Source organism: Nothobranchius furzeri, chromosome 19 (assembly GCF_043380555.1).
Source record: "Nothobranchius furzeri strain GRZ-AD chromosome 19, NfurGRZ-RIMD1, whole genome shotgun sequence".
Lineage (NCBI taxonomy): Eukaryota > Metazoa > Chordata > Actinopteri > Cyprinodontiformes > Nothobranchiidae > Nothobranchius > Nothobranchius furzeri.
In genome coordinates, this window is record NC_091759.1 from 15,945,736 (window position 1) to 16,017,824 (window position 72,089).

Below are 72,089 nucleotides of genomic sequence, written 5' to 3' on the forward strand. Positions count from 1 at the left end.
CATCTCCTCTCAATCAGAGCCACCCACGTCCCGGGTGTTCGGAATCAGGGGGCGGATCTGTTGGCCAGAGGGACACCCCTGTACGGGGATTGGAGCCTGCATCCAGCAGTGGTGGAACAGATTTGGATCCGGTTCGGCACAGCCGTAGTGGATCTTTTTGCCTCCAAGGAGAATGCTCAGTGTCCACTGTTTTTCTCCCTGCGCGACCGAGACGCTCCACTAGGCGTGGACGCGCTGGCACACGACTGGCCACGGGGACTGCTTTACGCTTTTCCCCCAGTGGCCCTGATACCACCCACCTTGCTGAGGATACGAACCCAGCGCCACACTCTCATTCTGGTGGCCCCATACTGGCCAGCCATGCATTGGGTGGCGGACATTTTCCAGCTCCTGGAGGGCCAACCATGGAAACTGCCGCTTCACAGGGACGTGGTGTCCCAAGCGGGAGGCTCAATCTTCCACCCTCATCCAGAACGGCTGGCCCTGTGGGCGTGGCCCCCTGAGGAGTGCGGGCTAGGGTCAGCAGAGCTGCCCCAGGCCATCATTCGAACCATTCAGAATGCTAGGGCCCCCTCCACTAGGTCCCTATATGACTGTAAATGCAGGGTGTTTGAAGCCTGGTGTCAGGGCAGGGAGAACTCACCCTTCCAATGCCCTGTGAACGTCATTCTGTCTTTCCTGCAAGGACTGTTGGATGGGAAGAAGGCTTTCTCCACCATTAAAGTGTACCTAGCAGCCATTTCCGCCCGACACTTGGGTTTTGGGAAGAAATTGGCAGGTCAACACCCCCTGGTGTGTAGCTTCATGAGGGGCACGTACAGGCTTCTACCTGTGTCTCGACCCCTGGTGCCCTCATGGGATTTGTCCTTGGTGCTGTCGGCCCTCTCCGGGCCTCCATTTGAGCCTATGGATGGCCTGGACCTTAAGATCCTGTCTCTTAAGGTGGTGCTACTCCTGGGTTTGGTATCTGCAAAGCGAGTTAGTGACTTACAGGCTCTCTCTGTGCACCCATCCTGCACCCAGTTTGCACCAGGTGACATGAAGATGTCCTTGAAGCCCAACCCTGCCTTTGTGCCTAAGGTGGTGGGCTCCTTTTCTCCTATTATCCTCACAGCTTTCTACCCACCGCCCTTCTCCTCTCCTGAGGAGGAGCGGTTGCACCAGCTGTGTCCAATTCGCATGCTCAAGGAGTATGTGAATCGGACGGAGAACCTTCGCAGGGGGGACCAGCTTTTTGTGTCATGGGGTGGGCCTTGTAAGGGGAAACCCGTCACAAAGCAGTGGATTTCCCACTGGATTGTGGAGGCTATTTCTATGGCTTACTCCTGTCAGGGCATTCAGGCACCTGTAGGGCTGAGGGCCCATTCTACTAGGGGCCTGTCTGCTTCTTGGGCCCTTTTTCGGGGGCTGTCAATCCAGGAGATTTGTGCTGCAGCAGGTTGGGCTTCTCCACTTGCATTTGCACGCTTCTATAAGCGTGATGTTTTGGTCCCTGCAATGACTCACACGATTCTGAGTGTGACGTATCCCTGTAGGTTGGTGATCGCTGGATAAGCTGTCTGGCAATACGGGAGTCTCCATATCCCATAGTGAGACATCAAAACGAATGTTAAGAAAGAGAACTTTAGGTTACTGTCGTAACCCCGGTTCTCTGAGTAACATGAGTGAGATGTCTCACCAGACAACCCTTCTTGCTGGGCGAGGCGAGAAGAGGTGTTTATCTTGAATAGTGCGTGCGTTGGGACGCTTGCTACTTATAGTAGCAGGGGACGCGTACGTCACGGTCACTGGCCAATCAGGATTGGCATATTGAGATAAGTGCTTCTGAGGAATCCGCGGAGGGGCGTATCCCATAGTGAGACATCTCACTCATGTTACTCAGAGAACCGGGGTTACGATAGTAACCTAAAGATACACGAGCTACAAAACCAGTACCATTTACCGATTAGTCATCTTGCAGTAGGAACATAGGCTGCCCCTGAAATGTCAACAAGCACTGCAGAATCTTCTGGCTTGTTGGAAGATAGAATGTAAAATCCACTTTAGAGAATGGAATTATGTCTGCAGATGACTGGTGGCATGTAGGTCAATATGTAGGTGAAAAATTGACCCTTTCTGGACATTACATCAGTTTAGTTTAAGTTTTAATATTTAAATGGGGGATTTTAATGCAGCAGAGCAACGGATAAAATGTCTGATTCAATTAGATTTGTCATTCTCTTAATAAAAAAAGAGCAGCCTCTTTCAGTGTCTCAACCATCGACATAAATATACTGGACATCTCCTTTTCACAGGCTCCAAAAACACATTTTTGTACTAAAATGGGAGGTGGCCACCACCGCCATTTTGACCGTGTCACAGGTTCCATCAAGCCCAGACATTTCCAAAAAAGGGAAGAGAGGTGGAGCTGAGGGTGGGGCTGTAAGGCTGGGATCAACAGACGACACCCTGTCGAACTAGCTACAATCTAACCTGAAGCTAACCCTGGCTAGCCCAGAGCTAACACGGAGGTGAGAGCCAAGCTAACTGATGTAGCCACCTAGCTACAAACTGAGCTAACTCTGTGGAACACCCATCGACCGCATGGAGTTCAGGTGGAGGTTTGCGGCGCTTTTTCATGAAAATTACCTTTCTGTGAATAAAAAAATATTAAATCGGTAAGTTTATAAGTTATTTCCGTAATGAAAATATATTTTGCTTTGAGCAAGTTTTCACTAATTTTCACGTACCATATTTTCAGGACTATTAAGTCGCTCCTGAGTCACACCAGCCATTAAATGTATAATGAAGAAGAAAAAAACATATATAAGTCGTATTTTGGGGGGAAATTTTATTATTTTTCTTACAAAATCTGAGACCAAGCATTTCACATTGCAAGACAAGTACCGGTAACAATAACCGAATAATGCGCCGCAGCAGCGCGCCATGGTCTCCAGCAGAGGAAGGCGGTGTTTGAAACCCTCCCAGCGGACAGGGGAACTCATTCTTGAGTCGGAGTCGGCCCGCAGCAGCGCGGTGTAGCCTACATATTTTGTTATATAAGTTGCTTGGTAGTAGCAGGACCGGCCAGACTATGAAAAGTGCGATTTATAGTCCGGAAAATACGGTAGTTATTAGTATTTGAGATAAATTAGCAGGCTAAATACATTTCATAGGCTGTGTCTCAATTCAGGGTCTGCATCCTTCGAAGGACCCAGCCCACCCGGCCGACGTGGGCTGCGTCCTCCGTCGGCCGGGTAGACCGGATGTTAACGGCTGTGAATTTGGACAGGCCTAGCCTTCATGAACTCCCTCGGCGAACGTTCCGTCGCCTAGCAACCGTGGAACCGCTGGGCAGAAGGAACCTTAAACGATGGAGCTCGACGTTTTATTTAGCTTTTTAACCCCCAGAAACCCAAATTTAGAAAACAACTGCAAAATATTTTTAACCTTTCACATGTTGTTCTAGGAGGCCAGATAAACGGGCCTATTTACACATTTTAACAGCCAATAGTGTTGCAGAACTGAATAGGACCTATTAGCAATGTAAATGTGGTTTTAAAAAGAAAAAAAATGGGGAAGGTTTATTTTTGTAGACTTAAATCTGATGTTGTGATACTACAACCGTGGGTCTCTGGGGGTTAATCATTTCCTTGACTGTTGGAGAGCTAATTCAGAGAAAATACTTTAGACTAGCTGAGCCTGAGCAAAGATGTGATAATAGTTTTTAATACTTTCTAAGGGTCTTAATTTGACCAAAACCAATTTATCACCTTTTAAGACTTTTCAAGACCCAGCGGATACCCTCTAGTAAACAATTCTCATTTGTAAACAAAAATAAAATTCAAGAGTTTAATGCAGAACTGATTTTATTTAGATATTTCTTTTATATGTACATGTTTAATCTTCATTAACCATTTTTTCTAGCAAAGTAAAAAGCTGTCAAAGTTCTTCCTTCTCTCCTGTGCCCTCTGCTGCTCTGCAGCCTCATGTCCTCCCAGATCAGCTCCAGAAGCTCATCGCTGGCACCTTCCCCTGGATGCCCATTTTCTCCAGAATAGTCTTAACAAACATGTAAGAAAAGAAACAGGAAGAGGAAAGAGGACAACGGGTTATTCCTTTCATGTTTTCGCAGAAAAAAATATACTCAAACGAGTTTTTAAAATATGAGATGTTGTTGTACCTCCATGCCACAGCCGCCGAATACTTTGCTCCGGTGATCATGTGGTCCATCTCCGCCCTAAGCTTAATAAATTACCTGGTTTTCTCTTTTGGTCCTAAAATACAAACTTCTATTAAAATCAGGGGGAAACGTAGTGGGAGAAGTACGACACCGAGCGCGGCCGAACATACGAGCCGAGACCGCAATACAAGCACTTTTACTGTAACATTTCTAACTAAAATAACGTTCATGTATCACAAAAAGTCCTTAAACTGACAGTTTTCAAGTTTATACTTACATTTATATGCGCAATCCTCTCCGACAGCTCCCGCTTCACTGTCCGCCATTGTTTTTAAGTTTTTCTGCCGGCCGGCCCGCAAGGCATCTTGGGAAATGCTACCTATTGAAGGATACACCCGACCCATCCTTCATTCAGGCGAAAAGAAGGCCGCATTCGTCGACCGCATTTGAAGGAGTCTTCGAATTGGGACAGGCCGAGTCGCGGCGCTGTGACGTAACCGGCCGACGAATCCGGCCGAGGTAGGATGCAGACCCTGAATTGAGACACAGCCATAAACTCGTACACAAAACGCTAAGAAACTGTTGGACTTAAAACAGGCCTGTTGTAGAAACAACTTTGCGTAAATGATTCTTCCTTTTTTGTCTTAACCAAAGAAATTCCAGTAATTGAGCAAAAACGTTTATTTTTTTACATCACATTTTATAAAATAACAGGACACAAAGTGTCGGGACATTTAAAACATACTTAAAATAATAAAAGGGGCCCAGAGAGCTGCAGCGTGAGTGGAACATTGGGTTGTGAAGGAAGTACAGCTTGCTCTAGCTGCCACTGCCAGCTCACTGTTGGAATTAACAGCTTTGCCTGATGTCGATAGAATGTCTGCTTGGACAGTCCCTGCACATTGAAGGCACCCAGGAACTAAAATATGAAAAGTTACGTCATGAAACGAGAGACGCACAGACATTATCAAAACTAACCTAAACATTTTTGGCTTATACCTTAGAAATCTGGCTAAATGATGAGCCTGACTTTCTGGAAGATGAATTTCCGTCATGGTCCCTGTGTCACAAGACACACAGCAGCTGGGAGCTCTAAACTGGGTGGCTATATAAAAAACAAAGAAACAGCACATTTATAAATGTTTAAAAGAGCATAAAATCACGTGTAACAATAATCTGTAAAACAAATTAAAACTAGAAGGTAATAATACCGAAAAAAATGAAGTGGAGACTCATTGGACGCTCTATTAGTGCAATTAATGCCACAGCAAGTCATTTTGTCCAACATTTGCACAAATAATATCCAAACAAGAACACACAAATACAGAGACTCAAAATCCCGAAACAGTTTCCAGGCCAGACCGAGGCTCTACTGAGGCCTTTCCCCGGAGCTAGCTCTGTGGTCACGTGGGTCTGATGCTCATAAATTATACAGAATTTTAGGCTTTTAATACACTTAAACAGAAGAGTGAGAAAAAAATTCACCCCCCTCAGAGTTGTCATGAGTGTAAACTAGATCATTTAAACAAAAAACATGTTTTGGTACCAGGCTGTAAACATGTTTATTTCTGCTGTGAAATTGGTATTTTTAACATGGGAGTCAATGAGGATTTGCTCGCTTCTGGTACCAGCCCCCAGTGGATGAGGGTGGAACTGCAATTTTGGGTACTTCCGGGTTGGGCCCAATTTCACAGCCACATTGTGGGGGCTTGGTCTCAACAGTAATCAGAAAACTGTATTTTAATATTAAGATTAATTTAAAAAAAGGCTAACCCTCCTTAACTGCTTACAAATGATAAAACTGAAAACCTTTAAATTCAAATGCTGCTGTAAAATAAAAATAAAAACCTTTTATTTCTTTTTAGATTTTTTAGGGGTGTTCAAACTCAATAGTGAAATGTTGAAGTCTGTTTTCTAGATAAGGTCAAAGGTCATGACCAACTCCTGAAGCAAACGTGCACCACCCTTCACACTGTCACCCTTCTGTTAGGAGAGCATAACGTGCACCGAAGTTTAACAAGAAAATTCAACTCAAAATTGATTTATTCAATTATTTTTCATAGTTGAACAAAAGCTGTTCACTGGTTCTAAAGGTGGAGTCTGAGATGCTTTTCTGGAGCATTTGCTTGCCACATTGCCTGAAACGGTTTGTCAAAACAATTAATAATTTTAATAACTTCTGAAATAATCCTGCAAAAACATCATCCAATCATTGTGCTGGTCCCCCTTCTTAATCATTGGCTCATAACCCATCCACTGAACTGCTCCTCTGAACATCTCTCACCTCAAGTGTGTGTGTGTGTGTGTGTCGTGAACCAGTGTCGTGAACCACTTTCTGAAACCATCAGTTTCTGTGACTCAATGAGGGAGCTTGAAGAGGTCAGACCTTTGAATTGTTTTTTGTTTTGTTTTTTTGCTTGCTTGAATGACAAAAAAACATCATATTGTACCTTTAAACAGGAATAAACATAAAACAAGTATAACAAGAAATTAAAACTTTAATTTAAATATTTTCTAATTTTGTTAATGAGAAAGTTTTGAGATTTCAGCAAATGTATAAAGAAATGGGTCAGCTAAGGGAAGCTGGAAAATTAGAATAAATTAAAATATATTTTGTAAAACAGGCATTATTCATCAAATGACATCAGTGTTTGTCCTTAAAGACTATAAGTAGACCGCCTCCACAGCATACCGGATAAGGCACAAGTCGAACAAAGTATTTTGGAAGACAAGTGCCAAACTTGAAACACACCAACATTACATAGATGCACTGGCTGTCCATGATGCCACAGTTACACCTCTTCTCAGACCATTGATACAAACGTTATCAAGGTATCCGCGGGTCCTTAAAAAGTCTTAAAAAGTCTTAAATTTACTTTTCCAAATTTAAGGCCTTGAAAATCCTTAAAAATTACAAATAATCCTTAAATACAGTTTCCAAAGGTCTTAAATTACCAAAGACCCATTAAACTAGATTATTTTATTCATTTTTGTGAATTTCTAGTTAGTCTTCAGCATTTTTTGTGTACGATGTTGGCGTAAGCGGAACCGTACACATTCAGTTGGTTGTGAAAGGGGACTATTTTTAGATGAGCACATTAGCTGGTTAAGCTAGTGGGAGCTTGTGCCGTGGAGAAGTGCAAGTTTAATGGTAACTGGATGGCTAATCCCACGTTCGCGACGTGGTTAGCACCGGTCCCAGGCAATAGCTGGAAATTATAGCAGAAATTAAATTTTAAAAAATAGCTTAAATTTGGTCAAAGTGGCCTTTAAAAAGGTCTTAAAAAGTCTTAAATTTGGCTCCCATAAACCTGCAGATACCCTGGTTATGAAAACATGTTTATTCCGGATCTGGATTTTAAAATTTTCTGACTGAATGCTCTGTGAAGCAGCTCAAACAGAATAGTAAACGTGTGTCGGGTTATTGTTTTTTTCAGCAGGACGACTTGGTTTCTCTTTGGAATAAATTGGTGACCAACAAAGTAAGAAAAGTACTCGGCCAACCGGACCTGCATGTGGAAATTTTAGAAATGCCTTCAAGCTGGTCATAGAAAGTAGTGAAGAAAAACTGTTATTTCTATTTTCCATAGACAGCTAAACAATAGCAAATGTGTGTTGGTTAAAATAAATAGGTTTTCCTGTTAGTTGTAGTAAAAAAAAAGAGGAAAATATGAAAAAGACAAGGACCTATATTTACATCTATGTCATCTCAAATCTTAAACCCTGTCAGCAGTAGATGAATAGCCCCAAAATAATTTTATTATGAAATGTTAGTATTACTTTCTAATAAATGCTAATGTTGTCTCCAGGACTTTTGCGGAGTAAGCAGTGCAGAAACACTAGAAAACTCACATTTGACTTGGTGACAGTTCAATTATGTTTCTTCATTCATGACACGCCATACAGACTAGACAGACTTAACTTTGATCTCTCAGCATTTTTAAAAAGTAATCGTTGTAACTCGGTTCTGCTCTCTCACAGGAAAGATGCTGACGCTCATTGCAAGGAGTTTGCAAATCAGAGAAAAACACTGGAAATGGGCTTTCTGCAAGTGACATCAGCCGCTTGATCACCCCGGGTTTCCACGGGAGCCGTCAGCAGCACGTTCCTGCAGCAGCACGTCTTGCTGCTGCTTGGCCCTACCCGAGACGCGACGCAGCAGGGGAGCAGCTGTCACCGACCGAGCACGAAGTCACATGAGTGACTTCGTCAGTAAACACAACAACAAGCAGGAGAAAACTACAACATGGTTTGTGTTTTATGTTCTGTCCGTTTTATAATCGCCAATACGGACCTGAAAAACAAAGGAGACCGCTAGCTAGGTGATAACTTCTCACGGGGACGCACAGTTAGTAACTTCTTTTAAAAGTAAAGTAACCGGAAGGCAGTACGTTATTTATTCTGAAAATCTCGGTAGCTTCTCTCCATTTCCGCGTTCGATTTCCTGTCTTTCCTTCCCCAAAAATGTCGAACTTGACCCGTTTCAGAGGCGTCGCGCGTAGAAAATAGAACCGGCGCGTAAAGGCCGCGACATGCTGCTCCTGAGACGCGGCTGACTCGTGCTGCTGACGGCTCCGGTGGAAAAGGTTCTGTTGACCACAGCGGTTCCTATCAGCAGCTATGACGTGCTGCTGCAGTAACGTGCTGCTGACGACTCCCGTGGTCAGAGGGTCAAGTGTGAAAAATGCATTTCCAGTTTTTTCACTTAAAACTCAATTTACTGAATTTCATTTTTATAAAGTCTATCGATTCTACTTTTATACAGAAGATTTGCCACGTGGTGCCCTACACCAAGCCTGTTTTGGCAGAATTGTTTTAGGTAATGGAGCCCTTCACTTATATGTACGTCAGAGAACCCAATGGTTTGTCACACAGTCGTTTAAAAAAATTAGAACATTACAAAAACATATAGCATCTATGGAAAAATGAATGCAGCTGCATTGGGATAGCTCACAGCTTTTCAGGAATTTCAATATGTAGAAAAAGACCAGTTTCTAAATGTTAAGTTCTTAACGTTTCGGTATCAGTTCTCTCACTCGCGTAGTTTTTGGTGTTTAAAAGGTCAATGCAAACTACAATAAAGCATCATTTCTCAGCAACACATCCCATGAAATATGTTCTGTGTGTGTTTTACATGTGTAAAAGTGATTATCTGTTTCGGTTTTCAGTAAAACTTTCATGACTGGAAATTAAAACTGTAATAATCTGCTTATTTGTGTTCTGTAATAGCTGTAGCCGTCTGATCTCATTGAGATATAAACACATCCAAGATTTTTTGTTTATTGTTGAAGTAGCAGAAAATTAAAGATATCAGCAATATGGCTTTAAATCTTTTGACCCTGTAAAATGTATCTCTTCTTCTCCTTGCTCATGAATCAATTTCATCAATACATCCTTAGGTGGCTGTGAAGGAAGGGGAAGCCAACATCAATACTCCTGCATCCCCCTGGGTTCAGTTTGTCATGGTGACTAAAACTGTCCTGAAGGATAGTTCTGGAAGCACATCTGCACTGATAAACATCTCTATTTAAGATAACAGTTCAGAACATTGATTTTTATGACATAAAAAAGCTAACCATTAACATCCGTGACTCCACCACATGGCAGAACTCCTCCAGGCTTCTGTTATTTGTGGAGATAAAACATTGGTGTTACAGAGCAAACTGAGTCAGTGGTAGAGTTGTGTTGCTGTTAGCCAATCAGAGATGAGATGCCCAAATATCAGGAAATAAGACTCCAAATCCTGGATGGCTGGGAGCTTTCTTCAGCTGAATGAAGATAAGACTGAGATCCTCATCTGTGCCCCAGACAAGCTGGTTCCCAAAGTCAGAGACTCTCTTGGTCAGCTTGCTTCCCACACCAAACCTTCCGTCAGGAATCTTGGTGTGACCTTTGACCCAGCTCTCACCCTGGATTCTCATGTCAGTTCTCTTGTTCGCTCTTCCTTCTTCCATCTCAGGAACATTGCTAAGCTGAGTCCCATTCTGACCCGCTCTGAACTTGAGACAGTTCTCCACACCTTCATCTCCTCACGCTTAGACTACTGTAACTCTCTTTTCACGTGTCTGAGCAGAACCTCCCTGAACCGTCTACAGGTGGTTCAGAATGCCTGTGCTCGGCTTCTGGCCAAGTCCTCCAAACACACCCACATCACCCCGCTTCTCCTCCAGCTTCACTGGCTGCCAGTCAACTTCAGGGTTCATTTCAAGATCCTGGTTCTGGTCAATAGGGCCTCACATGGACAAGCACCATCTTACATTGGTGATCTTCTTAGTCCCTACACCCCCAGCAGGTCCCTGAGGTCCAGTGATCAAAGCCTACTGGTTGTGCAGCACCAGTCTAAAGACCAAAGGTAACAGATCATTTGCTGCTGTGGCCCCCAGACTCTGGACCTCTCTCCCCCTGAGCCTGAGATCAGTGGACTCAGTGGTCTCCTTTAAAAAGCAGCTGAAGACTCACTTGTTCAAGCTGGCTTTTGTATGACCTTCTTCACCTCTCTCTCTTTATTCTGCTCTCCCCACCTATTCCACCTTCCTCAGGATCCACTGATTTCCCTCTTTCCTATTCACTCTCTCTCTTTCTTAACATTTTTTCTTTTAAATCACAATTGCTTATTCTTGCTCATTTTACATAAATATATTTTTAAACATTTTCAAAATGCTTTTTTCTATTTTTACAATTTTTATATTTTTTGTTTTTGTTTTTGTGAAGCGTCTCGTGATTTTTATCTTGAGAGGCGCTATGGAAATGATATTTTCTTCTTCTTCTTCTTGCCGTCATCTGCCATTTTCTCCTCCAGCTGACTTCTACTTCCTCTAACAGGCACACCTGAGCTTCTTTTCCCAGAGAATCCCTTACCTGGCATTCATTCCTACAATAGACCACTGCAAATGTATTAATGTCAAGATAACCTTTGAACATGAACATATTTTTTATTATTATTATTATTTTTAACTGTGTCCTGTATGAATGTGAAGCAAACAGAATTGATGTCTGAATGCTGGTAACAAGCCTTACAGATTTACTCTCAGGTGGAGCATCAAAGCGTCTGCTTTTAATGTCACGCCTGATACTTAAAACTTTATTGTTATTGTTTTTGAATGCTTTGTAATTTCGACCAGACACGGAGACAGAGGTGAAAGAGAAAGGAAAAGACAAAAGGTGTGAAGAGAGGGGGGTCCACAAAATTAAACAATAATGAACAAGAGTCTGCTTCTAGACCTGCAGAAAGAGAGAGCAGAAAAAATGGGACACACAACAATACATCAGGAGCAAGCTATCACTGCGTCAACCTGATGATGAAATATAAAATCAACATTGTTTAACTGAACAATCACACGATGATAAATCATGGTGCATTAAGTGGCAACGACAGCCTTAAGACATGTGTTAAACGTGCTCAAGCCCATACTTTTGAGAGCACCATGTGAGCACCTGTGTGTGTACACGCGCTTGTTTATGGAAGGCTTATCTATAGGAGCGTCCAATAGAGAGTGTGAGGGACCACAGATCTGCCCCCCAAAGATGTGTAGGAGACGGGGGGAGCTCCAAGTCCCAGAGATCCAGGTGCTGCCCCAGAACACAGGAACCCCAAGGAGACTGCAACCAGAAAGGCCCCCACCCCCCTCGAGAGGCACAGAGAATAGCCCCGGGGGTCCACAACCAGCAGCCAGCAGAGTCCCGGGAGACATCAGCGGCAAGCCCACAGGCCCGCCCGCAGCCTCCCACCCCCTAGCCGACCGAGCCCGGGACCCAGCGACCCGGGACCCAGGGGCGACCACCCCCTAGTGTGTGTTTGCGTGGAATGTCGTCGGTGGAAGTGTATAAGGTGCATATAAAATTGGGGGGCACGTTGCCACAGGAATGCGGAAATGGTGTCCATACCTGCACTCCCTGACTTGTCCACCCCCCAAGGTCCTATGTGCATGTTTGTGTGATGATGTGAGGGAGCAGGAGGAGAGAAATATGCAGGGACTGGGAGGAATGGCTGGTTGGGCTTAGCCCTCCAGGGAGCCAGCTCCCCCACTGGCCCCAATAGGCATCTCTGTTGTCAAATTGCCACCCAGGGCATGGAGACCCCAGCCCATCCTGCCAGGGCCCAAAGCAGCAGCATTACAGAGCCTCACGGAGTCCGAGGGCACCAACCCAGCCCCACCCCAGCAGAATATCTATGCCCATCCCTGCATTTGCACAACTTCCAGAATATATAAGACATAGGACATCCAGGAAAGATTGGGTCCTCCCCCTCCTGGACCTCCCCCTTCCCTGTGATGGAACAGCAGAGGAGCCAAGGTCTACCCGAGGCCCCTGAACCCAGGCCAGGCACTGCTGCATGTTCCTGCCTTCTTCCCAGCAGCATACATGTCAGGACCTGACCCCCAAGGCCGCGCCCAGATCCCCACACGGGGCCGGCCACCCCCACACCCTGAGCCCCCAGGCACCCACCCAGACCCACCCAGGGGCAATGCAGCTGCCAGGCAGTGACCCATGGCCACCGCCAAGACCTCCAAGGGGCCCCACTCACAACCGCCAGTAGTTCACCCCCCGAGGCAAGCCAAGCACCTCCAGAGGGGGGCAACGGCCCCCCAGTCCCAGACACCCCCTGTGAACCCACCTCCAGGGAACATCCGGATACTCCAAACTCAGACCCTCCACCCCCCCACCCACATCATCCCGCAGGACAACATTAACGGTCCCCCATCATCGCTATGTGATGGAACCGATCAAAGGAGCCCAGAGAGATTCATCTGAAGTGGAAGCAGAGGCTAAATCAAGTGTAATATGATCTAACAAAAGATTTCTATACTGGTTAATGCAGAGAGTTTCTTTATTTTTCCAATTCAAGAGGATAGTTTTCTTAGCGATGCATATTGCAGTCAGAACCACGTGAACCACAGATGTTTCAATCGGGACATCGTCCAGGTTTCCCAGTAAACAAAGAGAGGGGGTGGTTGGGATATGACATTTCAGACATTTTGACAGGTCTTCACACACTCTACCCCAAAATTCCTGGACAGGTGGGCAGGACCACAGTGCATGAATGTAATTGTCAGGAATGTTGTTTGTGCAGTGTGTACAGGTGTCAGATGACACAAACCCCATCTTGAACATCCGATGACCTGTATAGTGTACTCTGTGTAGAATTTTGTACTGAATTAATTGTAAATTGGAGTGTCTGATCATTTTAAAAGTTTTTAAACAAGTTTGGGACCAGAAGTTCTGGTCAAAGCTAACTGATAGATCCACCTCCCATTTTTCAATAGGGATTACTATTCTATCGTCTATTTTGGACAGTGTCTTATATACTTTAGACAGTAGTTTGGGGGGTTTGAGATTATAGAAGTCAAATACTCTTGGTGGTGTTTGTAATTCTATTTTATTGAGCTTAAATTTTTGTTTGACTACAGATTTAATTTGGTGATATTCTAAAAAGCTATTCTTATCCATTCCAAATTGGGAGACTATTTGATTAAATGGGATGAAGTCCAATCCTTCATATATGTGTTCCAGGTATAGGATTCCTTTATTTTTCCAGTCCGGAAGGTTCATCATTTTGTTGTTTTGCAAAATGTCAGGATTGTTCCAGATAGGTGTGCGTTTGCATGGTACTAGTGAAGACTCTGTCATTTTAAGATACTCCCACCATGCTGTCAGAGAGGTGCTGATACTAATACTTTTGAAGCTTTCATGTTTTCTTATGCTTGAGCTAATAAATGGTAAGTCTGAAAGCTCTATCGTATTGCAAAGTGTCTGTTCTATATCTAACCAGGACTCGTCTAATGGGTTATCTTGCAACCATCTTGGTATATATTGCAGCCTGTTGGCTAAGAAATAATAATAAAAGTTGGGTAAATCCAGTCCTCCTCTGTCTTTGGTCTTCTGAAGCGTTTTTAAGCTAATTCGTGGAGGTTTATCCTGCCAAAGGAATTTGGTAATTGATGAGTCCAGAGATCTAAACCAGTCAGCTGGTGGTTTGTTTGGGATCATCGAGATAAGTAATTTATTCTGGGTAAGACCATCATTTTAATTGTAGCAACTCTCCCCATGAGTGATATCAGTAAGGATTTCCATCTTGCAGGATCATCTTCCACTTTCTTTAAAAGTGGGATGTAGTTTAGTTTGGTTAGATCTGCTAACTTGGGAGAGACATTAATTCCCAGGTATGTGATATTCCCTGACTCCAACTGTGTATTAAGTAAATTGACAAAAAAGAAATTAATTGGTAGAACTGTGGATTTTAACCAGTTTATAGAGTAATCTGAAACTTTTGAAAAAGAGTTTATCAGTTCTATTGAATAAGAGAGAGGATTGAGAATTCCAGAGAAAGAGTAAAACATCATCTGCATAAAGACTGATCTTATGTTCTATTTTATTACACTTTATCCCTTTAATATCTGTTGTTTGCCTAATTGCTGCTGCTAGTGGTTCGATAAAAATAGCAAACAGTGAGGGGGAGAGTGGGCATCCCTGCCTGGTCCCCCTCTGAAGACAGAAGCTAGCTGATATTTGGTCGTTCGTCCTGACACGTGCAGTTGGCGAACTGTATAATGTTTCTAGCCAGTTTATGAAGAAGTTCCCAAAACCAAATTTATGTAAAGTTGCAAATAAGAACTTCCAGTTAACTCTATCAAAAGCTTTTTCTGCATCTAGAGATAATATACTAGTTTCTATGTTTCTACTGTAAGAGAAATCTATCAAATTAAGTAATCTACGTGAGCTTGTGGATGACTGTCTACACTTGATGAAACCAGTTTGGGCAGGGTGTATTATGAAGGGGGTTACCTTCTCTAATCTTTTTGCCAGGGCTTTACAAATTATTTTGAGATCAACATTAAAAAGGGAAATTGGGCGATAGCTGGTAGGAAATGCAGGGTCTTTGCCTGGTTTTAACAAGAGACTAATATTGGCTGAATTCATGTTTGGCTGTAATCTGCCGCTCTCTTCGATTTCCCTCACCATTCTGAAAAATGTTGGAGCCAGAATGATCCAGAATTCTTTGTAGAACTCTGCTGGAAACCCGTCTGGACCTGGAGCTTTCCTATTAGTCATGGATTTAAGGGCTTCCTGGAGCTCAGCTGATGTCATGAACATGAACATTTTAAAAGGAAATGAAGCTGGCAAAGTCATTTGGTTAAGGTTTAATGAAACCAATGGAAACATGGAAGATGCTACTTTCATTCTTATCTCAAGGAAGCATGTTGAGGTAAGGAACAAGGTAAATGGCAGCTTTTCCACCAAATAAATCATCGAGAAAATACATGTCAGCTCAATGAAATCTCAAAATTGATGGAGGAAATACAGTCTATTATAGGCTGTTCCTTTTCCAAGTTTGATCCTGATGAAAAAAGTTTGCTGTTTTATGTCAGTGACCCATAGGTGTAGTAGTGCCTTTTTATAGATGTGTTTGCTACAGCTCACTTTTCTTTTGAATGAATTGCATTCAAACTGAAAAAAGCTTGTTTTTATCGTTTAAGCAAATTTAACATCTCATTTTAGCCTTATGCTCCCAAGCATGGTTAACTTTAAACATAAATGGCAATGTACCCATGAACTCCAACAACTTTGTTTAGATTTTATGACTTTTTTTCTTTTCCATTGAAGTCAATTTTCCATTACCACAGTTTGGTTTGCTTTTGCTCACCTCAACTTTTTAACCTTGTCTCAGACCAGCAACAAAACATTTGCATCTGTCAGATGTTTTTACAGTTTTGCCTTTTATACTTTTTTCTACAAAGTGTAATCCTGTAAAAGCTATTTTATTTCAAAGGTTTTCCCATTATTAGTGTTCACTTTTTATCCTTTTCAGATGGTATTTACTGGTCCAGTACTGGTGCTGTTTGCCATCATTATTCTTTGGAGAGCATCGGTACTGCCACCTTTTCCTTTCACACGTCTGGGATTTCTATGTGCAAAATGAGATTGGTACACATAGTTCGGATGAAATCCTTATGCAAAAAAAGTAATCAAGCTCTCTTTTAAATGCAAATGTCCCCCCTGCTTTATGCTTCCATTCAGTCAAATGACGATCTTCCAGATGCTGATAAAACACCTGAGATCTGCCTGGATTCAGCATTGCTCTAAGCTAAAATCATTCAATCTCTTATGAGCCTTTGGATAGTATTGACTTTCGTGCTTAGTATTCCAAAGCTTCCTCCTGATACGTATTTTCTGGCATCACTTAATTGCTTGCTGTGTGTCTCTGCAGCTGTTTGGAGTAATCCATTGTTTTCCAGATTTTATGCAGTTATTTATCGTGCACTGGTTTCATACAAGCATCTCATACTGGCAGTTTTTGACAACTTTATGGTGACGTTATACCTTCTGGTAGATGTTTTGCATCATAACTGAATATCTGGTTGAGTCGTAAATTTTAGTCACATCCCTTTTGTTTGTGCCTCTTCATGGTTACATGCCAGGAACTAAGGGTTTTAGACATTTAATGGTAATTTTGTCCTAATTTTGATGTTTGATGTCACTTTGCAGAAGCCTTGCATCTAATTGTGTCCTTATCACAACACTCACTGTCTCTTAGCTGTCATCTTGCATTACGTTATGAACCCTAAGTGCAAGGAGCAACAATAATTATCGACTCTTTAAGAGAGCAATGTGTTATTGATGGACAGATTTTCTTTAGGGGAAAGCTAACAATAATGCTGATTGCCCTATTTTTAACTCCATTTAATCTAATGAAATGTTTCATCTTGTTCTCCTTTTTTTGGCTTCAAGGTGGAGATTTGTGCTGGTTGTTCCTCCTCTTAGGCTCTGTCTGCTGATGGAGATTATTTCACTCCACTCTCAGTATTTTTCTCCTTTTTCCAATCTTTTTATCAACCATCAAACTTTTTTTAGTTTGGCTTAAAGTTTTTCTCTTTTTGCATTTATGCTTTGTCTTGAAAGTCGTGTTGTGAACAGTTCAGTTTTACTGTTTAAAAGTGACTTTCTTCCTCCTGGAAGCTTCTTAGTCATCCCTTGCCAATTAAAAACCCTTGTATAAACTTCCCTACCTTCCAACTTTCTGTCATTTTGGTTTCTCTGTACCTTCTAGAATTTCACACTTTTAGAGCTACAGAAAGAAACAAACGAACCCACCTATCATACAGGTGAGGATGTGAGTCTGAGCCAAAACTCGCCTTTTTTTAAGTTCCCTCGGGAGCTGTAGGTGTTGATGAGCCGTGCTGATGTGCCAGGTGAGGGTGTTAGCGAGGTTAATCCCAAAATGACCCATATTAGGTGACTTTGTGGCATGGAAAGGAATGAAATCTCTCTAAAAATAAATATCTTAGAGACGTTACACCCAACGAAAATAACTTAATTACATTTCCACCCAGCTTGGTCCGGACTAAAATATGATTTTGAGAAATGTTGATGTTATTTCAAACATTATTCCACAACAAGGACCAATAGGTATCTGAACAGCTTATTTCCATTACCTGTTATTGCTGTCATTGCATCTCAAAGAAATGTCGTTTTGAGTACAGAACTGTGTGTGTGTGTGTGTGTGTGTGTGTGTGTGTGTGTGTGTGTGTGTGCAAAATAGAGGTTCACTGAGAGACATTTAACACTTGTTCTTTTTGAAATACAATCTGTCTACTTCAGTTGCACATGCATTCTGAACGTGATAATAGTCTTCAACCTCTATTTCAAGCATTAGTCACTGAATGAAAATGAATGGGGAGAAGCTCGGGTCAGAAATGGCCTTTCCTTACGTCACAGGGAAACACTTGATACATGAACTCAACCATCTTGGCTTGAAATCGCAAGAGGCTGTTGTTGATTTAGCATCTAGGAGAGAGTAGATCATGTCTCGGCTAATAGAAGCTAACCGTTAGCATCAGCAACTCCACAACATGACAGAACACATTCAGACTTCTTCGGTTTGCCGAGATAAAAATATCAAAGATGGATTTTTTACTCGAGGAAGAAATACAAAAAACTTGCATGTTCTTTGCAAATACCTGGAACAAAAAGCCGTAGGTACTGACCCCCAAACTTCTAAATAAAACTAATGAAACACTACGTAGATGACATATTAGAAATCATTCCCAAAGGACAAACAGAGACTCTAACAAAACAACTGAACAGCATCAATGTCACCAACAACATACAATTTACATATGAAGAAGAAAAATACAACAGCATAACGTTCATGGATATTAAACTTTACTTACTTACTTACTAAAAGAAAAAGACCAACAAACGGAACCCTAAAAATACAGGAAACCAACACACATGGACCAATATTTATTATGGACATCAGAACATCCCACTATACTTAAAATGTCAGTTATCAGAACATTATACCACAGAGTAAACATAATAACAGAAGAACAAGACTGCAAACTAGATGACCAACACAAACAAAGTGCATTAGAAACCTGCGGATACACAACAAGGGCAATAACAAATGGAAAACTACAAACAATAGAAAAGAAAAATGAACCAATAAGAAGAACCAGAAACACAGAAAGACTAAAACCAAAACCAGTAACAACCCTTGCAAATATCAAAGGCATAACAGAAAAATATGAAAAAAAAAAAACATTATATGAACACACCAACAAAACCATACATGGCAGTCAGAAAAAGATTAGTTCACACCAAAGGACGAGATATCAGCAGGTAACAAAAATTGTGGAGTCATATATGAAATACAATGCAAACTCTGCAATAAAGCATACAAGAAAACCCGTACGCCACCTCAACACACGACCAATAGAACATCAAAAGTGCGAGAAGGAAACAAGTCAAGAACACAGAAGAGCAGACAAACAAGAACCTCAAGTACAATAAAGAAATCTGCTGTAACCACCACACAAGGGAAAACCATATAATAGACTGGAACAGTACATGGTTCATAAACACAGAACAAAAAAAAAATATATATATATATATATATATACAAAAGATGGATCAAAGAAGCAATAGAATTATGGAGACATGGACACAAAACCATGAACAGAGACGATCGAGTAGTCATGTAGGATTACACATGGGACAGTATCATCAGCAAGGAGGACGCGGGCAGTAGAGGACCATGTCGTCCTCTGCCTTCCGCGGATAAACGGAAGTGATGCCACCAACACTGGCGAACTCTGATAATGGCTTGAGTCATTAGCACAAACACGTCAGGTAAAAAACTATATTAGTGTGAAAAAAGAAGAGTCATAGATTATGGCTGTCCATTTCTACATTTTCACTGCTTCAAAAAGATTTGTTCTTTCTCCAAAATGAAAACCGGATTTCTTGGACAAACTGAATTTAAAATAATTAATAGGGTAACATTAAGGCTTCACGGTATCGAGAATAAGGTCACATTATGAGGTGCTGACCACAGCGGCAGTAGGTTAGTTGGTTGAAGTTGAAATAACTAAAAAGAGATTTTTTTTTACTGATAAATTATTCTTTGTAAAATGGAAAAATGAAATCATAGTGAGAGGATTGACTTTTTTATATTACTTGATTGTGATAACCATACCGATCATTCTCTGTAACTGCAAGTATAATTTCAAAATAAAAAAAATATAAAAAATTGCCAAACTGAAGGCAGCAAACAAATTAAAGTTCTCAGCTTGCAGTTTTTTTTTTTTTTTTGTATTTCCCTAAGATGTGGACCATTAGATGGAAAGCAGCGGATATTGATTTCTGTGTCTGAAGCTGGATACAAAGGGCTTTTTAAAAGCTCACCGATTTCATTTGGAGAATCCTTTAATGCTAACACATTCTTGTTTGTGCCGCATCTTATTTTTCCCAGTTAGTGCTAGATGTTGTGACTTACTTGTCATTCAAGTATTTAGTTACTAAAGAAATACAGTCCTGTTGCTAGCACTGAAAATGTATTTGTGCAAGTATTTTATATTGAAGGGAAGCTTCAGGAAATGCACTTTTCTTTGATGACTGTGTTGTACTTGACAAGAAAAAAAGAGACGTTGAAAGGTTTGGATGTTGCTCACGTTCTGAAATGAGCATTAAATGTTCAAGATAAAGACGCTGTCGTCCGTCATCATTTTAGAAGCCTTTATTCCACTTCACTAGATGAACACAAAACAAATACTATTCTTTCAGCTTTGAATCCCGAGGATCATTAGATGAGGTGCTGGTAAACGAGACTAATTCCAACAGGCAATGAGAAAAGAGATGAGGACACAGAGCGCCTAGTACCAATTCAATAGAATCTGATGAGCTGATGTTGCAACTAAGTTGGACATAAAAGTTAACTGAGCTGTGGCAAGAGAGAAACACGTTTTCTGTAATGAATAAAGCTCATGCAATAACTATTAGACAGAAAGACTTAGTGCAGTCACGGGAACCATTTTGTCTTGATATTTACTTTTATACCTTCACAAGTGTCTCCCCGAAGCTCTGCGTACATCTATCTCCTGCAATTAGTTTAAATCCTGCTAAAATAGGACATCTTGCAACCTCTTTATTAAGATGACTGAAGCCAGAATTTAATCCAAGAAAAAGATTTTCGTTAGCTAATTAATTTTGATGGCTAAACTGCAATCATCCCTGTTATTAGTGATTCAATCCTTAGCTGCAGGGGCGCAGATAGGATTTTCAAACTGGGGGGGGGGGGGGGGGGGGACAAAGTTCCAATGTACCCTCACCCAAACACATGCACACACACACACACACACACATACGTACACATACACACACACACACACACACGCACACATACACAAACTATTGCAAGCGCCTTAAGTAGAGCTCAGTCAGTTTGTGTAATTTCATCCAACGGTTTACGTAAAAACTAACTTTTATATTCGTGTTTGAAACCGTTATGCAACAAAGCTCTGCCTGATCAACGCTATAAATGATAAATGATCCGCACTTGTATAGCGCCTCTCAGAGTAAGGACTCCAAAGTAGTGTATCATTCATCCATTCACACACTGATGGTGATGAGCTACGATGTAGCCACAGCTGCCCTGGGGCGCACTGACAGAGGCGCCCCACTATTTAATTCAGTCATTTGTTATTGTCCCAATCAATTACTAACCAAAACTTCATGCTTTATGCAAAACATTAAATGATTTTCAGCACCGATCTTTACAGAAAACAGAAAAGCCCTAAAAAACTGCACATAAAATATAATAAGAAACAATATTCACTTATCACTTAGAGCAGTGGTTCCCATCAGCCTGACCAACAGATGTCCCTTCGTATTTTTACTTTATTTATAAATTTTCATTATATTTGGAAAGTTTTAATTTATATATAAATATATAAATCTCTTTTTAAATTTTATACTTTACTTTTTTTATGATTATGTGGCACACTTGACTTCCATACTTAACGCATCGGCATCTGCCTCTTTTTTACGGCTTTTTTTTTTTTACATTGTCGCTACGTCTGTCACGTTAGCGGTGTTTTACCATCATTTCTACATCCATCACGTCCCAGAGAAGGTTAAACCAACATCAAACCCAACGTTTGGAGCTCGTAAACTCCACACACCTCTCGTGCAGCACCAGCTGTCTGATGCTGCAGCAGCGTCAACCTTCCCGGCTGGATGAGTGAATTTCTTCATCAGAGTCAATATTCTGCTTCATAATCAGAGTCAGTCATGACCAGACAAAGTGATCAGTCAACAAAGACCAGACCTGCTAGCAATTATTCGTTTTATCTCATATTCGTGCTCTTCATGCTGCACACATCTCCTCCTCTCCCCGACTGGGAGCCTCTCGGCGGGAGGCGATTTTCAAACTCTAAAAACTCCCAAACGTTGCTCAGCCTGAAGGTTTTACATCTCCACTATCTTCTGGTGTAAAGTAGTAACTTCATGAGGATCATATTTGTAGATGAGACTTGTTAAAGTCAGCAATGAGGCTTTGGTGCTTTTAACGAGTAAGTCCCAACACCAACAACAACGTACTGAAACTAGAACCAACATGCATAAACCGACAGATCGGTCCCGCCTACTTACACTGTTGGTCTTTTTAAATACGCAGTACTCGTTGCTCATCCTGCATCCTAGCAGGAACCACTTTGGTGCCTCTGGGGTCGGTGTTTGTTTATGTCATGCTGCATTCAGTGTAATTGGAAAAAGGAGCTTCAAGCACTAAACCTCCGATTTTGTTTTCTTTCTGGCCTTAGTGGGGGGGACGGATCGGGGTTGATCTGAATCTTGGGGGGGGGGGGGGGGGGGGGGGGGCTGGGGCAGATGCCCCCCGTCCCCCACCCTATCTGCGCGTCTGCTTAGCTTATGTTCCATAAGGATGTGTCTGCTTTGTGGGAGAGGGATTTGAAATCTTAGCTTTTGTAACTTGTCACAAATATCCACCTTATCTAATTCTGATGAGCTGCCCCGTTACTTCCATCCATGAAAACAACAGAAGATGGACAGACAGACAGATGGACAAATTGTCAATCGAATAATCAACTAGTGCCCAATTAGACCTTTGAGATAAAGGAGTAACACTCATTATTTCAACAAATCAGCAGTGGTTTCCAGCATAAATTGATGCCTGGTGGGCAGAGCTGAAATTAAACAGGCTTTCGGTAGAGCCCTGCGAGACTGGGGTGTGTTGTCTGTCTGATCACCTCCGTTTAAAGTTTGTGAGCAGGGAGTTAGGTTGAAAATGGTTTATTTTTTTAAATCAAATCAAATCAAATCAACTTTATTTATATAGCACTTTTCATACAAAAAATGCAACTCAAAGTGCTTTACAGATTAAAATGGCCCCATAGATCCCACATTCCCATCCCAGCCCCCCTCCCCAAGTATAAAACAATTAAAAATTACAGTTCCCCTCCCGCACCCAACTTCCAAAGTGGACATACAATCACCCGCACACTCGTCCATGCACACACACACACACACACACACACACACTCGTGAACACCAGAGGAAACAATAGGCTGAGTTCAGATGGGTCAGGTAATGAACGACACATCATCAGCGGAGCCATCTGCCCTGGCAGCAACAGATCCACAGCAGCAGCCAAGACACCGGCCCATGACGCCCAGTGGCGTAGGGCAGAATCCCCCACCAGTGCCCGGGCACTACCCGGGGAGCGCCCCGGCCGCCGCCGCCCCTGACCACCGGCCCCAAGGCAGAGGGCTCCGCAGAGGAAACACTGGAGGATTTAAGATGTATAACATATAAAATAATAAAAGCTAATAATGATAAAAAGTAACTGATAAAAAGTGATTATAAAGATAGTAAAAGAAAACATAATCATGTAAAAACACTAAGATGTAGATAAAATGATAAAAATAATAAAAGAGATAAATATGTATTTATAGATAAATAGTGATCAGTTAAAAGCTAAGCTAAAAAGGTGGGTCTTGAGCCTATTCTTAAAAGCCTGGATTTTAGGCTCCCCTGGGAGATCATCACCCTTTCGGGGGAGCCAGGCTCCCCCTGCCTCCCCATAATTTGAATACTGCTTTTGGGCCATTTTCTGTGGGAAATAAAACTCTTGCACTCCTGTTTCAGCAAGTTAATCAAAGTGGACAGTTTTTTGGAGTTTGACTCATTAATATTCATGATTTGCAACAGTCTTGTCTCTGACTGGCTGACAGTAATTTGACTCTTACCTGACTTAATTCGCTCTTCTTTCTCAGGTTAAAAGTACAACGTTTTACTTCTACAGATAACAAACCTGAACATGTTCTGCCATGTTGTGAAGTTGGTAATGCTAACGGTTAGCTTCTACTAGCCGAGATGTTTTCTGCTGTTTCCTGAACCAAAACGAGCCTAAACAAATTTTCAGTGTAACAAATGTTTGCTGCTTAGGTCAGAAAAAGGTACAATCTATTTTCTATAGGCAGGAAAAAGGAGTAGAACAGGAGCAGAACACTAGTTTCACAGTCAGCCTAAATGTGAAACACAGAGTGAACGGTTGTAAAACTACAAGTATTTAACTTTTCTCAGTGTTTTTATTATCAATACCAAGATTTCTGTTTTGATTCCAGAAGCCACATTTACTACTGTGTATTTAAACTTCACACTGTTAGAGAAAAAGCATTTGGTCAGTTATTTATATGCTGTACCAATGCTTCCTGAAAACAAATGTCACACTGTTGAAATGCCTGATTAGAAGAAAAATCTGTAAGAAATATGAATATGTGGACTAAGCAACATGAGTATAGCTACCAAAATATTATTAAAAGATCATTTAGTGAAGAAAATATATCTGCTTTGCCAAATATGTCGTTGATGAGGATTATTGGCCAATTCTTCTTTGCTTTAAAGTGCTAATACTAAAACTGTGTAATCTAATATTTAAAACATCCTTTAAGCTTTAAACTATTCCATTTCAAACAGAAAACTTTGCTATGTAAAACTCCCACAGAGTATTGAATATATCACATTATATGTCAGACAGCATCTGTAGTCAGCCATTAAAGCAGCAGTCTATCAAAGACATCTGTGAAGATATCGTTTTTAGAACAGAAACACAACAGAAGGAACAGGAGCGATATGAGTCATCTGTGCCCTGGACCACTTTAGGAGAGATAAGCTGCTGCGTGACGTAGATGTCATTAATGTGGTAAAATGTTGCCCCGACAAAACCAAGCCACCGTGTACTTCAGAGCTACAGATGTTACGTTTAAAAGCACGTGGGACGGATCTGAGAAAATTGCCAGGTGATAGTTTCCAGTTGTCAGGAATGTAAGCCAGAAGTAGCCCTGAGCATCAAAGACTGAATGTAATTTAACTGTTACTATTATCCTAATCTGATTGTAAAACTTCAAAAACCTCTTATTGTATCATTTCAGACCATAACTTTATTTTGAAAGCACCTTCAAAAGCAAGTTAAAGCCCACCCAGGTGATGTGCAGACATAACGAACAAAAACTGTTGCATAAAAATCCTAAAAGATAAGCATAAAAACGGTTAACTATAAAAACACAAAGTCAAACAGAAAAGAAACAAGTAAGATAGAAACAAAAAGCAGAGAATAAAAGTGGTGTTTAAATCTAGACAAAGCTAAACTAGCTTAAAACATTTTATGCCTCATAACAATGTTCTAACATAACATTCAATTCAAAAATACTATAAATATATTGTGGGGAGAAAAAAAAAAGTTTTCTCACATTTGTCTAAAATTCTCCGCTAATAACAGGTTTCTGCCCGAAAGCAACCATTGGACCATCTGGTTGTCATTCATTCATTCATTCATTACAGACTGGCATATTTTTCAATAGAATACCACTCAATAATATCGGAGCAGGAGAAATAGCCAGCTGCTACCCCTTCAGTTTTAGGACAAACTACCAGAGTCCCAAAAAGAGAAACCACATCTGAAGAAACGGACAACAAAAGATGTTTGGACGTAGAAAACTGGTGTTTAGCGCTACCTTGTTTCCTCTGCCATAGCAGGTTTCTGGTTCCAACAGGAAGATAAGGAAGATAGGCAAGGCAAGGGGTGAGTGTGATGTGACCATGTTTGTGTTCAAAATCTAGCTTGTTTGCAGATTTGACATTACAGCTTTAAAAACCATCACATATGAAAACTGTCTGAAATGTACAGAAAGGTCGAGGTTGAGTTTTGATTTAAAAAGTGGGAGAGAGAGTGGTATATAGATCAGGGGGAAAAGAATTCCAGAGATGGGGAGCAGAGCGGCTGAATGCTCTACTAGCCATGGTGACAAGGCGAGCGGGGAGAGCCGAGAGTTGAGGAGCAGAAGAGGAACAAAGAGCGCGGACAGGTGTGATGATGTGAATGAGATCGGATACGTAGGATGGAACCAGGTTATTGAGAGCTTTGAATGCGATGAGCAGAATTTTGAAGCTGATTCATTGTTTAATGGGCAGCCATTGAAGCTGTTGCAGGATGGAGGTGATGTGACGAGATGATGGAGTCCTAGTGATGACACATGCTGCAGCATCCTGAAGAAGCTGCAGTTTATGAAGGGATTTGCTGGGGAGACCAAAGAGTAGTGAGTTGCAATAATCAATCCTGGATGTGACGAGGCTGTGGACAAGGATGGCAGTGTGTAGGGAGTAAGTGATGGACGGAGACGAGAGATGTTACGCAAGTGAAAATAGGCAGACCAGGTATTATTGTTTATGTGCGATTGAAAAGAAAGTGTGCTGTCGAGGACGACACCCAGACTCTTAACCTGAGGGGAGGGGGTAACTGCTGAGTTATCAATAGATATGGGAAACTGTTAGATTTGGAGAGCAGCAACATGCTAGCCTGGAAATCTAGGCAGACTGTAGCAGAAGTAATAAGAGTTTGCTCGGCAGGTCGGACAACTATGTTCCATGGAAGCTTCAGCAGCTCTGCCAGTGCCTGAGCAGTTTTGTGTCTAGCCCATCACAGCGCTCTCAGTTTGGTGGGAGGGATGAAGACATGATAACATGATTAAAGGAGAGCAGCTAAGATGGTGGAGGCTTGTTTGAAATGGCTTTGGTGTCATGTACAATTGAGACTTGCTTTGCGTCAAGAGCAAATGTAGGTACTTACTGTAAGTCCGTTATTTAGGAAAAGGATGTGTTCGCGTCTTCTTCAACAGTGTATGGTGGACTGCCCTGTTGACTGACATCCATAGCAGTGAATATGTCACATTGTTTGCTGACCAATAGCATGCGGAGACAGTTTGAAAGACAACTGTAGACTCCGCCCCACGACTGAGCTCTATGGGTCGTGGTTAGACTGTGTATTCAAATATGTTAGATGGTTTGCCAGGGTAGCAGAAGATCTCCATTATATCTCATCTACTCATGTGGTTAATATAAATGTTTCTGTTTAACACTGAAGAACAATGAGCAGAATGCTACCTAACATCCACACATCCATCCGTCCATCCTGGACCTCGCTTTGTTTTCAGAAAAGCTTCAGAATTTGATGAATACATTCGCACAATGCCAATGTATGGCATGTATGTATGTAATGTCATGTAAGACCACAGCCAGTTTCATAATTACACCAAACAGATCATCAGTGAAACAGAAACTGCTGTGTAGGAGGCTTGAAACTGGATGTGGAACAAACTCTGCAACTATCGTGATGTTATTAAATCAAACGATGATGTCACAGAAGTTTCATGTTAGAGGTCACACACGGGTCATGTGGATTACAACGTTATTCCAGATAATGAGAGGACTCTGTCTGGCTCACCTGATAAGACCCAAATGACTACTGAAGGGTTCATGAATAACTGAATAAAGCTGTTATACCACGGCAGCTACTTTATGGCTGTCTAATGTCAAACACATCTTTATTTGTCACTCCATACAATTTTGTTGTTAACGTGTTAAAGTTTTGCTTCATTAGAAAAAAATACAAGAAAGACAGGTAGCTTAAACTAAATCACAATGCTAAACTCGAGCCGCAATCAGAACATTCAGAGCGTCCTCTTACCGGCGTAATCACTAAGCTCTTTTCAACACTCTACATGCGCATTTATTCCCACTTTTACCTTTCAAGTGGTCTACACAATATGTGTAATGATGAGCAGACATCGGACCACTCCAGATTTGGTTCTGGTAGGATGTAGATTGCTGCTTGGACACCTCCAGTCCAAATTCACCTCTGCTGTCGTTTGGGGACTCTAATCAGCGAGGGCAGACCAGGGTTACCACAGAGCATGTCCAAGAGAAGGACTTTCTCATGCTCATGTGCTGCATTTATAAGCTTTTGTACTATCTGCCTAGGTGAGTTCTTCTGTTCAGGAGCTAAATAGAACCATTTAATACCAAATTCTTTGGTTTATAAAAATAATAATAAATACATTAATAAAGGTTTGTTTTGAAAAGAATATTAAACACTAAAGGATAGAGTATCTGTAAATGTAAAATAAGTACACTCAGATGACTTATTTAAATATTTCTACCACCATCCAGTTCACATTAAACTGAGTTTTTCAGTCATTTGCAGCACAGACAGCAGCTTTTTCTCCAGTGAAGCGTGGCGCTTCAGGCAGGAAAGTCAGAATATTTCTGCTGGATTAACCATCTGACGCGCAATAAACAGTTCAAAAACACTTAAGACTGCTTTGGGGTTTTGAAGATTGGAGGTATAATATATTTAGTCTAGCTGTTAGCTTATCAACCAGGTCAGAATGAAACAATTTCTAAAAAGTGGATCCAACTACCTTCGAGTTAACTGCCTCACTGTAAGTATTTTAAGTCACTTTCTAAATATTTCATTACACATTTTTGGGAAGAGTTTCTGTTCATTTTTGCAGTGTTTGATTAAGTACTACAAAATATTTTATATTATTCTTGTTACTATTTAAACATATTTACATATTTACTTTTGCCTCATGGGCCTGAATGACAGGAAAAATATGAATAAAAACTGAAAGATAACAGTTAAGGCCTTATTAGTTTTACTTTTGAAGCCTTGGAATATTAAAAGAAATCAACAATGCCAATTAAAATATATTGTTATGACAGCATGTCAGCAAGAGCATATGGAGGAGGACCACAAGTGAATGACGGTTAGTTTTAAAGGTTTATTTAACCTTTTCACACAAACAACAAACTGTGTCTAGAACAAAGGAAAGCACTGGGAAAAGGTATTAATGTCACTATATAGCATATGTGAGTAATGATGCACTGTAAAAAACTGTTTCATGTCTGAAACGTGCTTAAGATTATAGTCTTATTGGTTGTCACACACATGATGTGTGGTGAAAATTGTTCTCCGCTTTTGACCCATCCCCTGGAGATTCGGTGAGCTGCAACCTCGGCCATGCTCATGAACATTTTGGTGGTTTACTCCCAGGGGCGTGTCCAGGGAGTGGCCTGGGGTAGCACATGCCACCCTTGGAATCTGATTGGCCACCCCAAGTGCCACCACACTAATTTACCTTCAAATAGGCTTTTCATTGTCCACAAAAGGCTTGGGGGTAAAACAAAAAAAGCATAACCATTGGTGCCACTCATGCACAAAGTTGTGCCTCAGCTGGGCCACCCCATTTTAAAAGATCTGGACACGCCACTGTTTACTCCCCAAACAGCTCTTTTCAGAGCTCCTTCAAATCTTATGTCATACATCCACCTTGGACGCTGACGAGCATTCCAGCTACTGTTGTGACCCGGAAGGCATCTCAAGACTTGACAAGTTGTATTGGTGCTAATCTACGGGCTCCAGATACCGTGAGGTCACCCGACTTCTGACAGTCCGGATCTGCTGGGGATCTCCACCAGGGTTTGTAGACACAATATATTGCGTCTGATGCAGTTTTTAATAACCAACTCTCTAGTTTATAGCAAACAACAAATTATTTTACATCCATATTTCACAGTTTCTCTCAGATACAACAAACGGTTGCTAAACATCTAGCTTCCATTACAACATCACATTATATCCCTCCAGATCCATTACAGCACATCTCATTATTCATATCTTGTCATGTATAAACTGTTAGTTTAGGAAAAATAATTAAATTCATTTTAAAACTTATATACCTGACTCTGTCTGAATTAATATGAAGTGTGTTTATGGTCCCTGAACAAGTAAATGTAACTATAATCTTCTGATTAAACATTCAAAGGTCAATCAGACTGATATGTCATATTTCTATGGAATCATCACATCTTATTGGTCATAATCAACTAATGTATTCCACTTCAGTTGGGTAAAATGCTGAACCCCTCCCACGGCCCCAGTATGGTTACCAGTGCATGATGAGTCAGAAAAAAAGCTGTAAGGACCAATAAAATCAGAAAATCCCAGTTTTATGTGAATCAGAAACATTGTAAAATGCTTTGTAGAGCCTGAATGAGGTTAAAAAGGTGCCATAAAAGTGTGGACCGTTTACCACTTAATGAACAATAACCACTAACAGCTTATTCAGCGCAGTTACAATGACACTAAATTGACCATCTAAAAGCGGTCATTATATCAGTCGTAGATGAAAATCTTAGTCCAACGCTGTTCTTTCCTTCACCCCTGGATGCTGTGTTCATAGCTGACATTAAACCCGCCTACTAAGTGGTTAAACTGTGTAAAGTTCCTGTTTTGTCACCAAACTTCAATGGGTTAGATTGTCCTTTTAGACATAAAGCAAACATTAAAGTGGTGAATTGAGCTGATCCGTGATTTTGATCAAGCTTGTACTGAACTGGAAGTTCATTCATTCACAAGAACTTACGTTTTGCAGCAAAACTCACTCAGTGATCTTCTTAACCACTTATTCCGAACTCAAAAGGTCGTCAGATAAATGGGGGACACAATGGACAGATCACCAGTTCATCACACGGACACACAGACTAACAACCGGGCACCCACACTGAAAACTAGGGGTGATTGTGAGATAACCTAAGGTGCATGTTTTAAGGCTGTGGAAGAACACCGCAGTACCCAAAGAAAGCCATGGTATGCAGAGCATGCAAAGAAATTCTACTTAAAGGTGCGATAATTAAGAATTTTACAGTGAAATAATCACAAAACACACTCATGTGTGAATCATGTTAGAAGGAACGTTATACTGAAACAGATTTCCGTGTCAACCAGCTAGGTGTTAGCAGTCTTTCTCCTTTAAAAAAGGCCAAACAAGGACAAAGTCATTGTAATCTGTACAAACTTCATGCTTCCTAGCTCCAGAGCCAATTACATTTGTACCAATGGGGTTGCCAGGTCTGCAACGGCAAACACTACTGTGCCAGCATTAGTATTTCGACACTCAACAGCAAAAAGAAGCAGAATTGTGGTAAAAAAACAAATTTGGCCAGTAAACAGAAGTTATTTCTTGTACATTTAAGAAGCCACGGCATCTTTTGGTTTTACTCTAAGAAAGGGTGAAGCGGGCTAGAGGCCAACGTTGAGCTAACAATGTTAACGGTGAATAAGAAGCAAATTGTCTTCTCTAAAATATCTTAAGCTACGTTTTCAATGATCAACAAATCGATATTAAAGTGAAATGTATTTATCAAATAATTGTGTTTGAGTTGTCATCTAGAATCTTCTGGTGCTGATCCATAACTAGCACCAGTAGCTCAGAGCGGACTTGATTGATTTGATGCATGTAGTACCCACATTTGACCACAGGAGTTCATTCTTACTTCATACACCTTTAATAAACTGTAAAAAAAAATCATATTTTCAGGTATGTTTCCTATTTGCGTGTACTTTTCCTGGAATTATATGTGACTTCAAACATTCTCTTGTTTTTTTTCTAATAGGTGCAAGAATAAAACAAGTAATTCCATCCATTCTAAATATATTTGGTCAAAAAATGTGTTTTAAACAGTTTGTTCTTCTGCTGTATGTTTAGCAAATGAGGAATCAGACTTTAGTGTTTGTTTTAGAGAAAACCGAGAATCAAGATCCTCAAAGATCAAATCGAGTGGATGACGAACATTGTGCGAGCCTTACTTTTTTAAGGTGCCGTTGCAATATTGCCAAGACAAGAAGACACTATAAATGTCCTTTACACAAGAGCAACGCAAAGAGCGCAGATGTCGGACAGGTAGCTAAATGCTTCACTGTGTACAGCTTTTTGGAAGTTTAGGCATCACAGATCAGAGGCCAGAAGACAAACTCTTTTGGAACATTATTATCTTTAGTTTTTATACTGAATGATAACTTTGGAATGGTTAAAAACTATTCACTGATCTTCTTTAAATCTTTTATCAAAATCTCACATTTAACCCCTTGTCTGCCCTTCAGATTATGTTCTTAAAAGAAACAACATGACAACAGGTTTACCAAGAATAAGGAGCATAGATGAGTCCAGAGCAGGGCAGTGGAGAGGAACCGAAAGGAGGAGTGCAGGTGAGTCAAGAATAGAGTTTTAGAGCGGGTGAACCAGGCATGGATTAGCAGTTCCACACCGACGATTGGTCTTTGGAGGTCAGCTTTTCTTTAAGTCCCTGTACTTGTTAGCTTCTATTATTAAGTTGGAACTTGCACAAGATTCCATGCTGGCTTTTATCAAAACAGGTGAAGCATCTTTTTATCTGTCTTTAATTAGAGTAATTAGCCTGAGTTTGTTTTAAACTAGACCCCTCTAACCTAAACGTGAGTAACAAGGGTTTATTAGAATCACGGTAGAAACATTAATTCCAATCTCATTAGCTCTTTAAACAGCCTTAACTTTGACACTATTTCTCTCAGGTTTTAGTTTCAATTTATCTTGTTTATCTGTTTTTTTATCTGAGCTGGTGTTATTATTTGTGTTTCTTTTTATGGATAGTTGTGTGTTGCTTTGATTTAAAGTCATACTTTCCAAAAATTTGGGTCTAGGAGTTATTTTTGGTGTGCTGCACTCAAACGGTACCTTGACCTTGACATAACTTTGGCGCCAGCTTGACCATAGCTAGAGGCTTTTATAGTAAGAGTGAATGGAGACAGTTAACTGCATCCACGTTTGTCTTTGACTAGGATAGCAACAATAAAGTTGTTCATGCACTTGCAGCCATTGTGTTTGGTCCTGTTTAAATAGCTTGTTAACCTTATTATCTAATCAGCCATCATGGCAGCATTTCAGTGCATTTAGGCAACTAGATGTGGTGATGACTAATTGCTGGAGTTCTAACTAAATATTAGGGAAGAGAAGGGGGTTAACAGGCTGAGGCGTAGTGTTTGGTGCCAGACAAACTGGTTTGAGTTCTTCAGAGGCTGCTGATCTACTGGGATTTTCACCCTCAGCTATCAGAGAATTGTCCAAAAGCAGAAATATCCAGTGCGCAGCAGCTGCGTTGATGAAATGCTTTTTGGATGTCTGATGCCAGATGAGAATGGACATAGCCAGGACATGCTGGAGGGATTACAATTCTAAAATGGCCTGAGAACACTTCAGGATCTCGCTGGAGAAGCTGGGGGAAGAGACTGAGGAGGGGACAGTCTGGGCTTCATCCATCATACCTAAAAGACATTTTTCAATTAAATAAATGTCTTCATGAAAATAAATAGAGTACACTGTGCATATGTGATGCCAAATGTCTTCAATTTAGAAATTCACCAAAGTTTAGACTTTACTTTCACATATTAGTAGCCTTTGAAAAAAAATCTGCAGCTGTAAAATAAATACCTCATATGGTTATGCCTCTATTATGCAGTTTTTCTAATTGATATTTTGTAAATAAATCATGAAGTTTTATCTGCTTAAAACAGAAAATATTTCAATTTTCATCTTGTTCATCAGTGTTAGTGGTGAGATCAATGTTTTAGTTCAAACTAGGTGAGATCTATAGGCTAGAAATCTACACGGATAGCAGCAGAAGCAAAATGATTTTGCTTTGCAGGTCGGTCCAGCCACCCTTCACTACAGCCTGAGCAGGGCTTGTGTCTTGCCAATCACAGCGCTCAGTTGGTTTGGTGGGCCAATCACAGCGCTCTGTTGGTTTGGTGGGCCAATCACAGCGCTCTGTTGGTTTGGTGGGCCAATCACAGCGCTCTGTTGGATTGGTGGGCCAATCACAGCGCTCTGTTGGATTGGTGGGCCAATCACAGTGCTCTGTTGGATTGGTGGGCCAATCACAGTGCTCTGTTGGTTTGGTGGGCCAATCACACCACTTTGTTGGTTTGGTGGGCCAATCACAGCGTTTTGTTGGATCAGTTGGCAGGATGTTACTGGGACTGAGCAAAAGAACAAAGATAATGACAAGTCGTTTAAAATGGCTTTGGCATCAACTTTGGGCTATTTAGACTTGGGCTGTTCTTTGGGTCAAGAGTAGATAGTGGGACTTAAGTCCTTTATTTAGAAAAGAGATGTATTTGCAGCCTCTTAGATAGTATATGGTGGACTGCCATGTTGTTTGTTGCCCAATAGCATGTGAGACAGTTCAAAAGACAACTGTATTTTTGTTAATCATCTAGAATCGCCTGGCGCTAAACTGTAAAAGGCAACAGCCATGAAACACACGGAACGGCACTGAGGAAGTGATTTTGTTGCTTAGAAAAACAGACTGCAGTAACCGAATGTGACCACATGATGTCAGCCTCGTACATTTACTTTTAACATAACATATTACCATGTTCTATTTCCATCTAAACAACTCGGTTCAGTAAATTCAACCTTTCATTTCTTAGAGTGTACTTTATTAATAAATGTCTAAATAAATCTATTCCAGAACAGACATAAAACAATGATTCTGAGCAATGTTGAACAATAACTAGAAATTATATACAACTTTGAATAACTGAATGAATTAAATGTGTGCATGATTTGATAGCAACTGTGCCAAAGCAGAAACAACATTTATACATTGATTTCAGGTTGAGCTGACAGATTCTGTTGTAACGTGTACTGGCCTGTGGCAGGAAATCTTTCCTGTACTGGATTCTACAATAGCAGAGCCGTAGCAGCCTATCAGAAAACCCAGTCTTACATCAGCACACAATCTCAATCTCAAATTGATTTTACATGCATTTAAATGCTTTTTGGCTGCAGCTTGTCAATTTTGCTTCCATATTTTGATTATGAATCTCTTCACCCTGACTGCATGATAAGACTAAAATCTGCCATTCACTACTGTATTTCTTATTTTATGAATGGAAACACACTTAAAAATATATTTAGAAAGGTTTCAAAAGCAAAAGTGACAAGTTGATAAAATGCTGAAACTTGATACTGACCTGATAGAACAGTAAGGTGGTCCTGGTTTTTAACAGTGATCCTCATCTCATTTGTTGGGTTTGACCATTTGTGCAGCTGTTGATTTACCCTGGTGATTTTCACCTGAGCACAGAACAATCAGTTAGTTTGTTAGTTTTCTGTGTTAAGATGAAGATGAGAGGTGGAGAAGAAAAAAAACTGTCTCAGTAACCCCTTTGAACATTCTTGTAGAGATATTTTTGATTCTTTTTATGTCTGACTTTACTGAGTTCCAGCTTGTTCCCTTGAAAAATCCTTTATTCTCTGAGGTTATGAATATGGAAATAATTTGGCTGGGTCAGAAATTCAGCTCTTCTACCTTTCTACTTTGTCCTATTTTTACCAAAGAACATGTCTTCTTGTATCACCTGGAGTGACTTTGAGATTAGACGTTGTGTTCTGAAAGTTAATACATGTGCGAACACAAAGCGTGTGCCCCATGCTCTTTAATGTTCAAAGCTCTTTACTGCATCTTACTTGTCTGGTGGTTTAAACTCAGAGATTAAACTATTTTAGCACCATGTCCTGTTGGCTTCATCAGAACCTAATCTCCAGCTCTCACCGGAGCGGTTTGCAGCCAAGTGTGAAGCAGCTGGGATGAGAATCAGCTTCTCTAGATTCGAGGCCATGGTCTTGAATCGGAAAAGGGTAGAATGCCTTCTCCGGGTCAGGGATGAGGTCCTGCCCAGAGGAGTTTAAGTATCTCAGGGTCCTATTCACGAATGAGGGAAAGAGGGCGCGTGAGATTGATGGGCAGATTGGTGCTGCATCCGCAGTGATGTGAGCATTGTACCGGTCTGCTGTGGTGAAGAGACAGCTGAGCCGGAAGGCAAAGCTCTCGATTTATGGTTGATCTACGTTCCTACCCTCACCTATGGACACGAGCTTTGGGAAGTTACCAAAAGAATGAGATCGCGGATACAAGCGGCCAAAATTTGTTTTCTCCACAGGGTGTCTGGGCTCTCCCTTAGAGATAGGGTGAGAAGCTCGAAGTAGACCTGCTGCTCCTCCATATGGAGAGGAGCCAGTTGAGGTGGCTCAGCCATCTAGTTAGGATACCTCCTGGATGCCTCCCTGGTGAGTTTTTCTGGGCACATCCAACCGGGAGAAGACCTAAAGGAAGACCCAGGACACGCTGTCTCACGACTGGTCAGGGAACATCTTAGGACAGGGCTATTCAAGTTTGGGCCTCAAGGGCCGGTATCCAGCACATTTTAGTGGTTGCTCTGGTCCAGCACACTAGATTCAGTGGCTGAGTCACCTGTGCAGCAGCTCATCAGGCTCTGCAGAAGCCTGTTAATCACCTGCTGATTTAAATCATGTGTGTTGAAGCAGGTTAAAACTAAAACGTGCTGGATACCGGCCTTTGAGGCCTGGAATTGACTAGCCCTGCCTTAGGTTTCCCCCAGAGGAGCTGGCCCAAGTGGCTGGGGAGAGGGAAGTCTGGGCCTCCCTGCTTAGGCTGCTGCCCCCGCGACGTCGGATAAGCGGCTGAAAATGGATGGATTGATGGAACACCCTGTTTTGTAGACATCAGGTGAATATATAGGAATTTTAAAAATAATCTCTTTGTAATTTAATCCAGGCGAAATGGCTTGTTTTGTTTGTTTTTGCTAAGCCCACCCCTCGTTCCATAGAGTTCCATGCTATTTGAACTTTGGGCCACTCGGCATTAACTAATAGCATTAGATGTCTTCTCATGTACTGATGTCAATCACAGAGCATGTGCAAGTGTTTGTGGACATACCAGGACAGAAGGAGAGTTGGTGATATTTCCTAATATAAGTACAGTTTTAGCTCCGTTGCTCAGTTAAAGGTGCCCATTTACAAATGTGAGGCACCAATTCCAGACATAATCATCGACGTATTGATGGGGTTTAAGGTGTAATACATTTATTCCACCTCTATATGGCGTCTGACTAAATCTCCAAATCTATGCTTTTAAATCTTGGTTCTAGTGCTAATCTTGTTCTTTTACCCCAGATTGTTTGAGGTGCAAGTCCTATCAAGTACAGCACAATAAATATGGCATTGCTGTAATTTGAGTTTCCTTAATTTTAACCTTCTTAGCTGAACTATATGTGTTTTTGATGACCACTTGCTGACTCTGGTGTGGCTGTGAGAAACGTCCTCTGTACTGGCATTAGCTTAGGATTCAGAGTTATCCTTCAGCATGCAGGCAGACTCAGAATATCCATTGTTAGTGAAGCTAACATGATTACATATAGCTGTTTTTGCACAATTTCTGCCTCTGCTGTTTGCTGGTATTTATACCATTTATACAGCTACCTCAGTCTACATGACTACAAACTGCAGTAAAAGCTGTGTGTAGGGTTCAGAATAAGGTGACAGAAATGGAAAAATTAAAGTTTGGACATATTTACATAGCATTGGGCCACTACCTTAAGAACAAAACAAATAAATATATAATATTATATGGCAACAAAGGCTGTCAACTTTGTCCATCCGATACTTCACCATGAAGACTGGCGCTACGCCCGACCGTGTAATTGTTTAAGAGTAGACTAAAACTAGAACTCATTTTCATGAAGTAAAAGTAACAATCCAGCAGAACTTTTGGGTTTGTACTGTAACTAAAAAGGGATTTTTAGACCACTCTTAGTGTCAGTTAGCTATCACCCACGTCAGTAGACATCTTTTACGCAGTCTTTTATTCTCACTTTTCGTACTTGTAGACACTCTAGCCCATGCCCTTAGCAGCAGCAGCATCACCTTGAATTTGACAATAAGGAGGCTGTGGTACGTCCTGCAGATGTAAAATTGAATTAAAAGTGTTGCCCCCTAGTTACATGCAGATCCTGAATGTTTACAACCTTCATCCTTCAATTCATGACAGTTTAGAAAGTTCTCAAGACATGGCGGACTCCTGAATAACTAACCGTCTGGTACAAGCTGCAGGGCTGGAGGAAGTGGTAATGAATGCCGCACTTGATCTGAACCAATTCTACACTTTTTACTGTGTGATTAAACTCTTGCCAAAAAATACCCAACAAAGAAGGATGAAAACCATTGTAGTTTTCATATTGAGGCATTTAATACCCATGTTATACTGTTGCCAGTCCCCACATGCCAAAGACAGTGGCAAGTACGGGGTCAAAAGGTGAGCCACACTGGACTGGCTTGTGCGAGCAAAATCAGCCAGAAGACAGGAGCTGGGCTGCAGGTCAAAAAACTGTGGTCAGAAACAAGGGTCACACAAGGGTCACAGGGACAAGAGGACAGAACTGGGCAAAAGGTCAGGAGACTGACCCAACCTCTGGCCCCACCCCTGGCTTAGGAAAGAGGGGATTGGAGGAGAACAGAGTGAAGACAAGCCCATCGGATCCAGGAGCCATCTCAGGAATGCTGAAGGAAGATCTACAATTTGCTGCAAAAGATGATGTAATGACCTGTGCCCTTATGTAGAGTACTGCTTGTAATGACCTGTGTTAAGAAGAATGCTGCATGATACCAAATGTCTTGTGTTGAGCTACAAAGTGTGTGTCTGGTAAATGACCCCATGACCTTAAGCTGGCCCAGGAAGGGTATATAAGAACAGCTCTGAACAGCAGAGGGAGAGATTGAGAGAGAGCTGGGGCAGGCGACAAGAAGAGACAGAGCAGATTTGGAGGGGTCATCCCCCGTCCTGCTGGATGGGGGATGACAGGCAGTTTTTTGGAGAGAAGCAGAGCTTAGACAAACCTTTTTGAAGGAGCTGAACGGAAGATTCTCAGAAGACAGGAGCTAGTGTAAACTAACTCTTATTTAATCATTTTGAACTAATTCCTCCTTGGGGGATAGCGGTTGTTTTTATACTTACTCATTTTTGTATTTTTCTATTTTGTAATAAACTTTTTTGGAAAAGAAACATAATCCTGATTATTTCAGGTTTTCTCTAAAGCTTCACGAGTGGGGGCCCTGACCATTAATTGCACAGAGGTAAGCACATTAATTATGGGTTCTTGAATTATCAGGACTTACTTTACGGTTTGTGACAGATTAATATAAAGAAACCTTAAGATAACGGGATTGCTTAAAAAGAAGTGAGCTACTACAGAAGGAAAAGTCTTACATATTATTTCACCTTTAAAATAAAAGATATGATTCTAACTTAGGACGCCCAACCCAGGGTCTAATACTATAATACTCACCGACATCCCCATCGAACCCTGATGGATGCAGTCTCATAAGTTCTAACGGAACTGGGTTTTAACGGAACCGACAAATGGGACGTGCACGCGACAATACCAGGAAATTGTCTGTTGATTTAATCACATATATTAATTGTCTGAGAGGAAGGCTGTTGCAATGGAAACACGTCAATTAGTTGTTAGTTCAGATCTGTAGACACTTTTTATTCAGGGACTCTTATCAGTCTTCTTGCTGTTGCACGGGCCCAGATTTATGTCCACACTAAGGTCTGAACATAGGTTCAAGCTATGATGTTTTCTACTTTTGTTTTCACATTCAGCTGTATTAAAAACATCTTCATAATAACATCTCCATCTCTTTAAGGTCAAGGTTGAAACTGGGGTCACCAGAGTACAATGAAACAAGTCCATTTGTTGCCAAAGTAGCAACAGAAACTAACTTTGAATGAAGTTTGCAGCCTGGGTTTAAAAATGCCAACAGAACAAAACCAACACATCATGATCCAAGTCTCACGGAGCTTTCTCTTGCTTTTACCTCTTTCAGTTCTGCCAAATACTCTGCAAGAACTGAACAATCTGTTTGTTTACTCAAGTTGGCAAGAACAACGTTTCATTGTGGTTCTCGTATCCCACAATAGCTGTAGGAAAACTTGTAGGAAAAATGTTCTGCCCAGATGAGTTGAGTTAATCTGCTAGAACTCCCAATTAAGAATGCTGAAGGAAAAACATGGCTTGAATAATTTTGTGCAGCCCCATGAGAAAAAAACAAACATTTTCAGCATTTATCGAATGCACCGGCCTTTACCCATCCCTGGTTTAACTCATCAGCTGTCCAACAAGTAATTTTAGTGTGAGCTTGAGCCAGCTTTTGTATTATTGTTTAAGTCTAGCTTTGGAAGTAGGCAGGGTGTCTGCCTTAGACCTGAAAGCTCCACCCTCCATTACCACAGGCAAAACTGCAGAACATAAGAAACAAGAACATCTGTAATACAAGGTGATGATTGATCTTTCAGAGCTTTCATATTTCCAGGCCTCTAATATAAATTAATGCCTTGTGAGTTGATCTCTGTGGGAAAAAAGCTCTGGCACTCCTGTTTCAGGAACTAGAAGTTAGCCAGAGTAGAGGGGAACAGAAGACGGCAAGATTAGAGGTCTTATTCTCTTAAATTTGAAAACTTTGCCTCTGATTCGTTAAAACTGACACGCCTATACCACTGTTGGCTTTGCAATGTTGATATTTTATCTCCACAAATAGCACAATCCTGAAAGAGTTCTGTCACGTGTGGCGTTGCCAATGCTAACGGTTTGCCTTTACTAGCTGAGACGTGCTCTGCTCTCTCCTGGACGCTAAACCAACAACAGCCTTCCCTATCGTGAGCCAAGCTGGGTGAGTCAATGAATGTTAGTTTGAAGTGTGATGTAGATCTGATTGGCTTAAATAGCTCAAGCATTTCACCATCTATTTCCTTTCTGCAGCTAATTAAAGTCCGTGTGGTCTAATGCAAGTCCATTAAAGTCCAATGCAGGAAATATGGGTAGAAGACTATTTTCGCATTTAGCCTGCATGGGAAACACAATGTGGCTGATCATCATATTCCAAAAACAAAAAACAGTTTCTCAGTGAATCTACACGTAAAAGTTTAAAAATAACATTTTAAAATAAACTGGCCATCTTTAAAAGCCATTGAAGTGTGGCTAAAATTGGAGAAACATTATTTTGTCTCCTAACTGATCAAAATAAAAAAATAAATAAACCATATTATAAAGGATAGCAACGGTGTACTGTAGCTCATTAGTAATAAATTCATGAACAATATTTTTTCTGCATCATTTTGGGTCAAGATGAATAATAATAATAATAACGCATTGAACTTATATAGCGCTTTTCTAGACCCCCAAAGACGCTTTCACACACTCTCACATTCACACACTGCTAGTGATGGTAAGCTACTTGTAGCCACAACCGCCCTGGGGAGGTCTGACAGAGGCGAGGCTGCCATTTGTCGCCGTCGCCCCCTCTGACCACCACTAACACAGGCAAGTTGGGTGAAGTGTCTTGCCCAAGGACACAACAGCAGGATACCCCTGGCGGGAGCTGGAATTGAGCCCATGACCCTCCGATCATGAGGCAACCCGCTCTACCACCTGAGCTACTGCTGCCCCTGAAGGCAATTTGTAGCTAATGAGAGAATTTTTCCATGGGTTGACCATGGTCACTAGGGTTGTCACGGTAACCGGTATAGCGGTAAACTCCGGTAAAAAAAGTTGACAATAAAAATAACCGTCCAGTTTTTAAAAAACTAAATTATCTCGGTGGGTTTACCGTGGCCGCGGTTTAAGCGCGGTGACCCTTACCAGCCACCGTCGCTTCAGCTGAAGTTCCCGCGGCGCGCACACGCACTTTTTAGTTTGCAACGGCACCAAAACTTTGAAGCTGAAATAATCAAGAGCATCTGGCTGCAGACATCAGCTGGCGTCTTTGCCGTGACAGGAAATGACGTATCCGGAAAAACAAGTGTCATTACCTTCGCCGGAAGTCATTACCTTTGCCGGAAGTAGTTTTTTTTCGGGTCATTACCTTTGCCGGAAGTAGTTTTTTTTTCTTGAATACACTTTATTGACAAAGCACAAAAGTAGTTTGGATTTGTCAAAACCATACCGTGTCGTTTTTTTCTTCGATTTGTACACATTTAAGAGAAAAATTACACAGTGGGTCATTACCTTAACCAGAAGTCATTACTTTCACTGGAAGTAGTTTTTTAAAAAACAAAACTTACCGGAATAAGCTTTTTATTTCGGATTTTTTTTCTCTTCAGATCTGGACTGGCAAACTTAAGTAACGTTGTTACCTGCGTTGCATGAAAATTGAATATTAAATCCCTTTGTTCTTCAGACAGGGAATTTTTATGACAGTAGCACATACATACATACATATATATATATATATATATATATATATATATATATATATATATATATATACACACACATATATGTATATATACACACACACACACACACACATATATGTATATATATACACACACACACACACACACACACACACACATATATGTATATATACACACACACAATAAAAGGCTGTAAAGTGAATTAAAAAAACTTATGGAAAAAATGAGAACACGTTAAACTAAGACTTTTCAAAATGTGCAAACAAAATAGTACTTGCTAAATATTCAGTTTTATTGTTAAGCCCAAGATGAACTTTTGACCTACACCAATTGCTAAATACAGGACTCCCAGAAGCAGCTAAAACATTTCAGCAACACTCCTCTCTCACCAGCAACAAAAATTAGTTATTAAATATCCATAACACTGTCCTATTGTGTATCACAGCAGCTCATTGCAACAGAATTTAACTACTACAGCTGATAACTATTTAGCTAGTTGGTATTTATTTTGAGTGAAAGACAATAAAACCAAAGAAACACTTAATTTCACAACCATTTTATTTTGGGTACAAATGAATTTGCTGAAGCATGGCTTTCTCAGCTGCATATCGATTCATTCCCTCCCATTTTTCCAACACTTTTATTGTTACCTGAAAAACATGCAGGATTACTTCAACGTCGCCGTCTTCCTCCGCTTGTCTGGGTCCGGGTCGCGGGGGCAGCATCCCAACTAGGGAGCTCCAGACCGTCCTCTCCCCGGCCACCTCCACCAGCTCCTCCGGCAGGACCCCAAGGCGTTCCCGGACCAGATTGGAGATGTAACCTCTCCAATGTGTCCTGGGTCGACCCGGGGGCCTCCTGCCGGCAGGACATGCCCGAAACACCTCCCCGGGGAGGCGTCCAGGAGGCATCCTGACCAGATGCCCAAACCACCTCTACTGACTCCTTTCGATCCGGAGGAGCAGCGGTTCTACTCCGAGTCCCTCCCGGATGTCCGAGCTCCTCACCCTATCTCTAAGGCTGAGCCCGGCCACCCTACGGAGGAAACTCATTTTGGCCGCTTGTATACGCGATCTCGTTCTTTCGGTCGTTACCCAAAGCTCATGACCATAGGTGAGGATTGGGACGTAGATCGACCGGTAAATCGAGAGCCTGGCTTTCTGACTCAGCTCCCTCTTTACCACGACAGATCGGCTCAGCGTCCGCATCACTGCAGACGCCGAACCAATCCGCCTGTCGATCTCCCGATCCCTCCTACCCTCACTCGTGAACAAGACCCCGAGATACTTAAACTCCTCCACTTGAGGTAGGACCTCTCCCCCGACCCGGAGGTGGCAAGCCACCCTTTTCCGGTCGAGAACCATGGATTTGGAGGTGCTGATCCTCATCCCAGCCGCTTCACACTCGGCCGCAAACCTACCCAGCAAGAGCTGAAGGTCAGAGCTGGGTGAAGCTAGGAGGACCACATCATCCGCAAAAAGCAGAGACGAGATTCTCCTGCCACCAAACTCTGTTAAGGATTACTTCATACACTGTCAAATGTTTTCGAAAAGTAACTTTTATACCAATCACTGCTGAAGACTGCGTTGTACCTCTGGAACAAGGACATCAAACACCAAGTCCAGAAACTGGAACTCTCCCTTCTTTATTAGTTTATCTATTCCTGGGCATGAACCAATCCGCTCCGTCAGCTCGTCAACCTATAAAACACGTTAACATAAAAATGAACAAAACGTTCCTCTCAGCATTAGACAACGGACCCAGGTGGCCCACTAACCACGCATCCACATAAATAAATGTGATGCAGCTTATTGTAAGTCAGTATACATTTACCTGTGCATCAGCAAAGTGGAACATCAGTGGCTTTAGTCTTTGCTTTAATTTAAGCGAGACACCTGGATTGTGCCACAGATACATGAGGCCAGACTTCACTCCACCGCTGCAGAGATCCTTATACACAGTCTGAGTAGAGACAAGAGTTAAAAATAAGCAGCATTACCACAGATAACAAGAGATTGCATTATTCTATGTCCAATTTTAGAGTCTTAATTTATTATAATTAAACATTACCTTGATTTCACCATCTGAAATCACTGCCTGGGTTCCATTTTTCAAAGCCTCGATTGTCCTGTAATTTAGATAAAAATACATCTTATTAGCAAATGAAGAATACAAGCACATGTAAGGAGTTTTGTAAGTGTCACTTGAAGAAGTCCGATATTCATTTTAGATCTATATTTAAGGCCTGTAACTCCTGAATGATTTGCAGCTAAATGTGCTTAAATCCGGTGTTGGGGTTATTAGGAGCGAACAATTCGCAAGCGTTAACTTACTTTTGGATTCTTCAATAAATTCTGTAAATATGTAAATATTTACTGATTTATTAATTAATTAAGATATTCTTAGATATACGGGGCACCATTCCCCTTTTTCCGGGGAAAAATTGAATCCAAAACTCTTATCAGTCTTTCTTGAAGTTCGTAGAATCCTTGGAGCAGAGACTTCTCTTCGACACAACAAAGCTACTGGAGACGAAAATCTGAATTTTATAACGTTTAATTAACAATTTGTCAAATGAATAAACAGTGGAATAGATGAATAATAACCGTGTGATATGATTGAAGATGGATGTGTTTGCATGTGATGGAGGATGTATGAATGGGGTCCTTTGTTCTCACAAAGGAGTAGTGTGTATGTGTGTGTGTGTGTGCGTGTGTATGGATTCAAAATGGAGTCTTGAATACAAGATGGCTGACCCCTTTGTCTGGCTAAAGTGTGGGTGGCAACTTGCACTTTAACTTCCAAAGCACTTAGAATCAGTAGTAACTTAACCTTAAATCACTCAAAACATTTAAAAAGATCATGAAACAACACAAAAGATTAATCACAAATTAATATCTTTTAGTTTCAGCCTGGCCATGACAGAAACCATTTTAAGATACCAAACAATGATCAATAAGCAGTTTATTCTTTCAAAATGACCCGACGGACGTGTTTGGGACGAAAGAGGAAAACACGAAGCTACTTTTTAAGCAATAGACGCGGTTTATTGCTTATTTGAGACTATAGAGGAAACGGGAGAAGAAAAGGAGAGAAAAAAATGAGTTTCCTGATCACCAAAGCAGCAAGGCGTCCCCCGCTGTTATGACTTGACGGTTCTCCGTTTTTCTCCGCAGTTTCCGGCGTCATCCGTCGGTTTGATGCTTTCTCCGTTGTTTGGCGTTCACGAGTGTTTCTCCACGGGCTGGACAGAGACAGCAAAGTTTCTTTCTGTGCTGAGTTATAACTTACAGCGTTTCTGAGAGCTGGATGGAGTTGTTGTTTCCCTCCGCAGTTCTGTGTCCTCAAACATCAGCTGGAGGGGAGCAGAAACGAGCAGATCTGATGGGCTTGCAGTTTAGTTTCCAGCAGTTCCGTGGCTCAACTTGGCACTTAGAGCTTCCGCGTGCTCAAGTTGTCGGAGCGTCGATAAGCGTGTCCTTACCGCCAGGTATCCTGGGCAAAAGAACGAGGTTTCTTTGTCTCATTCATGATTTATAGTCTTTGAAGTCGCGGGAAAGCTCCAAGCTCCCGCCTCCCGCAGATCGTGTTTCTGGTATTAGGCGGTGACGTCATCACAATGCTTCCGTGTGCAAAGCATCATGGGAAATGAAGTTTCTTGGCGCTGATGTGATTATTTGCTTTTCAGAGCAATTTAAGCACAGTCATTTTGGAGAAAATCACTGCATAGTAATTTCCTCATAAGGTCAGACCCTCAACATTCCCCCTTTTGGTTTCGGGGATCGCGCCCAAAGCTCGATCGTCGGAAGCACAGATGGGTTTGTTCCTCATGAACGTAGGTCGACTTGATTGTCGGAAGCACAGGTGGGTTTGTCCCTTAGGACGTTGGTCTCCTTGGACGCCTTTGTCTTTGTTCTTTGTCTTGGATCCTGGCGCCTTTGGTCTTTGATCCTGGTCAGGCACAAAGAGGATAGGAAACGGGATAGTCCCCAACGCGCATAACGAGAAGAAGCCACTCACGCAGGTGGTACGCAATGATGATGTCGTCCATGCGAGAGGTAGTAGTGTAGAAGGAGGAAGGTCGGTGGGCGGTTAACTCCACGAGTGGACACAAAGGCATCTCACCGCCGGCCATACAGTTCAGTTTATGGAGCACGCGGTGATGTACGAGGTCCATAGTTCGCAAACGCGCATTGACCTATGTGGTCCCAAGATTCCCCCCTTTTTGGTCCAAAGGGCGGATCAGGACAGTCTTTGGGCTAAAACAAGGACCATAAAACTAAGAGGTACTACAATGTGCTGGTGCGTCAGACAGAGTCATTGACAGACTGAGCTGGGCCGGCACATGACCACTAGTTAATATGTGACCAAGTAAGAAACAAAATACAGAAAACCCAAAAAAAAAACATATAACATCCAAGAAAATTCATAGCAACCTTGAGGTCTCATAAAATACATTCTTAGGTCATACAGTCAGTGTGTAGCTTATAAAGAATGTGACATACTGCAACACTCAGATAAATATGTGAGGTAGACTAAAATGAGAACTACTCTTAGGTTTACAGAATAACAAAGAAAATGTTGCTCACCCCCTTTAGACAGGTGTGGTACATTCACGCTTGGAGTCTCCCCGAACGCGGTTACGAGGCACACCGTAGGTGAGCAAGTGCATCTTATCTTGGAGTTTATTAACACGCCTGTAGGCGGAATAAGCTATCACGGCCGTGATGAGCCATTCCATCCCCAGGGCGACCAATGTGCAGATTAAAGTCGTATAATCTGTGTCAATGTAGCGTCTTGGGCGTCAAAGTAAGTTCACGCGGGTTTTGTGTGAACTTAGCAAATTTGGTTCCTTCAATCAGTAATTGTTGGTCAATTTCTAAATCGAAGGCAAAGTTACAACCCCGGAAAGCGTCCATGATCTCAATCTCTGAGTCATGCTGTTCGAGGTTGAGGTGATGGAGTGTCAGGTTTCTAGTTCAAAGTGGAAATGCCTACCGTCCTTTCAAATACCAATGTTCAGCATCGACTTAAACCTATAGATGTGAGGTGTCACAATTATGGGAACATGTAACAGGAAACCGAGTTCTAATTTTCTGCATCAACGTGAATGGGAATTGCACTACCTAGGCTGTACGCTAGGTGGATTTGTGAAAGGTGCACAGTAGAGGGGTAGCAGCTGTCAAGCTATCTTTGAGCAGGTCCAGTGGTACCAAGTACGGGGAAATACGACTTTCAACCAAGCTGTCCAGCGTGGAACTTACTTCCCTGAGCAGGTCCTGCATCAAATCTCTCACCACTCTTGTGTACACAATATCCTGATGTATGGTTTCAGACAAAGTCTTGATTGCACGTAGAGATTCATTAATCAGAGCAGAATGTAGGTTGACAGTTACAAGAGTACCCTGTAAGGTTTTAGTAAGTACTTCCTGTTAGCGTTCTAGGAGGAGTTTCTCTTGGTTAGTGAAAATGACGGCGGGGGGGGCTTGGTTCTTTGTCGGTTAGTACATGTTAGTGGGTTAAACGTGCACTTTCCCCCCTTTTCCATTTCCATGCATAGAACTATGTAGCGACTACGTCTACCTCCTGCGGGGAGTCTGGTCTCTGTACCCGCGGGGATGGTTTGACGTAGGGTTTGATTTGGTTTGCATGCACCCATTTGTAGACAGGCTCCTGTCTCGCTTTGGTGATGCGTAACCTGTATGCAACTGGAGAGAGTTTTGCCACGATCTCAAATGGTCCTGACCAGCAGGGCAGGAACTTCTTAGCTTTGCGTGCCGGTTGGGCGAACCGAAAGTAGAATACTTTGTCACCCACCTCGTATTCGCGGCTGGTTGTCTTTTGGTCGTAGTAGGCCTTAGCGCCTTCTACGTTGGTCTCCAGTTTCTTCTGAGCGTGCGCGAACGTAGCTCTGAGGTGTGTTTTCAAGTCTGCCACATACTGATGAGCGGTATAGGCAGTGGCAACACTGACATCCTCTGGGTGATACAGGAGGTGCAGTGGTAGAGTCATCAGTCTGCCGGTCATCATCTCAAAGGGCGTAACCCCAGTGGATCGCTGTGGAGTGGACCGTATGGCCATCAGGACCAGAGGGAGCTTGACGTCCCAGTCCTTCCCAGTGGAGCAGACGTACTTTTTGAGCATAGAGACGACCGTGCGGTTCATCCGTTCGACCTGTCCGGATGACTGTGGGTGATAGGGGAGGTGGAATCTCACTTCCACTCCCAGAAGTTCAAACAGGGACGTCATTACACTGGATGTGAAATGAGTTCCTCGGTCAGAGTCAATGCAGAGTGGAAGTCCCCATCGACTGAAAACGTGGTTAATCAGCAGTACAGCGGTTGTGACGGCTGTATCGTTTGGCGCTGGAAGGCATTCCACCCACTTTGTGAAACTGCAAGTTACAGTTAGCATATATTTGTTTCCTCTTGCCGATTTGGGAACCGGTCCAACCCAGTCGATCTGCAGGTGGGACCAAGGGAAGGTTATTCCCCTGCGTTGCAGTGGTGCTCTAGCAAGCGGCTGGGAGGGTTGAAACTGGGCACAGACGAGGCAGCCTTGGACATAGCTGTGTACGTCCTTGGACATCGACGGCCAATATGCTACTTCTGTCAGTGACGCGAGGGTAGCTTTTGCTCCGCGGTGACCTCCAACCGGAGTGTCGTGGGCGTAGGCAAGCATGACTCCTCTGTGGTCAAGTGGAACAACCCAGCGCGGCGGGCTGTGATCGTCACGCATGTAAACTAACAAATCGTTTTGTAGTTTCAGGTGCGCGAGTTGACGATGCAGGGTTACCAAATCTCGGCTTGCGCCAGTAGGTGGTGACGGTTGTTCAGGCATCGGGCCCTTTTGGAGAAGCTCGCGGATGAGCTTCAGGTCAGGATCTTGTTCCTGCATGGTGACTAGGTCCGCGTCCTGTGGTTTTCTGCCTAGAAACACGGGTACCTCAACGGTCCGAGGTTCGTCTGCCTGGCTAGCATGGCGACGAGTAATCGCGCAGACCTCGTGAACGGCCTTGGGTGGAAGCCACTCGTCTTTGAATTCCCAACAGGTTCCCTGGTCAGCACCGAGCTTAGCAAGGCGGTCAGCTTCGTCATTACCATCTTTCTCCGGACCTAGGGTCCTGGAGTGACCTTTGACCTTTTTCCAGTAGACCATTATGCCTTTCTCAGTGGTGAGCAGATCACACGCTAGGAATAACTCCGAGTGTTTCACGTCTCTGTTCCTGGCGTTTTTCATGTGGTTCTCCTTCCACATGGGGAAGTGAGAAATGAAGCTGTGTCTAGCGTAGTTTGAATCTGAGCAAAGGACGATTTGAGTGATGTCCAAGGCTGCCGCCTGCTGGAGGGTTATCAACACTGCAGCAATTTCGGCGTACTGACTAGACTTTTGGCCCAACCGGTAGTGATTTGGTTGCTTAGTGTCACAGTCCACCCAAACGACTCCAACCCCAGCACGGAGCTGGCCTTCGTGAAGGTAGGAGCATCCATCAGTGTAAACTTTCGGAAGCCCTTGGCAAACATTCTCATCAAAGTAGCGATGATTGGATGCGGTTGGGTAGACTGCGGCAGGTGTGTCCAGGGGGCCCATGACGGAGTCAGAGTCACAGTGCTGGCAGCCTGCTAGCCCTTGTCCTAGCGCTAGCTTGGTGTTCTGACCATACTTGACCTCAATGTTGTATCCTTGGAGCACCATCATCCACGTCGCAATGCGGCTGTTTGACACTCTTCCTTCGCGAAGTCGCTGGCTGTTTAGGAAGGTGACGGGCTGATGACACGTTTCAATGATCACTTTCTGTCCACCGATGTAACTACAAAAGTGTTCGACGGCCCAGACTGTAGAGAGGAGAGCTCTCTCGCAGTCTGAGAATTGGAGTTCCACCTTGCTCAGAGGCTTGCTGGCGTATGCCACAACTCTCATGTCCTGATCGTGTTTCTGCTTCAAAGCAGCGCTCAGGCAGTGAGAGGAGAAAGTAGCCTCTATGTAGAACTCTTTATCCTTGTCTGGGTAAGCCAGACAGGGTGCGGACGCCAACTTCTGTTTTAGGAACTGGAAGGAGAGTTCTTGGGGTCTGTACCACACGAAAGGTGTGTCGTTCTGAAGCAGCTCAGTGAGGGGCCTCGCTATTTCAGCGTACTCCTCAATGAACTGCCTGGAGTAGTTGCAGACTCCGAGGAAGCTCCTGAGTTCGGTCAGATTAGCTGGGGCTTTGATGTCCTGAATGGCTCTAATGCGTCCCGCTTGGGGCTCGACTCCATTAGGGCCAACCAGCAGTCCAACATACTCCACTTTGGTTCGACACCACTGTCCCTTGAGAATCGCCAATTTAGCTCCGGCGTCAGCGAGCTGTTGCAGCACGTGACGGAGTTCGGCCAGGTGCTCCTCGAAGGTTCGACTCCTCATCAAGATGTCATCGACATATATGAGGTTCCCTCTGGAAGCAGCATCTGACATGGCTTTGTGGAGGAAGATGTTGAACTCGGCAGGTGAGTTAGAGTAGCCAAAGGGGCAGCGGTTCCAAGTATATTGGCGATTTCCAAAGGAGAAAGCCAGTTTATACTGGTCCGCCGGCTCAACCTTCATGGTCCAGAAGCCGTTGGCTACGTCAACCGTAGAGAAGAAACGAGCATCTCTGACTCTGGCTAGCTCCTGATCTAAATGGATCATAGGCCACCTGGAGAGAGGTACTTGTTTGTTCAGTGCGCGATAGTCTATGGTGAGACGCCATTTCCCAGTCGGTTTCAGAACCGGCCAGATGGGAGAGTTGTAAGTGGAGTTACACTCTCTGATGATGTTTTTCTCCTTCAGCTGATCGAGGATCTCCTGGATCGACTCATAAGCAGCGAGGGGAATCTTGTACTGACGTACAAAAGTAGGAGGGGCATTCGGGTTCGTTGGAATGCGAACCGTATGCAGGTTTGTGAGTCCACAGTCCAGGGAGTCCCTGGATAAGATGGACTGAAACTCATAGAACAGGCTTCTAAGCGCTGCTCTCTGCTCCTCTGACTCCAGCGCATCCGCTTTGTCAAGCTGCTGGCTGACTTCGGCCTCGAAGCCGTCATAAGGTTCAGAGGAGGAGGGTCTCTGGTGTTCCGGGCTTTCAACCGGTGACTCAGGGGGTTGAGTATTTATTGCAAAAACCGTTAGACACTGACCGCCGTCAGTATCTAAGGTTGCACTGCAAATGGGTTCCTCAGGAAGGGCTTCATGCCGCTTGATGGTAATCATTTGTGAAGGGAAAGTACTGAATGTGTCTGCACCAACCTGTCTGTCGTTCAAGAACAACGGAAGTTGTCCGATCACGGGGACTGAAAGTTCGAAGTCATGGAATGAGCTATCTATCAGCATGCCCAAGGGCTTTCCTGCTGGCAGGTGGATAGGACTCTGGGTCGGATTTTCGACCAACAAGTACGCAGAACGATTGTTCAGCTCCAAGAGTGGCGTGCCACAGACGGCTAAGTTGAGCTCCAAGAAGTGTGGTGATGGCTGGAAGAAGGCCTGTGTGCCTGGCAGCTTCTGATGCTTCATCAGAGTCAGACGAACGGGCACTCCTTTGACCTGTGGGGGCAGAACCGTGCTGGCCTCAACCACTGCACGGCAGGCCTGTGGAATGGTCTGACCGGACAGCAAGTGTTCAGGGCCTTCTGAGCCAGGCTCAGAGGATGGTGTGGCCCGGGCCCAAAGGACTTGATTGCAAGTGTCCAGCTGGGCACCGAGTCGAACCAGCAGATCTGCTCCGATGAGTGCAGGTGGATCAAGCTGTGGTATGATGCTGAATGTATGTGTGAGCTGTCTTGCTCCAAGCTGGATAGTCAGAGAGCAGACCTCTGGCGCTTTCAGGAGCCTCTGCGGCCAAGTAGGTGACAAGAGCCGATGGCTACGTGTCACACTGACCAGAAGGGGGTCCTTCTGACGCAGGTGTTCAAACATCTGCTGGCTGATGGCTGACTTTTCCGACCAAAGAGCAAGGCGAGCATCTGAGATGTGGGTGCAGTTGATGGTAAGACCACCAACTATGTGTGGTGCATATGGCTGCAGGCTGACGTTCTTCAGCGAGCAGAGAAAAGATGAATGTGTGCAGAGCGGAGTTCCAGGAGCGGTTTCGTGCCTTTGCAGGTGGTCCTCGTCTGTGGGAGCCGTAGGGAGGGGCATGACCTTGGAACAAGGGTTTTGCGGCTCACTTATGCTGACTTCAAGAATGGAGGATGGTCGGCTGCTATCCGGGTTCCAGGGCTTAGGTGTGTCCACCTGGGCCCACAGTTGACCCTTCTGGCAGTCGATGAGGGGAGCTAGACGTTCAAGCAGGTCCTGACCAATGAGAAGTGGTTCAGTGTCTAGCTGGCAGACATAAAACGGGTGAACCAGAGTCATGTCTTGGAAGGTGATGTCCAGCCACGCCCGGTGAGTGATACACTCCCTGGTCTGGGTGTAGCTGGTGATTTTCAGGTCACAGGGCTCTACCTGGACTGGTTTCCCGAGCGACCGCATGGTGTCAGACAAGCGATGGAACAGTGTGGAGCATATCAGGGTGATTTCTGAGCCAGTATCCAGCAGAGCATCAACCTGTATGCATCCACCTACGTTGGTGCTACAGTACAAACGGCGAGCATGATCATGGTTTGTTAAGTCACCGAGGAACTTCAGAAATTTAGTATCTGGTTTCTCTGGGGGGTAGATTTCAGGAGACTCCTGTGGTCTACCAGTAGTGTTTCCCCAACTGATCAGGTAGGTCCTGGCCACGCTGGGGGGTTGAGCCACGCCTAGTCATGCGGACGTTGGCTCTGGGTCTGGCTTCTTAGAAGACGACTTTGGTGCAGGGGTTTCTTCTGCAGATCTCAGCTGTTCCTTCTGTTTAGCTAGAAACTGCTGAAACATCTCCTGGACGTCGGCTTTGGTCAAGTACTCACCTGCGGACTCGTGTTCGGGACCTACCTGTGGGCGGCGCTCCTTAAACCTTCCACTGTTCCGACCTGCTTGCCGTTGGTTTTGGTTGGGCCACTTCCTGTCTGATTGTCCAGACCTAGGCAGCCAATCAGCACCCCCCTTCCCCTGTTGAGGAGATTGGGACTGCTCTCGCGGTTTAACAGGTCTAGGTTTAGCAGATTTTGGCTTAGTGGGTGGAGCTTCTGTGCCTTCGAGCTCCAAACGCGGCTCGGCGTCAGGAGCTAGGTGCATGACGCGGTGATGTGCGTCAGGCTTTTGGGGCTTTCCGCCGGCTTCCCAAGCCTGTTGAGCGTATCTCCTAATCTCCTGAGTTGTCAGTTTTTTCATCCGACAATACATTGAGACTTCGGAGCGAACACACTCGTGCAGGTTGTGAATGAACAGGGATCTGAAGGCAGGGTCTTCCTCGAGCCCAGGGCCGTTTCGACCTTGGAAATAAGCACTTTTGAGTCGGCGATAATACTCTCTGGGGGGTTCGTTCCTCCCGTGTTTGATGGAGAAGGCCCCCATTGTAGCTGACGCAGAGTCTGCATACGTGGCGTATTCATCTCTCAACGCTCGGCAGAGCGAGGAGTACCGATCTCGAATGTCAGATGGTAGAGTTTCCATGAAACCGTGCACCGTTCTAGATGTGGTTTTCCAAATTAGCTTGAGCTTTTCCCTTGAAGAGGGTGCTGGAAGATCAAGCAGACAACGTTCTATCTCCCGGAGATAATCGTCGACATTGGATTCATTGGTGTTAGGATCAAAACGTTCTACGTCTTTAGCTAGCGATTCAATTTGACGTACACGGAGCCCTGACTCACGGTACGGCGCGTCATCCTCTGACTCTGACCCACGGTCTGTCTCAGAGTGCGCTGGATATCGCTGGTGTGCTCTGGGCTCCCAATGTTGACTCCTGGGGCCCAAATCGGGGTTCGGCATGCTGTGGCGGGCTGCTGGCACGTCACGTGGGTGTCTTGGGAGGTCCTCCTCCCGGGGCACGTCTGCGTAGTGCAGCCTGCGTCTTTCAACTGGGGCTTCTGCGTAATACACTTTGTCCGGATACGGACTGGCGTATGATGCTTGGTCATGCAGCTGGTTATCGGCATGCCGAATACCGGAGTAGCTAGGATGGGTGGATGGTTGAGGTGCAGCTTGGGGTGCATAACCCCAATCGGCACCTTGCACCCTTCGTGGACTGGGGGAGCGGTCTAAATAGAGGTGCCGCTCAGCTGGTCGACTTCTCACTGATTGAGAAGGCCGTGAAGATGAGGGTCCAACCTGGGATTCGAGGGTGAACTGCTCTCGGCCCCTAGGTGGTCCTGAATGCCCTATAGTGTGTGTAGGGAACGGGGCCGAAGGTTGGAACAGATGAGCTTCATCTCTCCCCTGCGGCGTGCGTCCGTCCCGAGAGTCCTGGTGTTTCCCCCCTTCCCACTGTCTGTTGTCATCAGCAGAGGGGGGCGGGGTCTCCTCCCCATCTTCCCCAGAATCGGTGCGGGTGTCGTCTTCCTCGATCAGCCTTCCATTTCGCTGTTTTTCAGCTAGCATACTCTGGAGGTTCATGATCTTCTGACCACGTTGGAGTCCTCTCTGATAGAGGATCAGGCCTAACTTAGCCAAGTGAACCTGGATTGGTTTAGTACCATCCGGGTTTTCTATTTGATCAAGTACAGCTTCTAGCTCGACGCTACGCTGTTCTTCAGTGAAATCCCTAGAAGGGTAGTCGGGTTCTCGAGCAACCGCGACCAGTTTGGACAAAAATTGTCCAGAAAGTAGGCCAGGTTCATAGTCGTGGGCCGCAGCGCCACCTGGTTGCTGGGAGTTGGTCAGTTCACTACTCTGTCCCTCCATTTTAACAACCGAACCAAAATAGCCTAGTAGAGCTTCTGCAGATAGCTCAAGCTGCACCTTTTGGGCAGCAACTGCTAGCTTTGTAGCAGAAAAACACTAAATTAACCTTTGTGCGCACAGGTTTTAGCGTTTTAAGATTGCACGGAATGCCGTGACTGACGCTTAAAATACTATTCCTTTCAGTATTTTAGCAAAAGCTGGTGCGTTGCCGTAGCAACGTCTTACAACACTTGCAGTGTTAAATATGCTAGTTATTCCTTCAGAATATTAGCAAACAAGGTGTTATCAGTCTTTGAGTGAAGGTTTCAGTTAGTTATAATAGCCACTGTGAGTTAAAGTCGCTAAATTAGCAGTTAATTTTAGCCTAAAAGGGTTAGTCAGAATTACTTACACGTTGCACCTTTAAGGAAAAACTGAATTTTAACCTAAAAGGTTAGCCAGAATTAATTACACGTTGCACCTTTAAGGAAAAGCTGAATTTTAACCTAAAAGGTTAGCCAGAATTAATTACACGTTGCACCTTTAAGGAAAAGCTGAATTTTAACCTAAAAGGTTAACCAGAATTAATTTACACGTTGCACCTTTAAAGAAGCACTGAGTTACTGGTGAGAGTTCGATGCAGCTTCCTGCTCAGCGAAATCAGCACCACTCTGTTGCTGGTTCAAGGCTGAACAACTGATTATTTTTAATTCAAGCTCTTTGGATTTATTTGTTTGTTTGTGCCGGATAGAAATCTCTGTGTATCCAAGCCTCACACGGCCGCACCAATAAAATGTTGGGGTTATTAGGAGCGAACAATTCGCAAGCGTTAACTTACTTTTGGATTCTTCAATAAATTCTGTAAATATGTAAATATTTACTGATTTATTAATTAATTAAGATATTCTTAGATATACGGGGCACCATTCCCCTTTTTCCGGGGAAAAATTGAATCCAAAACTCTTATCAGTCTTTCTTGAAGTTCGTAGAATCCTTGGAGCAGAGACTTCTCTTCGACACAACAAAGCTACTGGAGACGAAAATCTGAATTTTATAACGTTTAATTAACAATTTGTCAAATGAATAAACAGTGGAATAGATGAATAATAACCGTGTGATATGATTGAAGATGGATGTGTTTGCATGTGATGGAGGATGTATGAATGGGGTCCTTTGTTCTCACAAAGGAGTAGTGTGTATGTGTGTGTGTGTGTGCGTGTGTATGGATTCAAAATGGAGTCTTGAATACAAGATGGCTGACCCCTTTGTCTGGCTAAAGTGTGGGTGGCAACTTGCACTTTAACTTCCAAAGCACTTAGAATCAGTAGTAACTTAACCTTAAATCACTCAAAACATTTAAAAAGATCATGAAACAACACAAAAGATTAATCACAAATTAATATCTTTTAGTTTCAGCCTGGCCATGACAGAAACCATTTTAAGATACCAAACAATGATCAATAAGCAGTTTATTCTTTCAAAATGACCCGACGGACGTGTTTGGGACGAAAGAGGAAAACACGAAGCTACTTTTTAAGCAATAGACGCGGTTTATTGCTTATTTGAGACTATAGAGGAAACGGGAGAAGAAAAGGAGAGAAAAAAATGAGTTTCCTGATCACCAAAGCAGCAAGGCGTCCCCCGCTGTTATGACTTGACGGTTCTCCGTTTTTCTCCGCAGTTTCCGGCGTCATCCGTCGGTTTGATGCTTTCTCCGTTGTTTGGCGTTCACGAGTGTTTCTCCACGGGCTGGACAGAGACAGCAAAGTTTCTTTCTGTGCTGAGTTATAACTTACAGCGTTTCTGAGAGCTGGATGGAGTTGTTGTTTCCCTCCGCAGTTCTGTGTCCTCAAACATCAGCTGGAGGGGAGCAGAAACGAGCAGATCTGATGGGCTTGCAGTTTAGTTTCCAGCAGTTCCGTGGCTCAACTTGGCACTTAGAGCTTCCGCGTGCTCAAGTTGTCGGAGCGTCGATAATATGGCGTTTAAAGCGTGCCACAACCCGTGCACGCGCATTGGGTCCACAGCGCGCGTGTGAACGGGACTCGCGAGCGCAAATATACATGGCGAGAGGTCATTTGTGCACTGAGAGGGAGCAAACTGTGTCTGTGAGCGCACAAGGATGTGCACAAGTGACAAACCTGCGTGCGCGCGTTGTCAACGAGCACACGGCAGAGGAAAACGTGCGCGCGCGGCAGCCTCTGTGCGCGCTCGGCAGCCTCTCTGCGCGCTCGGTTTCTGACTCCTGCTCGCTCGGCTGTAAGGGTTTTGGCACTCTGGAGGCGTGGCCTGTGGCAGATCTTCTCTGTCCTCTGATTGGTTAGTGTACCCCGCACTTTACCCTCTACCTATCTATACAAAAAAGTCTGCTATTCAAGCAGTTGCTGGCATAGCTCAGTTGGAAGAGCGGGTGACTCTCGCCCCGGAGGATCCGGGTTCGAGGCCGGGCAAGGAAAATGCAGTAGATGTCATGTAAATTTTTCTTAATTTCAGGTATTTTACAGTTGTGACCGTTCAACTGTCATTAAACGTCCGAATGTTTGCTGGGCAGTGTTTTAAAAAGTGCACATAAGCTAGATGGTTTTAACCATAGAAAATTACATTTTTTGTGATACTGGAAAAATACATACTGAAATAAAACTACTGATTGAAAACTTTATGACTGTGGTTGTACAATATATGACTCACTAATACACTGCAAACTCCCTTAGAGTGGGGCTTCCAGAGAGAGAGAGAGAGAGAGAGAGAGACAGAGAGAGAAAAGTTCTTGCCTCATTAATGAATTGTTTATTTTTTTCAGTATTTAATTGACAAATTATCCTTTCAAATAATTAATTGATGAGTTACATAATTGTCCATTTAGAATTGTTGAATGGACTGAGTCAAGTTTGGTGCACTTTATATATTTCAAAACATGTTTTTTATTTTATTTTAATGATGCATATAAATAATTTAAATGTTAATTTAATGAAATATTTCTATTTTTTCATTACCTCACCCTTGTTTTGACAAAAACGGGACCTTGCTGGATAATATCATGGAGAAACTATTTGTTCACAGTACATGGCTCAGTGAGGATCTGTGTAAAGGAGGAGATACTCAGAAATCTGTCTGCAGATTGTTACAACCCAGACTGGAAGTGGTGGGCTGTAATAAGAAAGGAGACCAAACAGAGGAGTGGGGGTTCAACAACTGATTTATTTAACAAAAGTAAGGATTTACTAAAGCAAGTTAGTGAACAGAAAATGGCCATCTCAAGGTTTTACTCGGATGTCCCTCAGCAGGGTGCAGCACTGTTGAAGGTCATCTGAATGAAAGCTTGATATGCAGTTTCTTTATGAAAGTGTGTAAATATACAGTATGGTTGCCGTACATATGTTGAGGTTCTCAGACATCAGGCTTCTTTGCCCAGGCCTTCACTAGTGGGCTATTTTAAAAGTTGGTAAGGAGAAAAACCACAGCATATAGCTGATTGTTTACAAATGCAAGGAGGGGAATAACAATCAAAATGCTTGTGTTCTTGGACCAGATGAATGGAGCGCTCCACATGCACTCAGAGATGTTATGGCTTCTGTTTCTATAACTTTACATGCAGACATTTGAGGTTTGCCAGAAAGGAAAGCTGGCCTGTACACTTTGCAGGGCACAATGTCATCAATGCAGAAACCCCTGTCTACCAAGATGACCATCTCTAGTTGTAGCATTTTCAACACACCAGATTCCCAGGTTGGTCGCTGATAGTTCCAGCATACAGCGCTGAGACAAAGGTCACTGGCCTATGTGGCACAATCCAAATGAGCCTCTTCAGAGTGCAGTTGAACTTGAGGAAAATATATGACTCTGGAAGAGAGGGGAATATGGCCATTGACACCTCAGATCAGTGCAGTCAAGATTTACTGGTGTTTGGGTAGTCCTGAACGTGTTGTGATGCCCCCACCATCTCATTGGGTTTTCATTTGTGTTTAATTGTGTTTTTCTTCTGTTGTAGGCAGCTGGTTAAGCAGCCTTGGAGGCACCTGGGCTCAGGGTGTGGTGCTGCCTACAAAGCCTACTGTTTTTCTGCTTTCACTGGGTCTCTCCTGTGTGGTGGAGAGTCCTCACTGGCCATTTTCTGTTCACTAACTTGCTTTAGTAAATCCTTACTTTTGTTAAATAAATCAGTTGTTGAACCCCCACTCCTCTGTTTGGTCTCCTTTCTTATTACAGCCCACCACTTCCAGTCTGGGTTGTAACAATCTGCAGACAGATTTCTGAGTATCTCCTCCTTCGGTACACAGATCCTCACTGAGCCATGTACTGTGAACAAATAGTTTCTCCATGATATTATCCAGCAAGGTCCCGTTTTTGTCAAAACAAGGGTGAGGTAATGAAAAAATAGAAATATTTCATTAAATTAACATTTAAATTATTTATATGCATCATTAAAAAAAACATGTTTTGAAATATATAAAGTGCACCAAACTTGACTCAGTCCATTCAACAATTCTAAATGGACAATTATGTAACTCATCAATTAATTATTTGAAAGGATAATTTGTCAATTAAATACTGAAAAAAATAAACAATTCATTAATGAGGCAAGAACTTTTCTCTCTCTGTCTCTCTCTCTCTCTCTCTCTCTGGAAGCCCCACTCTAAGGGAGTTTGCAGTGTATTAGTGAGTCATATATTGTACAACCACAGTCATAAAGTTTTCAATCAGTAGTTTTATTTCAGTATGTATTTTTCCAGTATCACAAAAAATGTAATTTTCTATGGTTAAAACCATCTAGCTTATGTGCACTTTTTAAAACACTGCCCAGCAAACATTCGGACGTTTAATGACAGTTGAACGGTCACAACTGTAAAATACCTGAAATTAAGAAAAATTAACATGACATCTACTGCATTTTCCTTGCCTGGCCTCGAACCCAGATCCTCCGGGGCGAGAGTCACCCGCTCTCCCAACTGAGCTATGCCAGCAACTGCTTGAATAGCAGACTTTTTTGTATAGATAGGTAGAGGGTAAAGTGCGGGGTACACTAACCAATCAGAGGACAGAGAAGATCTGCCACAGGCCACGCCTCCAGAGTGCCAAAACCCTTACAGCCGAGCGAGCAGGAGTCAGAAACCGAGCGCGCAGAGAGGCTGCCGAGCGCGCACAGAGGCTGCCGCGCGCGCACGTTTTCCTCTGCCGTGTGCTCGTTGACAACGCGCGCACGCAGGTTTGTCACTTGTGCACATCCTTGTGCGCTCACAGACACAGTTTGCTCCCTCTCAGTGCACAAATGACCTCTCGCCATGTATATTTCCGCTCGCGAGTCCCGTTCACACGCGCGCTGCCATGTATATTTTCGCTCGCGAGTCCCGTTCACACGCGCGCTGTGGACCCAATGCGCGTGCACGGGTTTTGACAGGGGTATGACGCGATACGATAAGCGTGTCCTTACCGCCAGGTATCCTGGGCAAAAGAACGAGGTTTCTTTGTCTCATTCATGATTTATAGTCTTTGAAGTCGCGGGAAAGCTCCAAGCTCCCGCCTCCCGCAGATCGTGTTTCTGGTATTAGGCGGTGACGTCATCACAATGCTTCCGTGTGCAAAGCATCATGGGAAATGAAGTTTCTTGGCGCTGATGTGATTATTTGCTTTTCAGAGCAATTTAAGCACAGTCATTTTGGAGAAAATCACTGCATAGTAATTTCCTCATGAGGTCAGACCCTCAACACCGGTAATATTAATATAAACCATACCCGATCAAAGCAGTCAGTCGACAAAAATATCTATTTTTTATAAGGTTAGGATTATTCTGAAACAGAATCAGAAGGAGGGCGGCATTAATTAGAGAAGCGGCTACTATTTCAAAGTTATTGTACCTGTTGCAGGACACCTGAATTGTGCAACCACAGTAGAATGACCCAGCACACCACACACAATAACTGAAAAATATTTAGAGATATTGAAAGCTAAGCTTGTCCAGAAAAAAAATAATAATTTCTGGGTGCACAGGACCAGTTCCAGTGTGGGCCAGATGCTGAAAAATAAATTGATAAATCTGTCTTTTTTGAAGTTTCACAAACCAGAGGAAGGTTTCACAAATCACAAACTATGTTTTATGCATTCCTACGAGCCCAGAATAATCTAAAACAGGTTTGAAGAGTGTATGTGTTGTAGGTTTTGAGCTAGAGCAGAATAAAAATGGTCAGAGTAGAGAAAAATTGGGTGTATTAGCCCTTTAGCCATTTCCCGAATCGGAAGCTAACTTTAGCCTCGTATGAAAACTAGTGATTGAAACCACTTACAAATCTCTGAAAATCTATGCTTTTTAATTAAAAAAGGGTATTAATAACGTTTCAGTCAAGTCAGTATTAGAAATCGTGGTCTTTATATCATATCTAAATTATATATAAAGTTAATATTATTACTTTAACTGTTTTAACAAACAGGGAGACCAGAAAAATCAAATAGCTAAGTTAAAGCTAAGCTACAATTGCTGATAGCTTTATTTATGTAGCTTTTGTGTTAGCTAGCTTGTGATCTCCCTGCATTCGTTTTAAGACTGCGTGTTAATATTGATACAATTAGCTATGAAACAGGGTGCCTTTGCAATAATTCTCTGGTAAAGCTTTAAACGCTATAGTGCCTCCATTTAAGAACTAAGAACGGTTGCAACAATTAGATAATTTCATCCTTATCTTTCTTTCTTTATCTATCATCCTTATCCTTACCTTTCCTCAATTGAAACCCGCCGAGTATGGTTGAAACGAAAACAACGTAGCGGCCGCCAAAAAAGGACCAACTTCCTGCCGAGGTCTTTCGCTCGTCGATTTTCCGGTAAAAGTAATGACACGCCATCTTGCTCTCGACACACCAGCTGATGTCTGCAGCCAGGTCCTACTCGAAATAATGGCCGAAGGAGGAGACGGCAGCGCCCAGGACATCCATCAGCCCTCAAAGAAGACTAAATCGGAAGTATGGGCATATTTTGGATTTCTGAAAAATGCTGAGGGACAGTTAACACTTCGAATCTAATGGCACATCTGCGTGACCATCACACACGTCTCTACAGCCAGTGCAAGATAAGTTAACATTAGCATTTTAGCTTAAATGCATGACGTGAGGACTTTTGGTTGAGAGAGAATGCAACGAGTCACTATATACTGCAGCCGCAGCGTCCTCTGCCAGCATTTAAACCGTGTCACGGACACCCTGTTGCTGGATGAAGCATCTTATTTGTTGATGATGAAGAGAAATATACAATTAGTTCCTTGTCATTGATTTGTTTACTTATTCAATGCCATTTATACTTGGACATTTGGATTTGATTACATAGTGTAGTAGTTATTTTAGTAATTTGTTTAAAGTGGCTATTTATTTTAAATACATATTTTTTTAAGGTTGACTTGTACAGTGCTCAAGTCAAGTGTGGACTGGAGTTTTAGATTTTCATTTTGATAATGAAGAAAACAAGTATATGAGAAAACAAGTGGTGTTTCTTTGATTTGTTTACATATTGTTTATGTTTTGAATGTTTGGATTTGTATAATTTAAACCTGCACTGACTACTGTAACACGTTCCAGAAAAAGAAGCTATTTGTTCCTTTACTTGTGAAAAGTTGCACTTTTGCTAAGGCTTTGTGTTATTTTAGGTTTAATAAACACTGTTAAACCTTTTCAGAACTATTTCAGTTTGTGTAGAACAGGACTATCAATGCTTTCTGAACATATGCAACACCGTTTAAAAAATACCGCGATAATACCGAAAACCGTGATAATTTTGGTCACAATAACCGTGAGGTTAAATTTTCATACTGTGACAACCCTAATGGTCACTTTATTGTGTACTTACATTATTAGTATTGATCATCTTTGATGGCTGTACAGAGTTCACTGTTGTAGTACAAAGACACCAACAGAAACGTTATTGTACCTCTAAAACCAACCTGTAGATAGTCTTCATTGTTCAGCCCTTTCCATTCCATCAGCGAGGTCAAATTTCCATTCTTGTCATGATTAATAGACTCAGAACAAATCAATATAGCCTACAGAGAGAAGGCAAAAAATGAAAACATGTAAAAAAAATCTGTCTGAAACATGTGACCTACAACTTACCATATAGGTCTTACCATGTGACAGGAATCCATTTATATGGATGAGGATTGATGGTTTTTGCCTCAATGGGGAAAAATGGAGAGAAACCTGGAAATGATTAGCCAGAAGTTGTGTTTGTCCAACTGTGTCTTTTTGATGAGTAGCAACTGGTAATGAATTCATCATCAATTACACTAAAATGACTGGAATTTGTGTTCCTTGAAACTTTTCACATGTATCCTTGTTCATAGGAAAGCAAAACACTCATTATTGTTAGTTATGGGCATCGTCTGACTCGTGCTGAAAGCATGAACGTTTAATCTATGTCTCTGTCATGGTCTGTGTCTGCGTCTCCCTCATGTGTCTCCTTGTGTGCTCCATTTCCCCCTAAGAACCCCCCTTATGTGTCTCTTTGTGTCCCTCATGTGTCTCCTGGTCTTCAGCCCTCCAGATATCTCTCCCAGGCCCTGTGTTCCTTTAGTCTTCCCCAGTCGCCCCTCTGCAGTTTTTATAGTTTCAGCTTTTCATTTTATTAGTCTCTTTAGTGTGTTTTTCCCACCGGTCTTTGTAGTTTTCCTTCCCCTTAGAATATTAGTTATGTGGTTGCTTTTCTTGTTTTTAGGTTTTACTCTTAGGTCATGTTAGTTTCCTCCCTGATTAGTTATTGCTTTCACCTGGTTCTCTCCCCACACACCTGCAGCTCATCTGCCTCCCGTTATGCGCCAGTGTGTAAAGCCCTCTCTGTGTCTCATTGTCTTGCCGGTCCATTGTTTGTGTGTCAGCGTTGTTTTGTGCTCCATGTGAGCTTTTGTATCTTCTCTCCATGTTTGGTGCTCTAAGTGAGCTTTTGTTACATCGCCTCTAGGTTTTGTGCTCTGTGTGAGCTTTCGTTCTCCTGTTACTCAGGATTTTGTTTTTGGCTTCCTGCCATTTTGGATTTTGGTTCATCTCCTTAATAAAAAGGATTTTACTTTTAAACGCTCCTGCCTCGTGTCATCTGGGGTATCTGCATCTTAGGTCCTAACAACCTCCTTGTTCTCAACGTGACAATCTCTGACCTTTTGAAAGGAGGGGGTCTGTCAATCACATCATCAGCACATTTGATTAGTTCAGGTGCTGCAGAATACTGTCCAATAACTTGACTTGTGAGAAATGAAAAAAAAATAGATGGTTCCAGATTTGGAGATTTAAGTTGTTGGGGTTATTAGGAGCGAACAATTAGTAAGCTTCAACTTACTTTTGGATTCTTCAATAAATTCTGTAAATATGGGAATATTTACTGATTTATTAATTAATTAAGATATTCTTAGATATACGGGGCACCATTCCCCTTTTTCCGGGGAAAAATTGAATCCAAAACTCTTATCAGTCTTTCTTGAAGTTCGTAGAATCCTTGGAGCAGAGACTTCTCTTCGACACAACAAAGCTACTGGACACAAAAATCTGAATTTTATAACATTTAATTAACAATTTGTCAAATGAATAAACAGTGGAATAGATGAATAATAACCGTGTGATATGATTGAAGATGGATGTGTTTGCATGTGATGGAGGATGTATGAATGGGGTCCTTTGTTCTCACAAAGGAGTAGTGTGTATGTGTGTGTGTGTGTGTGTGTGTGTGTGTGCGTGTGTATGGATTCAAAATGGAGTCTTGAATACAAGATGGCTGACCCCTTTGTCTGGCTAAAGTGTGGGTGGCAACTTGCACTTTAACTTCCAAAGCACTTAGAATCAGTAGTAACTTAACCTTAAATCACTCAAAACGTTTCAAAAGATCATGAAACAACACAAAAGATTAATCACAAATTAATATCTTTTAGTTTCAGCCTGGCCATGACAGAAACCATTTTAAGATACCAAACAATGATCAATAAGCAGTTTATTCTTTCAAAATGACCCGACGGACGTGTTTGGGACGAAAGAGGAAAACACGAAGCTACTTTTTAAGCAATAGACGCGGTTTATTGCTTATTTGAGACTATAGAGGAAACGGGAGAAGGAAAGAATGAGAGAAAGAGATGAGTTTCTGATCACCAGAACAGTGAAGCGTCCCTCACTGTTTTGATTTGACGGTTCTCCGTGTTTCTCCGCAGTTTGGCGTCATCCGTCGGTTTGATGCTTTCTCCGTTGTTTGGCGTTCACGAGTGTTTCTCCACGGGCTGGACAGAGACAGCAAAGTTTCTTTCTGTGCTGAGTTATAACTTACAGCGTGCTTGATGGAGTTGTTGCTTTCCTCCACAGTTCTGTGTCCTCAAACATCAGCTGGAGGGGAGCAGAAACGAGCAGATCTGATGGGCTTGCAGTTTAGTTTCCAGCAGTTCCGTGGCTCAACGTGGGCACTTAGAGCTTCCGCGTGCTCAAGGGAGTCGGAGCGTTGACAAGCGTGTCCTTACTGCCAGGTATCCTGGGCAAAAGAACGAGGTTTCTTTGTCTCTGCTGAAGATTTATGGTCTTAGTTCGCGGGAAAAGCTCCACGGCTTCCCGCACATGCGCAGAACGTGTTTCTGGTACTAGGCGGTGACGTCATCACAATGCTTCCGTGTGCAAAGCATCATGGGAAATGAAGTTTCTTGGCGCTGATGTGATTATTTGCTTTTCAGAGCAATTTAAGCACAGTCATTTTGGAGAAAATCACTGCATAGTAATTTCCTCATGAGGTCAGACCCTCAACAAAGTAATATCATGAATAATTTATAGTAAATGAGATGCTCTTTTATCAAATAAGTATTATTTTGCAACTGACAAGTGGATATTAGCCACTTTTGCTCAGAAGTGACAAAACTGCTGCTGCCAGACATTCAGTTTACATTCCCAAAGTCTGATTGTCGCTGGCTGAGTGACACAGCACTAGTTACTGATGCTCGAACCCACTTATACTGGAAATTGTTACTTAGAAGGTAGAAGCAAACAATAAACAGGGCAAAAATGAAGTAAATTTTGAAAACTAACATTTTCTTCTGGGTCAAAATTCTGACAAGGTCTTTCAGTAGCTGTGAATATTTCTTATTGAGCCACAGCTATTTTTTACCTTTGTTATGTGACAAATTGGAAAAGTTGCTTCGAGCTGAAGGGATTGTGATTGTGTATAGATATCTATAACTCAGATTCTCTGGCTTGGGTTTTTATTAAATGCCAGTCTAAGCCATTGAAATGTTTCCTTAGGATGTTTGTGGATTCATTGTCACTCAGAACACTTCTTCCCAATCTTTTTTCTGTTAAACAATATTTTTAGATGTCTTTTTTAAACCAAACCGGGTGATTTCTACTGTAGACCATGTCTTGAAAACAGCATCTAGTGGTTCTAGTCACCTCTACCTAGTCTTTGGTGTGTTAAAAATTTTACTTTTTGGGGGGGGGGGGGTCATGGCCACACTATATATTCACCTATATAGGATGACCCACCGGCTATATTTGTATTAGTTTTTTTTTCCAATATGATGAAAATGACAGATAAATCCATAAACAATTTCTGTGAAAAGCACCCTTCTGTTTCATCATGACTGGAAAAACAGCCCTAAAACTAAAATCAAAGGTCAATCAATCAATCAAAGCTTTATTTATAAAACGTCTTCCGCAACCCTGTCAGGAAGCCCAAAGCGCTGAACATGGTTCAGTAGAAAGTAAATATATTGAATAAATCAAAAATAAAAGCAATTCAAATTACAAAATACAAATTACAAAATAGGTGAAACATTCTGGTACAGGACAAATGTGTAAAACAATGGATAGAGTGAACCAATGAAAACTGTGAAATAAATTCAACATAAAAGAGGGCCAAAATCAAACAAGTTCTGGAAACACCAAGCGGAGGAGGTGTGTTTTTAGGTGAAGGTCATATTTAATCTGTAATCCCAATCTGTTGACATCTGTTTTGAAAATTTGTGTCATTTTTTTTTGTTTACAGATTTCTATTTTCCTTTGCCTGGAAGCACCCTTTATGAAGTCTCTTTATGCTACAGATCTTTAATCATTCTAACCATGATACTTTTTCAGCTGCTCATACAAAAGACACCCAACTACTATGAAACACAAAAGTACACAGCTTTCAAATTGCTCTGGTCAATAGAGCCAATGCTCAGTCATGAATAGAGTCAAGACGCATCGAACGACTTGTTCACAGATTTCATCTTTTCCTCTAACTACTGGAGCTGACCTTTCCCTTCGGTTTATTGTGAAAAGCAGTTTGCCTCCAGTAACTTTTCAGCCCATCAAACACCTTTTGCTCCCAGATTTAGAAAGCCAATTTAGCTCTCAGAGATTAAACTTTCTCTTGTCTATAATATGAAAATTAGTTTTTATTCAAATAGCAGCTCCAAATTCAATTATCAGGAGCTTCTTTAAGTGTCATATTTTGATTTTACAGTAACCAACAGCTTTTAGATATTTCTTGTGACAATGATAAAAAAAGCACTTACACTTATATATAAATAAACTTTTACTTATGTACTTATATAGCACTCATCACAGACACGTCACAGATCGAACAAAGTCATAAAATTATAATGAAATAGATTAACATCAGAAAAAATAAAGTCAGAAAATTATAAAATTTCATTAACAGATGAAAGTAAATTACAAATTTGAGTAATAAAAGTTTTAGGTAAAAGCAGCTTTAAATAAAAGAGTCTTAAGCAGTTTTGTAAAAGTGTCCAGACTGTCAATGCATTGTAAGGATAAAGGAAGATCATTCCAAAGTCGGGGTGCAACAGTCTTGAAGGAGCGATCACCTCGACTTTTAAATCTGGTCTTTGGAACTTCTAGAAGGTTCTGTTGGGTGGACCTGAGGGCTCGGGTTGGAGCATAAGACTTTAACAGTTCAGTAATATAAGGAGGAGCTTGACCATGTAGAGCATTGAAAGTTATAGTCAGGATTCTAAAATGAACTCCAAAGTTAACGGGTAACCAGTGCAGAGACAACAGAATAGGAGTGATGTGTGCTCTTCTGTTTGCTCCAATTAGGAGCCTCGCTGCAGAGTTCTGGACCAACTGAAGGCAGTCAAGGGCTTTTTGTTAAAACATGTGAAGTGTGTGTTGCAGTAATCTAGATGGGAGGAGATAAAGGCATGGTCTTCGTTCTGATTTTGGGGATAAACAAACACGCTACAATGAGAATGCCAATGAGAAAGCAAATGCAATGCATGCTCCTCCTCCACCATGTTTGCTTACTATAAAATCACGTTTTATCCTGCAAGATTTCTGCCTGCGCAGCTGACTATGAGTGAAAGAGGTTCATGTGTATGGTTCTTGTCAAGTTAATTGGACCAAAACTCGTATAACCATGGTTTTATTTTATTGCCACATGTGGAGTCTTGTGCTTTAAAAAATAGTCCAATTAAACTAAATGTTCAACAAGGTTACCATGTCCTCCATTGTTACACTGCATTTTTGTTTTGACAAGCCCACCCACTAGAGCCATTTCTCAGTCATATCATGTAGAGTTGCTTAGAACTGCACTGGGAGATGAAAAACGCTCTGATCTTGAAAAATATTCCACAAGAAAAAATAAACTTCATAATAATCACCAATAAATAACCAAAGCTGATACTTCAAGAACCATACATTTATGTGCTAAAGTCAGACAAATAGCTTCTGAGACATGACTGCCTTGGTCTTTTTGGTGGCACATCTCAATGATGACAAACCACCGTCCTCAGATCACCAATACCGTCTTAAAACTGCAACCACTTCATTTAAAATGGAACCTTTATCACAAACCAGCAGCACTTTTTATTATATATTCATTATGATCAAACCCAAACATATACTTGTAATTTGGAAATGGTGTCCTTACTTATTAATAGTGACATAATTAAAGGGTTTGGGTGAATTGTGCAGTTTTAGAAGGAAGGCTTCTAGCAGCAGCACCTTCTACGTTGTTGCTCTACTCTAAGGAAATCGACAGACACCCCAGATAATAATGTTGTCACATCTCTTGGGTTTTCAAGGCGCCGTGGCTTTGGTCTTTGTCACACCGGTGTGAAAATGTTTTCATTAAAAACCCACACTCAGACAAGGTTACAGTGATGTTCACACTGGGTGAAAATTGCCTGTGAGGTGAGGCCTGAATTTGACTGTCTCTTTGACTCCTCTTGGAAACTCATTATTGGATGTCTTAAAAGGACTTTTTCAGACATCTGGAGGGGAGATTTGTAATTTATTTCTTTTCATCACAAGTAATGTCGGCAACAAAAAAAAAAGTTGTTCTTCTTAGCTTTAGTTCTTCTAATATTCTATGCTGGCAATGTCTATAATCAACTTAAGTTTAAATTACATTTCCATCCATTTTCTTCAGTTTATCCAAAGTAGGATTGCACTTTCCTATGTTTCCAGTCAGGTTTCTGTGGAGCTACTTCTACTGAAGCAGCTTAGGGTCTCTAATGACCTTCTGACTCACAGTGATGCAGAGGAATGTTCTCTTCTGGTCCTGCTGGACCTGACTGCAGCCTTTGACACTGTTGACCATCACCTGCTACTGGAGAGGCTGAGAGACTGGGTAGGCCTATCAGGACCTGCTCTGGAGTGGTTCTCCTCTTACCTGTCTCAGTGTTCCTTCTCTGTGGCGTTCCCCAAGTTTTGATCCTTCTTCACACATGGTGTCCCACAAGGTTCTGTGCTGGGGCCTCTACTCTTCCTCCTCTATGTGCTCCCTCTCTAGCACATCCTGAGCTCCTTTAAAGGAATCTCCTACCATCTTTACGCAGATGACATCTAACATCTCCTTTAAGCCCCATGAGATGTCTAAACTGCAGCTGTTACACACCTGCTTAGACTCTATCAAAACTTGGATGGCTGGGAACGTTCTACAGCTGAACGAAGACTGAAGTCCTCATCTGTGCCCCAGACAAGCTGGTTCCTAAAGTCAGAGACTGTCTTGGTCAGCTTTCTTCTCACACCAAACCCTTTTGTCAGGAATCTTGGTGTGACCTTTGACCCAGCTCTCACCCTGAATGCTTCTGTCAGTTCTCTTTTTCGCTCTTCCTTCTTCCATCTCAGGAACATTGCTAAGCTGAGTCCCATTCTGTCCTGCTCTGAACTTTGTTATCCACACCTTCATCTCCTCACACTTAGACTACTGCAACCCGCTTTTCAAAACCTCCCTGAATCATGTACAGGTGGTTCAGAATGCCTATACTCAGCTTCTGACCAAGTCCTCCAAACACACCCACACCAGGTACCGGAACAGTTTCTTCCCAACAGCTGTCAGACTCCTGAACTCTGCCTCCTGACATATGACCCACGTTAAACTCATGGACTGCTTGTATTAACTACAGCCTGTACATACTTATAGTCATAGAATATTCATAACATACTTCATACTGTGTACATTATAACATACGTAATAGATCCATTTCTGTAATATACTTACACATCTATATTATTGCTAACATATATTGTAATACATCTATATCACGGCTAAAGCACTTTCTGGATGGATGCAAACTGCATTTCGTTGCCCTGTACCTGTACATGTGCAATGACAATAAAGTTAAATTCTATTCTATTCTAATTCTATTCTATCAAGCTGCTTCTCTTCCAGCTTCACTGGCTGCCACTTTACTGCATAGTTCATTTCAAGATTCTGGTTCTGGTTTTCTGAGCCTTACGCCGGGATCACACCAGTTGCAAAAGCATCATGAAGAGGATCGCTCATGGAATTCTCATGCTGCCCGCTGCTCCTCTGGCGAGAATTTTGGACCAGTGCTTCTGCTCACGCCTAAAGTTTCCCAACCCCTTCCACCCCACCCCCTGTGCCCTTGCTGTGTGTGCGTGCGTGCATATGCGTGTGTGTGTGTGTCTTTGTTCATTTTCATCATCCTAATCTGTTTAGATACACAAAAATGATCACATTTATCAATCGCTTTGTTTTATTTTGAAAAATGTCTTTATTTTGTTAAATTTACTGACCTGCCTCTTCTTTTTGGGTTTGACTTCCTGCCAGAATTGACCCGGCTCACTCACGTCTCACGAAAAAATTAGAGCACATGCCGAAACGATCGCTGCATGGCGGGAGTCTTCATGGTGCTTCGCAGCTGATGTGACCGAGGGCGAAGGTTAACAAGGGCTCTGAATAGAAACACTCGTCATTCCACGGCGCATCGTTGCGCTTCCACGTCTGATGTGATCCGGGTGTTACATGGACAAGCACTATCTTTTATTTTTTTATTTTATTTTCTCTAGCACTATGATGATGGTGACCTACTCGGTCCTTACATGTCATGATTTCAGTTATGATCAATATCACACATTAAATATTTGTATTTTATATTTCCTTGAATATCTGTATTTTGCTCTCCTTTATGATAAAGATGACACTCTGGAGATTGTGAGAGACTCCATCCCCCCAGTGAACCAAGAATAATGCTCTGATGTTGCATTTTCAGTCTGGCGTAGCACACTTGGAACCACATCTAAGTTAAGGGTGATAACTATTAGGGATGAGTGAGTACACCACTATCTGTATCTGTATCTACCAACTAAATTATCTGTATCTGTACTTGGAATGGGCGTGGCATAACCCAGAAGTGGGTGTGGTTTACATCAACATATTATTTTAAGTCTGAAATATATTTGGAATGATCGGAAGTTGATATGTGTGTGGTTTATTTGAAAACTATTTACAGAGCAGCCTCAGAACTGAGATTAAATATTTTTGATCACAATAGTAAAGGAACTATTACAGAACAAGTGTTTCAATAAAATCAGAACATTAATATTTAAGTGCATGGATTAATACATCTGAACTCATGCAGTAGGAACTAGGAAATATGAAATGCTAGAACCAGACACAACTTTATTTTTTTTTTATTTTAATTTGATTAAACTTATTTTTTTCTTAGCGTTCTTGGCATTTTCCCACACAAAGTTAAACAAAACAATGTTGATTAAGGTGTGTGTGTGTGTGTGTCTGAGAGAGATAGAGAGGGTGAGAGGGAGAGAGAGGGAGTAAAAAAAAAACCCGACCGGAGCGGAGGTAGTGAATTACTGCTGCAGCACGTCAGCTCTGTCAACCGAAAAAGAGACGAGCTGAAGAAAACCTAGGGAAAACTGAAGAAACGTGAGCAACAGTGAAGCAAGCACAGCGAGATCCGTTACTGTCTGTGTGTGCGTGGATGAGCCGGACGGACTGCACTCCCGGCGAGTAGCCCCTGGCTGCATCCCGGAGATCGGGGCGGGGCTAAATGTGGGCGGGGTTAAACGTTTAGAGGTGGGTGGAGACAACTATTTGACTCCTGCCCCTCTCTCAATGGAACCAGGAAACCGCGAGTAGCCCCTTTCTAAGGATTAGAAAGCCCTAAAACCCCACAAAACCCATGTAAAGCATAACATTGGTAATCAAATGACTTGTTTGCTGGATGTCATAATTTTAAAGAGCAGATAATTACAGGCGCCATTTTTGATCCAATCTGTTCTGATATTTTTATTCTTTTTTCTACTTTTGTATGGTATGTGTATTTATAGCACATAGGTATTTGTGTCTTTTAGCTATACTTTTGGTACCTATATAAAAGGTTCAGGCATTTGATCGACT

The 72,089-nt window shown here is 42.4% G+C and overlaps 1 protein-coding gene and 1 pseudogene across 1 annotated transcript; one reads left to right on the plus strand and one right to left on the minus strand.

The window, feature by feature from the left end:
* Nucleotides 1-404: 404 nt before the first annotated feature.
* Nucleotides 405-1,497, plus strand: LOC139064218 (uncharacterized; annotated as a pseudogene).
* Nucleotides 1,498-4,438: 2,941 nt separating this feature from the next.
* LOC129157212 (uncharacterized) lies at nt 4,439-56,730 on the minus strand. The gene is made up of 6 exons (XM_070547674.1): nt 56,632-56,730; nt 43,802-43,859; nt 43,565-43,693; nt 43,324-43,431; nt 34,650-34,752; nt 4,439-5,267 (listed from the first exon to the last, which is right to left on the minus strand). The coding sequence occupies exons 3-6, from the start codon at nt 43,646-43,648 to the stop codon at nt 4,897-4,899; spliced, it is 666 nt and encodes a 221-aa protein (XP_070403775.1). The 5' UTR covers nt 43,649-43,693; nt 43,802-43,859; nt 56,632-56,730; the 3' UTR covers nt 4,439-4,896.
* Between the last annotated feature and the right edge of the window lie 15,359 nt (nt 56,731-72,089).

What these genes read in the sequence shown, in the direction of transcription:
- LOC129157212 (XM_070547674.1), bottom strand. Translation starts at nt 43,648, where the DNA reads ATGTATCTGTGGCACAATCCAGGTGTCTCGCTTAAATTAAAGCAAAGA. An exon ending in TTGATGTCCTTGTTCCAGAG is followed by an intron (nt 34,753 to 43,323) that starts GTACAACGCAGT and finishes TTCTGTGCTCAG; the next exon opens with GTGAAAATCACCAGGGTAAA. An exon ending in CCACCTTACTGTTCTATCAG is followed by an intron (nt 5,268 to 34,649) that starts GTCAGTATCAAG and finishes TTTTTTATATAG; the next exon opens with CCACCCAGTTTAGAGCTCCC.